Source organism: Haliotis asinina, chromosome 10 (assembly GCF_037392515.1).
Source record: "Haliotis asinina isolate JCU_RB_2024 chromosome 10, JCU_Hal_asi_v2, whole genome shotgun sequence".
NCBI classification, from domain to species: Eukaryota; Metazoa; Mollusca; class Gastropoda; order Lepetellida; family Haliotidae; genus Haliotis; species Haliotis asinina.
Window position 1 is genome coordinate 30,786,877 of NC_090289.1, and position 72,089 is coordinate 30,858,965.

Consider the following 72,089-nt stretch of genomic DNA (forward strand, 5'->3'; position numbering starts at 1 on the left):
TACGTCAAGCATAGTTTACTGAAGATCAATTTTAACTCTGATCTTCACTAGTTTTACTCTTTTCACAACACCCAGTGTCGTCACAATTTTTTAGTGATCCAGCTACCCATGCTTGTCATAAGAGGCGACAAACGGGGTATCGGGGTGTCAGGCAAGCTGACGTGGCGGTCACATGTTGTCGTAGCCCAGTTGAGTAGATCGAGTCTAAACATGCCAGTCACTGGATTGTCTGGTCCAGACTATTCTGTGCTTACCGCCGCCACATAACTGGAGTATTGCTGGGTGAGGCGTTTAGAAAGAAACAAAACAAACAATGGAATACAGAAGTAGGCGAACCTCTAATCTGGAGTATTGCTGGGTGAGGCGTTTAGAAAGAAACAAAACAAACAATGGAATACAGAAGTAGGCGAACCTCTAATCTGTGTAGACAATAAGCAACGTTAAAGTTACGGCAACTACAAATCGATAACTCTTTATTAGTTTACAAAACTATTACACTTCGCGAGGAAAATAAATGAGAAGAAGATGATGGCTGCGAACGCTTTGCTGAAATAAACCCTACAGATGATTACTTAGAATCAGAACTGCCTCATATTTACTGAAATTAATTCTGGGATAGTTTACGTTCAGTGATTTTACAGCCTCGTATTGCTGAAATTAACCCTGCGGAAGGATACATTCAATCAATTCACTGCCTGGTGAGGGTGAATTGATTGAATGGTGAAAGCGTTTACGCCGCTTTTAGCAATATCCCAGCAAGATCACAGCTTGGGACACCAGGCGTCTGCTTCACACATTGTACCCATATGGGGAATCGAACCCGGGTCTCCGGCTTGACGCTTTAACCAGGCTACCCTACCGCCCTTCCCCCACATGAAGCCGAGACGCTATAGTATAACTGCAATAGCAAACATCGTTAAACCCATTTATTCACTAAAGAAACCAGTAGATACATTATAAGAAATATCCGAAATGAAGATTATGAATAATCACTGACATTTTCAGGGAAAATTGGAAATGTTTATTCATTCACGAAACATACATAATCCCTATTTTTTTCAGGTATTCTACATTCTCATTAAAATCTACATTTCCAAATATATCCTTGAACCACTTCATTCGTAGTAACCTAATTATTTGATAATTTCATCCAGCACTTGGATGAAAAAAGTTACACAATGCTATGGGTGTACAGCTGAATTTGTGGCCATCTTCGACATCACTGTCACCTACAAAATTAATCCTTTAGAGTATCCCTATGCTATACGGTTACTGACAGCTACTGGTGTGTTGTTTACCTCATACTATGAGAGAGTGAGTGAGTTTAGTTTTACGCCGCACTCATCAATATTCCAGCTGTATTGCGATGGTCTGTAAATATGTCTGGACCAGGCAATACAGATCCCATTAGTCGCCTCTTACGACAAGCATGGGTTACGGAAGACCAGTTCTAACTCGGACCTTCTCGGGTGCATACTGCGAGACAGCATTTGAGGAGTTCTTCACTCTACACCTCATGTGTTCAGTGTTAAAGGATACTGACACACGTGATCTTTCCACACATAGTAACCTAATTATTTGATCATTTCATCATTTCATCAATATTTGTATGAAACAATTACATTGCTGTGGGAGTACAGCACAATTTGTCATTTGAATCTTCGTCAGCTCCATCGGATACGTCTTTGGAGCTACAAAGTTAATCCTTTAGAGTATCCCTAGGCCATACGGTTACTGACAGCTATTGGTGTGTTGTGTTGCACGTTTACATCATACTATGAGAGAGTGAGTGAGTTTAGTTTTACGCCACACTCAGCAATATTCCAGCTGTATTGCGATGGTCTGTAAATAATTGAGTCTGGACCAGACAATACAGTGATCAACAACATGTGCATCGATTTAAGCAACTGGTAACCGATGTCAACCATGTTAGCGAGCCTGACCACCTTATCCCATTAATCGCCCCTTACGACAAGCATAGTAGTCATGAGAAGCATGGGTTACGGAAGATCAGTTCTACCTCGGACCTTCGCGGGTTCATACTGCGAGACAGCACTTGAGGAGTTCTTCACTCTACGCCTTGTTACTAATAAAAGCGTCAGTATTAGTTGTTACGGCAAAGGTTCGATTCCCCACATTGGTACAATGTTCTAATATGACTAGAATAGTGCTAAAAGCGGGGTAATTGCTCACTCCAATTCATTTTCTCACCCACTGAACACGTATAGCCTTACCAAAGATTTATTTAATTGACTGATATATAAATATTTTATAAATGAAGCATATCAAACACAGTATACCCAGTCAAGCACCAAAGCGTGGCTCACAGACTCAGTCATCCTGCCGCGACGTGTGTTGTCCAAAGCTTCCACAACGCCGCTTTGGAAATACAGTATTGTTGTGTTAAAGGAACCTTTTCATACCTAAAGAACATGACATACATGTGGAAGATCGATTACAAATATACTCGTTGAAAAACAAAGCATTCGACGAAACCTAGAAAATAATATCTTTGCTTTTATGTGTTCCCATATTTTGTCCATGAGTATATGTACTGGTGAACATAACAAAGTTATCCGTACACATTGAACAGCGGACGGAGTTCGCTGAGCAAACACTTGGCCAGTTTACGTTCGACCTTACAGTAAAGGCCTTTCGGCGTCCCTCTGACGTACGCGGCTACCCGCCCTACTCCACTAAACGTCAACACCAGAACGCCACACGACATCAGCACGTGCTGATTGTCATTTGGATTTGAAGGATTTTTAAAAAGTCGAATCTGTGCACAAACGAGCTTCGATGATCCCCTTGGTTTAGCTCTTGATAGAAACCGTGATAAGGCTTCTTTCAAAGATGCTGATAAAGAAAATAGATTCTTGTACGTTGTGGCAAAGACTTGGTTCTCCGAGTTGCTATGGAGATGTAGAAACCCATTAAAATACCCTTCAGTCTATCGGACCATCCACCACAGAGATCAGATTTAGCACACCTGTATATAAGATACTTAGTGTTTGACATATGGTGAGTGTCCATTTTGGATTGTCTCCCATCCAACAATGGGATCAAGGTCAAGTCTCGATTTGAACCTTTTGATATTCTTACGCCATTCTAAGATCGAATTTCTTCTCCGGAGGTGGCCAACCTGTTTGTAACGACAAGTGTATTTGGGAAGTATTTATAGAAGACCATGGGTAACTCTTAAAGTAGTTGGCGGCGATAACAATATAGCTAACTGAAACAGCAACCCGAGATAGTTAAGAACAGAGCTGATGACTTGGATTTCTGAAACCATAAACAGCGGAGAATAAATCTTTTTGCAATGATTGTGTCAATTTCGTCTAAGGTTTGCTGGACTCGATGGTATACCGATCGTCCATATTTAGCTGAAGTATTGCGTACAATGGCATAAAATAACATTCCAGAAAATCAAAAGCATTTTGTTCATGTAAAGAATCGAAAACACATGTCATGTGCAATCCCATGTTTGCAATTAAAGGTGACTATGCTTGTCGTAAGAGGCGACTAACGGGGTCGGGTGGTCAGGCTCGCTGACGTGTTTCACACATGACATCAGTTTCCAGTGGCGCAGATCGATGCTCATGTTGTTGATCATTGCACGGTCTGGTCCAGACTCGATTATTTACAAACCGCCACCATATATCTGGAACATTGCTGAGTGCGGCGTAACGTGGAAGATGCAGCCGTCACTCGTCACAGGTCAAGGTTCACGGGTCACGGGTTCTACTACCTAGTGAGCCTACCTTGATACTTCTGGGAGTGTATCAAAACGGCGTAAAGCCATACTCACTAACGTTTGGGGGCATGTGGCAGCCAGGTATGCGGGCTTTCCATCAAATACTGAGTGCCTCCCCAAGGTTAAATGTTATAGCCAGTAGGATTTCCGTGTCATTTTAATTATAATAATAATAAGGGTATTTATAAAGCTCTAGTTCCACATCACTGAGGGACATGCTCAAAGCGCGTATGACATCTATGCATATGCACAGGGCGGACAACAGTGTATACAGTTAGTGGTAGCGTTGGAAGAGATACGTTTTTAGTCCAGATTTAAACAAAGAAAGCGTAGGTGCCATAATGACGCAGCTCCATGTGAGAAGGATCGAGTCCCAAAAGATTTCAGTTTCACGGATCCTGAGCCAGTGCAGTGACCGTAGAGCTGGGGAGATGTGAGAATGGAGCTTAGTCCTGGTTATGATACGGGCAGCCCTGTTCTGTATCCTCTGCAGTCTGTTCAGCTGATCTCCTGATATTCCCACGAGTAAGCTGTTACAGTAATCCAGACAAGAAAGTATGAGCAATCTAGCCAGAGTGGCTGTGGTTTCACTTGTAAGAAGATGACGGATTGATCCTATGTTTCTCGAATGAAAGTGACATACTTTGCAGAGATGGTCCACTTGCTTATCCATAGTAAGAGAAGAGTCAATAATTTTTATTTTTACATGAAGCGAGAAAGGTATGAGAGACTGTCCAATTTGCAGGTGGGTTAGCCGGGATTTTTGCTGTCTAGAAGGTGGAGCGATGATGATGTTGGTTGACATCCAGGATTTGACATTGTTAAGACAACTTTCCATGTTATGCAAAGATTCCATCTAAGTTGGACTGTTTCCTGTCTGTAAGGTATGATGAACACCACTTCAAGACAGTGTCGTTCAAGCCATAGTCATGTTCCAAACGACTCAGCAACATTGCGTGGTCGATGGTGTCGAAAGCGGCTGATAGGTCTAACAGGACTAACATGGCGATGTCTCCAGAATCAACAGACATCTTTATGTTATTCAAAACACAGTTTAGAGCCGTCTCAGTGCTGTGTGCCACTCTATATGCGGACTGATAGTTGTCCATCAGGTTAGACTTTTGAAGGTGTTCGACGAGCTGTGCTTTAACAACTTTTTCTAGAATCTTTGGCATGAATGTCAAGTTGGATACCGGGCGGTAGTTGCTCAAGGTTTGAGCATCAAGAACTGGTTTCTTGATTTCTGGCTTGATAACTGCTTCATTTCTGGCTTGACCGTTAAAAGTCGTTGTTAAAATTATTATATCTATCATGTTTGTACTGATGCGTTGGATTTCGATTGTTGTAAGCCGCACGTGGTTGACATATTTTTTTTTCACTTTTCTGCACATTTTTTCACCTGTACGTAATCATAAATCCGAAGTAGTAATGGATTTCGTGGACGATGAATTTCGAATAACGTTATGACTACGGATATATACATCACATGCCAATTTAGCAAATCCATAATAATGCTGCTTGTCTATCTATACAGTAAGGATATTCTGATAATTTAAGACGCCACTGCATGAAACCTGTAGTGCTGGGTAACTGAGGGACACACATCTGGTTTAGGAAACAACATTCCTGGTAGCTGGAGTTCTTGGAATGACAGGACCCGAGAAGGTCACTGGGTAGAGTCGGTGTCCAGCAACCCATGCTTACCATAAAAGGCGACTTTGCTTGTCGTAAGAGGCGACAAACCGGATCGGGTGGTCAGGCTCACTGACTTGGTTGACACATGTCATTGGTTCCCAATTGCACAGATCGATGCTCATGTTCTTGACCACTGGATTTTCTGGTCCAGACTCGATTATTTACAGACCGCTGCCATATATCTGGAATATTGCTGAGTGCGACGTGAACCTACCTCACTCACTGTTAAAGGAAATGGAGCACAGATATTGGTGTTGTAAGGTATTTTCCCGTGAATATCATGGTAAGAATTGGTCTTCAACTGCTCATGCTTGTAGTAAGATCGCGCAGTCAAACTCGCTGTCATAGCGTAGATCACAGGATTCCCGACTCGATTGTGTGCTAAACACACAACAACGCTGTATGGTATTTCGTTCTGGTGACAAAATACTATCACCAACTGAAAGCAGACTTTTGAATTCATTCTGTGATGCATGTCCAGGTCCTCCCGCCAACCTATGCTTGTCGTAAGAGGCTACTATCTACTTAAGGGGTTTAACATCACGTCAATCACTGGTGTGAGCTCCAGACTGTTAAGAACAACCTGATAGATAGATATACTCTTTACAAAATGAGGAACTTCATTTTTTCCAAGTAGATTAATGTTGCGTGTCTTCAATTTTCATTTAAAAAAAATAACAGAAACAAAAACAAAAACAAAATAACAAAAAACAACAAACAAATAAAAACCACTAACAAGTGACTGATGGAAGGTGATTGTCAAAAGTGATTTAAACCTTGAAAACCGTCAAAATCAAGAATGGCATGCACGTGCATCTTATGCGTTATATTTAATAGTTGTAAAAAAGAGAAATGGTGGTGTGTTTATAACATTTCTATCTTTTTTTTAAAAAGTTTTTAACACTTGTACTTCCTATTCAAATTGAAAGTTCAGGTCCCCTACGTTTTGAGAGTATATGTTCGGTAATAGTGCCGTGTTCAATAAAAAGCGCACACATACTGATTTTCAGTTACCCATGATCACACAGGTTTTAAATATTAAGGTAATGCCATATAATTTCACTGTCATGTCCATAATGCATTGTTTGTTGTTCCCACTTCATTCTGAATTCTAAAATCTTGAAAGAAACGTCCTCAGTGAATGGAGCCTTGTATTTTGCTGGCGTGTCCCTTATTATTGCCGGAGTTGGAGCCATCATTGCATGAGTGTTAATAAAACGTTGGCCACCTCTCAGTGATGAACCTGTAGTCCAGGCTTTTTTGATGGGCGGGGAGGACAACGCCGACAACACAGGTGACGACCTTGGCGACGACCTCGGCAGTGGACACACAACTGGGGTCCAATAATCATTTGTTGCATGAGTCGATTGATATATTAGATAAATAGGGGAACTCCATTGTATAAGTTGCGATTTAGAAATTGGGATGTGTATCGGAGTCAATGTTGATATGATGAGAATGTCTTGTGAGTGCATCACCACCTGTACTTCACTGTACAGTAATCGATCTTGAAAGATGATTGATGTATGAGGGCAGAATTTTTTCATGTGTATGATTTTCAGTTTTAAACCAGAAATGCTGGAAACAAACACTAAAACTGTGTGATGCAAGAATGTCAAAATGAATGGTCTAAGTGATTGATCGACCTTCTTGAAAACCGACAAAATCAAGAATGACACCCCATGCACGTGTATGAGGCTACGGCGTTGTGCACATGCATCCCATGCTTTGTGTAAATGGTGGAGTTTTCATGCGATTTCTATCCTTGAACAGTTTTTATACTTCCTATCCCAACTATTCCTTACATTTTAAGAGTATATATAGACTGATTGAATATCTATGTCGGACATCTATGATAAACTGCTACATGACGACGTTACAAATGTCTTTTGAAGATAGTTACAAGAGTATTTAGTACAGATGACGGTGATGATGATGATGATGATGATGATGATGATGATGATGATAAATCTATGACAGTAATAGTGATGTTGAGGGTATTATGATGGCGTTGATTGTGATGATCACGGCTCTGACGATGAATGAATGTATTTGGATGTATGTTATGTTGTTCACTGGTCACGAGGAGACAGGGAACATAAACAAACATAGAAGGAACATAAGTCCGTGGACCCCGAGGGACTAGTGAACAACTTATATTGTCGTTTTTTGACTGACTGAGAAACTATTGCTCATTGTGCTACAATGTGACATAGCGACAGTGCTAAGGGAGTTTGTATGGATTGAATGATACCGGAAATGAGTAACGAAAGCATTGGTCATCAACAGTATGTCTTGCATAGGACAGCAATATGTCAGCAGGAGAGTATGACTCAATCGATCCACTGAACCCACTCAACCCTGTCAACCCTGTAAACCCAGTCACAACGGTTGAGATGTGAAAATGTCAGTGAGTAGCCATAGCTTGTTATTCAGATAACAAGAGAACGATTGCCGTCTAACCCGACATTTTATGCTTGAAAGCATGCATAATGGCCGTACATAATGATTTCAATGTTGTGTTTGTGACACTCTTCACTTTCCTCAAGGAAAAACATTTCCATCCGGAACCTTGATCTTAAACAAACTTTTGTTGGACAAATCAGACTACACGACTATGATTCATGTGTATATATACATAACAGGTTCAAATACTAAATTAATACTTAAATGTCATTTAAAATACTACGACCGTTCTATTGCCTTTCAGTATAATTGTCTTACATTTGCATGCACTGTTATGAAACCGGCATTGCTTTCATATGCAATTTACCTGAAAACAGAATAGCAATACTTCCTTTTCATACGGAATTATTTTTCTGGGACAAAATCGTTTACGTTTATACATCACCAGCGTCATTAAGTGTGCACACGATACCGTGTGGTCATTGCGTCTGAGTTTTCGACAAATTTGACAGAAGTTGACATGTCTGCGGACATCATCCTACAATCTTCACATCTTGAGCCTGGTATTGAGCTCTTGTGTCTCGAAGAGGAAAGCCCTGGTACGTCTCATGATAAATCCAAGGAAGTCACAGGTTCGAGCCACCGTGAGCCCCATGGGGACATGCCTTATCCGCCTTCCCACACATCCGTAGAAGAAACCAATCCAGTTGAATCTGAAGGGGAACCGTCTGCTGCCCCAAATCATGATTCTGTAAATGAACTCTGTGTTACCACGTCTGGCCAGTCAGGTGAAGATGAAACAAGTGCTGAAACTTACTCCATCAAAGAGATAGACGCAGAAGAGAAAACATCGGTGAGTGATCTTTGTGCTTTAGGCTGCGGAAAGAGATCATTCAGATCGTTCAAGTGTTTTGTTTGAAAATTTGATAGTACTAACGCCGCCAAACACACTTTCGTGAAAGATGACAATCTCCTGTGGGAGTTTCGGTTCAGTTTGTTGAGAAATAACCGAAAACACCGATTCATAATCTTTGAGTGATTCTTCCCTTTGTAAAGGGAAATCTTAACATTTCCCACAAAGAAATAACAATACATTTGGAAACATTTCGTCCTTTTCGATTCTGTATAGTACTACATAACATAAATAATCACATCTCTTTGAAATGACTACGTGCCTTTCACACAACTGACCTGGTATCTATTCCGTTTTACCTTGCTCGGTCCAGTGACCTTGATACGGTAGTCAAGTGTAATATATCAACATGCCAAATGCAAGTTGGAAGGATCTCCTATGTTAACGATTGGTGACATGAAGATAAGTCTTTAATGCCATAACTGATTATGATGTTAGGATTCATACAATTGTGAAGTATGCTGCTTCTCATTGCATTGTGATAATTGTGGCAGCGCTTTGCATAGAGGATGTTAATACCGTGTAATATCATTTCTATTAAACGCGTTAAAGAACGAATACACTCACAATTTTGTACTCTTTCAAACATTACATATAAAAGAATTATGGTTAGTCTTAAGCGAAACATCAAATCTTAACGCGTGATTAATTAATACCGAGCGTTAATACCGACAACGAAATCATAGTCAGGTTACGTATCTGTCGCTAGTATGACGTCATTTGAGGAAGCATTTTCAGTTAGTTGTATGTAAAAAGGATTTTCCGTAAATCCAAACCCTCTCTGCTGCATTTCAATTCTAATCTGTAAAACATAATAATAATCAACTAATAATCAACAAACCTTAAACAATTGGTCTCAAAACCAACATCTTGATAAACACTACTTTGGCGCAGTCTTCAAACATTGGTCACCTACCCAAGTGGTGGTGATTTCTAAGAAGTATTACATCAAATATGGGTTAAATATATCTTTCAATAGTCATCCCAGTGAGATGAATAGTCAACTGAGAATTTTGTAAATTATTGTGTTCCAAGACTGAATAATGCCGTACCAGGGTGTGGCCAGGGCACCATTTGTTTTTTTCGAATTCTCTGAATGTTGAAATAACTTTTTTATGCGTTATGATACTAGTAATGCTCAATTTCAGAATGAGTTTTAGTAAATCACAGATATGTCACAGCAGGAAAGCGGGAGCCAAGAATCTAAGTCAGTACCAAGTGATTACTCTGCTGTGATATGTATTATAGTATTTGAATGTCTAGCTTTACAACCACGCGATTCTATCATGTCAGTCAAGTGAGCATAATTATTTATAACTGATAAGTTTGTTATTCATTGTATTACCTTTCTACGTTTACTAAAGAATGCAAGAACGCAAGATTCTAAGAAAACACATACCTTGCTATAATTCCCAATGAATAAATTATAATGGCAGTTTTAAATACTGTATTACTGTTATAATACACCAGTCTACCTCCCATTCTTGTAAAAAATATGTTATAACAAAAGTTCAAAACAAATAATGTTCTTTTAGTTAAGAAAACCAATCTTATATCATTCCATCCAATATTCCAGAGAGTCAATATTGTTGTCGCATAGTTTTCGTCTCGATCCATACAGAGCACGGTAATTCAGTTCAACAAGGTCCCATATCTTCAAAGAAATTCAGAAATAGTTAAGTCATGGTTTTATAAACACTCGTTTGAAATACTTTCGCCATTTTGGATATTGGCATCTGCTGACACTTTCCTTTGAATAAAAAGGTATTGTTACTCCTCAAATATTTTGCACTAAATCACAGACTCTGTACAGCAGAGTAGGCCTTCAGATTGAGCTTTCTAAACGTGAAAACGTTCTGAAACAAGTGACAACTTTACGAATATCTACGAGCGAAGGCAACAATACCCACCTCATTTTTCGCTAATGTAACACGTTTTGCTGTTTTGGCAGACAGTAACTGAAATCAGATCGCCGTCAATGTGTAACTGCTTTTTCGCCCGTCTCATTTCAGCTTTATGCCTAAGTTGATTAAAACCGTTAAGCAAAATCAGTATTGCAGTTACAAGAATTATAAGTGTTTATTACATTTCCTGTTCGTCATCTCATTGGCAATGACCCGTAAAGGTCCGGGGTAGAATAGGATTTCAGCAACCCATGCATGTCATAAAAGGCGACTATGCTTGTCGTAAGAGGCGACTAACCGGATCGGGTGGTCAGGCTCACTGACTTAGTTGACACACGTCGTCGGTTCCCAATTGCGCAGATCGATGCTTATGTTGTTGATCACTGGACTGTCTGTTCCAGATTCGATTATTTACAGACCGCAGCCATATGGCTGGAATATTGCTGAGTGCGGCGTTAAACAAAACTCACTCACTCATTGGTAATGCTTTTGCGTTGTCGGCCCGGGAGCGCGAAATTTGGAATTTTAATATCCCCGGGAGCACATGAAATACAAAGTCCAGGGACCGGGACATTTGTTATTGGATAACAAGAAGTCATTACCGTAATCCGACATTACTGCACCCCGTAGCGACTGATCCACTTGGCTCATGTTCATTATCGACAGGGCAAATGCACAGGTTCGAGTTACCTTGGTTGACACATACAGAGGAGAGCAACATTTATTTTACGACGGATTTCGATTCAGATGTAGGAAAACAAGAAATGACACAGGCTCTTTCATCAGATATACACAGTTCATGCCGAAGTTCAAGTTCCCGCTCGTGTAGTGCCTGCTTCCGGAAATGAGAGAGGAAACATACGCGCGGATGTTCCTGTACCTGAAAGACAAAGCACAGGGGGAAACATTGACCTGAACCCGACCACAGTGCAGATAGACTTTGAATTGGCAGCCCACAACACGGTGCGACATGTCTCTCCGGCAACAGGAATTTGTGGGTGCTTTTTTTTATTACACCAAGAGCATCTGGAGAAGGACTCAGAAAGAAGGTCTGGCGCAAGAATACAAAGACGGAGGGTTGTTCGACGAGCTGCTGCTCTGCCCCTGGTACCCAGACACCAGATGGAAAATTTAAGGCTGGACACCATAGCTAACAGTCCAGAGGGTGCTAAGCATGCATCATGTAATCTACAAGTATTTCTTTTTGTGAGTGAGTGAGTGAGGGAGTTAACATGTAACGTCACATCGGCAATATTTCAACCATATCGTGACGAGAACCATTAATGTCATACATAATAGAGAATGGTAAAAAAATCTGTCAACGAAGGTCAGTAAAGCAACTAGACTATCACAGGAAAATATTTAAAACTAGTACTGAAATCTAAAACAATTCAACTATAGAGGACGATACAATATAAAACAGGCTATAGACCGCCGACAACTGACGGTAGATCACCATACCAGGGTCCATGGGGTCTTACAGTACCTTTGTTACCTGCATGGACCCCAGTTGGATTTACACCATCCCTTCAGCCGCTGGCGATTGTACGAATGTTTAGCCAAATTTTAAAAGAACGAATATACTACGTTTAAAATCGGGTAAGCGGAAATTAAACTGTGAAAGTTTTGGGACTTACGTACCCTCTCAGGAGGACAATAATTTTACGATACTTTAACCCCCTTTGAGGATACAGCCATTAACAATACCAGTTGCTAATTTACACTACCAATCATTAAAATATATCTATCTACAACAGTTATTTATCAAAATTCAATCATGAAATCAATTTCTTTTAAAAAACCAATAAGTAAATGAGAACTAACACTATTAAAAAGATACTTGATGGTTTTGACATTGAAATATTTCTCCCTTGTGATGGAGAATTCAACACAGTCAAGCAGGATATGCTTGACCGTGACTCTCACATCACAAGGGATACAAAACGGAGGATCTTCACCTTTTAACAGGTATGCATGAGTATATCTGGTATGGCCAATACGACATCGTCGCAAAATGACCTCTTGAAATCTGGACTGACAGCCCAAGTAGGTGTAACCAATATAGGGTTTTATTTCATGTAATTTATTTATACCTACTTGGGTGTCCCACCTCTTTTGCATAAAGTCACGGATGTAAGATCTAATACTAGCTTTGTAGTCAGAATAAGGAATAAGAAGTGGTGTCACAGATTTGTTGAGTGCTGCCTTGGCGGCACGATCGGCCATTGTGTTCCCAGAAATGCCTACATGGCTGGGTAACCAACAAAAGACAATGTATTGGCCAGTAGCAAGATCATTATACAATTCAATTATTTCTATTAAAAGTGGATGCTTGCAAGAAATGTTTTTAATCGCCTGAAGACAAGAAAGGGAGTCGGAATAGATTATATATTGTTTATGTTTGGGGTGTCTTTCAATATACTTAAGAGCGGTTAATAGAGCGTTTGCTTCTGCTGTGAAAATAGAGCTGTCAGCCGGTAATCTGGAAGAGATTGTCTTAGACCCAATTACTGTGGCACAAGCCACAGCCCCACCATCCTTGGATTCATCTGTGAATAAGGATATATAGGTATTGTATTTACTTTTTAATTGATGGTATTCTTGTTTATATTGTGATTCATTAGTTTCTGATTTTTTAAATGTTGCCAAGGAGGAGAAGAAAGTAAACGAGAAGGAGCTATATTTTCTAGCTCAATGCCAGCAGCAGAAAGGAAAGGTTTCGCTCTGATACCAAGAGGCGGAACAAGTGAAGACTTCCTGCTGTACAAATCCTCATACAAGGGATTAAATACACAGTTATATGCAGGGTTTGATTCGTTGGAACATAATTTTGTTACATACTGTAAAGTCAATTTGGCACGGCGTTGGGTAAGAGATGGCTCATCAGCCTCGACATAGAGGCTGTCATGTTCGAAAGGAGCCAAGGCAAAGTCTGAGACCTTGGTGGTGAACAGAATCCAAAAGTGTTAGGTTGCTCCTACAGGCTCCACCATATACAATTGAGCCGTAATCAAGTTTCGAACGGATCAATGATCGATAAAGGTGTAGGAGGGTAGCTTGATCCCCTCCCCACTTATAATTTGAAACGACTTTCAACAGGTCAAGTGCCTTCAGGCATTTAGTTTTGAGGGATTTGATATGGGGTAGAAACGTTAAATGTGAGTCAAAAATTAATCCCAAGAACTTGGCCTCTTTGAGAACTTTGATGGGAGATCCATTTAGAAACAGTTCAGGATCTTTATGCGGTTTATATTTTCTACAAAAATGTATACAATTAGTCTTGGATTTAGAAAACCTAAAACCGTTTTCGAGACACCATTTATCAATTTTATTTAAACACAACTGTAGTTGCCGTTCAATAGTACGCATGTGTTTTCCACGACAAGAAATATTAAAATCATCCACAAAAAGAGATCCATCAAGTGAATCGTTTACAACCTTTGACAAACTATTGATCTGAACACTCAACAATGTGACGGACAAAATACTGCCTTGTGGGACACCCTGATCCTGACTGTAATGATCAGACAGGGTAGACCCCACTCGGACTTGAAATTGTCTATCTTCTAACAATTGTGATATGAAAAGGGGTAAACGACCCCTTAAACCAAAATCATGGAGATCTTTCAAAATGCCATACTTCCATGTAGTATCATATGCCTTTTCAAGATCGAAAAATATTGATACAGTATGTTGTTTATTTAGCATGGAATGTTTGATGAAAGATTCTAAACGTACCAAATGATCGATCGTACTACGATTTTTCCGGAAACCACATTGAATGTCAGTGATGAGGTTGTTGGTTTCCAGGTACCAGACTAGACGATTATTAACCATACGTTCCATTGTCTTGCAAACACAGATAGTTAAAGAAATTGGTCTGTAATTAGATGGATCGGTATGATCCCGGCCAGGTTTAGGAATAGGAATGATTATGGCATTGCGCCACGATGGTGGGAAATTGCCAGATGTCCAGATACTGTCAAAAGATATTCAATAATGTTTCTAAACACGATTCAGGGAGATGCTTAAGGAGCTGATAATGAATATTATCGGGTCCTGAAGCAGTGTCATGAGCTTGCCCAAGAGCAGCATTGAGCTCATGAATAGAAAATAGTTCATTATAATCTTCCCCATTATCTGAATTAAAATTAATATTCTTTTTTTCTTGATGGTTTTTAAATTTCTGAAAAGTCGGTGAATAATTGGATGAGGAGGAATGTTTAGCTAACGTTTCACCTAGTTTATTAGCAATATCAGCTTTTTCCGTTAAAAGAGTGTCACCCTCCTTAAGATGGTGCACGCTACTTTTCGAACCTTTACCTTTTATCTTCTTCACCACATTCCATACCTTAGAAATAGGCGTTCGTGAGTTAATTTTAGAAACATAATCTCGCCATGACTGTCGTTTACTTTGTTTAAATGTACGACGAGCCTTGGCGTTTGAAACTGATTTAAGTTGTGGACGGTAGGATGCCGATGCAAATATTTTTCTGCCTTTTTCCTAGCTCTTCTAGCTTGTTTGTGTAGCAGGGTGTGGTATATAATGTCCAGCCACTGGGCTGCTAGTCACAACAAGCACAGTTCTAGATGAGTGATGAAATTTATTGCAGTGTCAAAGTTGGGAGGAAGGCTGAAAGAGAGAACCTCCCTCCTGTAAGAGTTCATGCAGAATGCATCATTTAAGCCAAATAATTTTAAAAACTGGTGAAGCACATGGTTGAAGACCATGTGCTCAGTCAGAGTTACAACAGCTGGCAAATATTTAGAAAATGAATGAAATAATATTGTAATTAAATATGTTTTTACAATTATGAAGCAGTGAGATACCCTTTTACTAAATAATGTTTGTTTGCAGAACAAAGTATACAGAGATAAGAATACTGAAATCTTCCTCACCTGAAAGAGAGAACCTCCCTCCTGTAAGAGTTCATGCAGAATGCATGAGGAGGGCAGGTGAGGAAGGAAGTTAGACAAGAAGATCAAAAGGCCAATCAAAAGACAGGTAGCATCTGACAGGTGTCAAAGGAAGTCAGATGATAGAAAGGTGGTGGAAGTTTCTAAAAATAGAGAAGGGGAAGTCCAGGTGAAGCTGGAGACATCAGAGGCTGCCAAGGGTATTGAAGATTGTAGATGTTAGTGGCTGACATTCAACTGTAGACAAGGACAACATAAAACAGAATGATGACAATGACAATATGTATGACAATATATATACATAATTTATGGATATGATGAAACTGTGGGGGGGGGGGGGGAATTATGAGAGGATGGTATTTCTGTGGATACAACCTGTGGTTATATCCACCACCCTGCTACATACACCCCCGCTTTGGGAAATGGCGACCTCGCCATTCAAAAGTGACACTGATGGGGTACCCTCACACCCAAACACTTTGTTGTACAACAAACTGTCCATCCGTCATCCATTTTGGCTTTGTGCGGTTACGTCCGACTCGCCGAGGGAATGGCTGGAAAACGGATGATACAGAGCCTGGTATACGACTAGTTGACACAGCTTGTGCTGGTGAGGATGGTGTAGGTACAAGTGAACTTCTTGCTGATGGTGAGCTGACTGAAGGCAGCAGCGACACAGGGGATGGTACCGATACTGGAGGAAGAGTATTTTCAAGATCCATGTCGGTCATTGAGATTTCCAATGTGTCATCGGCACTAGTGTCGTTAAGATTGCCAGAAGATGGCATTAAACGTCTGATTGTCGATGGTGAGCGCCTTGGCCTTGGTATGGGCTGGCCATCTGTTCCAATGGGAAGGAGCATATTGCGATGAAGTATACGACATTCTCTGGTCCCTTCCTTGCAGACTTTAAACACAGGAATGTTGGCATGAGGTTGGGACTTGACTACATAGTACTCCTCTTCCCAGAGATTGGCCAATTTTTGCTTCCCACGTATGTTGACGTTACGAACCAATACAAGATCACCAACCTTGACAGTGGCACCACGTGCCTTAAGGTTGTAGGCTTTTCTCTGTTTAGCCTGTGCCCTTTCAAGGTTTGCCGATGCAAGCTCATATGCAGTGTGTAATTTGCGCGCAAGATCAGCAGCAAACTGCGTATGAGTTGGTGATGAAATATTGGCTAGTGATGTACCAAATGCGACGTCAACTGGCAGCCTAGGATGCCTGCCAAACATGAGGAAGTAGGGAGTGAACCCGGTAGACTCATGGAGTGAACAGTTGTAGGCATGTACTAAGTGCGAAATATGGTCTTTCCACTTTGCCTTTTGCTGTTCCTCAAGAGTGCCGAGCATCCCCAGGAGAGTCCGATTAAACCGCTCACATAAACCATTACCCATCGGATGATACGGAGTGGTTCGTGTTTTGAGAATGCCCAATATGCTGCACAACTGTTTGATGATGTCACTTTCAAAGTTCCGGCCCTGATCAGAGTGCAACTTCTCTGGAATGCCGTAGTGAACAATGAAGTGATCAAACAGTATTTTGGCAGTAGTGCGGGCCGTTTGGTTGCGGGTTGGAACGGCAACAGCATATTTGGTGAAATGGTCTGTAATGACAAGGACATTCTCAAAGCCACCAGAGGAGGGCTCCAAGCTGAGATAGTCAATGCACACTAACTCCATAGGCTGAGTGGTTCTGATGTTTACTAATGGTGCACGCTCAGTTTGGTTAGGCGCTTTACGTAAAATACACCTCTGGCAGGCTCGAATCCTTTTCTCCACATCTGTTATCATTCCTGGCCAATAAAACCGAGTCCGAAGAAGTGCCACGGTTCTGTCCCTACCAAGATGTCCCATATCATCATGTAGATGGGTAATAACCTCATCTCTTTTGGACTGAGGAACAATCACTTGATAGTAGGGTACTCCAACATCTGTAAGTTGTTGCCTGTGGAGAAGGCCATCTTTCACAGTGAGTGAATCCCACTGCCGGAGAATGGCTGCAGTGTCTCGGTCAATGGATTTGAGAGCCTCCTTGTTAGGCCGTGTACCAATACGAATGAAGTCCAAAATCGAGCAGATTAAGGGATCAGCATGCTGATATATTTTCATCCGTTGGTTAGCAACATCAGAGGGTGCCATACCATCAACCGCCAACATGCAACACATCACCTCCTGATTGAGAGAGAGTGTCTCCACAGCGCATGATGAGATAAGTTGACCATTACAAACAGCAGAGACAGTTTGTATGTCCATTGACTCACGAGGCAGCCTGGACAAAGCATCTGCATCAGCATTCCTTGCGCCAGGAACATACTCAAGGGAGAAGTCATAGGTGGCAAGTTCTGCAAGCCAACGATGTCCAGTTGCATCTAACTTTGCGGAAGTTAGGACATAAGTAAGGGGATTGTTGTCTGTTTTCACAGTGAATGAGTTGCCATACAAGTAGTCATGAAACTTCTTGGTGACTGCCCACTTTAGAGCCAAAAACTCTAACTTATGAGCAGGATAATTGCGCTCGGCTTTGCTGAGACTGCGACTTGCATAAGCAATCACTTGCCTTTGATTTCCTTGGTGCTGGTACAATACTGCACCCAAGCCATCCCCACTTGCATCTGTGTGCAATTCAAAGGGCAGAGTGAAATCAGCAAAGGCCAAAACAGGAGCACAAGAAAGCCTGCTAATAAGCTCACTGAAAGCGGACTGTTGAGCATCTCCCCATACAAATGGTTGAGTAGACTTGATTTTCCGTTTGGACCTCCCACCATGACCAGCTAGCAAATTTGTCAGCGGCCTGGCAACTTTGGCATAATCAGGTACAAAACGCCTAAAGTATCCAGAGAATCCAAGAAATCGGCGTATGTCGTCGACATTGCGTGGGACTGGCCAGTTCTTCAATACCTCTATTTTCTCAGGGTCTGTTTTGATACCCTCCTCAGAGATTACATGACCTAGGTATTTAATGGAGGTCTGCAAGAATTGGCATTTTGATGGCTTAAGCTTGAGCCCATTCTTGCGCAATCTTTGAAAGATTGCTCGTAATCTCTCAAGATGCTCATCAAAGGTCTTAGAGAATACAATGATGTCATCGAGATAGATAAGGCATTGAAGAAGATGAATGTCACCCATACACCTTTCCATAAGGCGTTGGAAAGTAGCCGGAGCATTTGTTAGTCCAAATGGCATCGAATTACACCCAAGTGTAAACCCAAGTGGGCCGACGGTAAAGGCAGTACGGGCCTTATGCTCTTCATCTACTTCGACTTGCCAATATCCACTCTTGAGATCAAGACAAGAGAAGTATTTTGCCCCATGTAATGCATCGAGAGTTTCCTCTATCCGTGGTAGAGCGTAGGAATCTCGAACTGTGCGACTGTTCAATTTGCGATAATCTATACAGAAGCGTAGAGTCGAGTCACGTTTGCGTACCAATACAACGGGTGAGGCATATGGACTAGCAGATGGACGGATAACTTTAGCATCCAACATTTGCTTTATATGGTCCTTGACCTCTTGATACATGGAGGGTGGAATACGTCTATGTCTCTCCTTAAATGGAGTCTCATCTGTGAGTTCGATTCGATGGGTGACCAAGTCAGTATGTCCCATGTCCATATCAGACTTGCTAAACACATCATCAAACTCATTCAGAAGAGAACGCAACTGAATTATTTCTTCCGGGGAATGTGTTGCACTCAGAGAATCCAGATCAAATAACTCTGTTGATAGTTTGGTAGGTTTACAACCAGTATGAGTGCCCTCATCCTCAGAGACTAAGCTGTCCAAAACAGTAACTTGTTCCAAATGACAAAGTACTGTTTTAGCAGGAATTGTAACAGCCTTTGTGGATGGGTTAGTAACCTCAACCTTGACCCGTGTTGTGGAGTGGCTAGACTGAAAACCAACAACACCAGGTACAAGTGCAAGTGAACCAGGAAGTACGGATGGTATAGCACAAAACTCCATACCAGTCTGTGGAGTATGACCCCTGCAAATGCCGGTAATAATCTGGTTACATGACGGGGGTATAGTGATAGCCTTAGTAGTCCTCACATTCTCAGTTCGGTTAAGGTCATCCCAACGCTTACTAAGCCAATGGATAGCCATGGTCCAAGGAGAAGAACTCCCAGATACCCTGTCACCAGGGTTGCTGTCGCAAGCAGCTCGCAGGACATTCGTCCCCAGGATAAGCGGAACCTTGGAGGTGAAGTCTGTAGTGGGTACTACTAGAACAAGTGCTGGTATCTCAACTACTTGGCCCATAAAGTCAGGGGGTACAGCAATGGTGGCCTCAACATACCCCAAATAGGGCAGCTTGGCACCTCCAGCTCCATGCACCTCTAGTAAAGAGCTGATTTGGTGAAGCGGCAAGTGAGGGAGGTAAGCTCTGTAGAGGTTTTCAGAAATAGTGGTGACCATCGAACCAGTATCTATCAAAACTTTACAAGCATGACCCTCGACCTTTACTTGCCCAATGTTTGGTTGGCCAACTAAACTGGAAGGCATATTTTGTTTGGAGCTTTCCTCCGAGTCCTCAGTTCGCTCCACAGCTGGGACTCTTATGAGTTTAAAGCAGGACAATGCTGGTGGCCTCTTTTAAGTCCCGGCTTTCCACAATCAAAGCAGAAAACTGATGACTTTTGTGGTAGGGGTTTAATTTTCGACTGAGCGTGGCCTTGGCGACTGGTGGATGGTTTAAAAGAGGCTTGAGCAGACTTTAGCTCAAGAGAGTGAACTTTGTCACCCATAGACTTAAGATTTTTATCAATTTCTTTAAGTCTAGAGAGCACTTCCTCCATCTCCTGACTACATGGTACAGGAGTGGTAACAGGATACACATGTGCCTCCTTGGGGGTCAGTAGTTCCTCCTCTACCCGACGTACAGCAAGCAACAGTTGACTGTACTCTAGACCAGTGTCAAAGTGATGACGAGTTGCTTGCTTCAAAGCATCCTTGGATAACCCCATCCAGAAACGACTTCGAAGTAAGTTCATGGCAGCATTTGGTGGGAGCATTCCTGAGGCTTCGATCTTTGATATTAAGTCACGAAGTCTACAACTCCAAGCTGCAACAGACTCATTTATTTCCTGGCGAGCGGTATAAAAACGCTCCATAAGTGTCTCACCAGGCATCACATTGCCAAAGACAATGTCCAACTGCTCCAGTGCAGAATCAAGGGTTGCCTCAATCGAGAAGCCACTAAGAAGATCTGCAGCAGAACCTTTGGCTGCTCTCCGCATAGCATTGAATATTGCGGTGTCAGAGTAAGCATTCTCACGTCGACAACCCAATATTTCAAGGCGCCACTGACTATGCTTTACATCGCCCTTTCCCCCATCCCCAGAAAATGTTGACAAACGAGGACTGGGTGCATGAAGTATTGACATGGGCATGGTTGAACGCGGAGTTGCCCCAAGCTGACTAGGCTGGACAGTGGAACTGTACCCTGGATGTGGCAAAGGCATGGGTACATGTCTGTTAGGCCAAGCCTCACAGGGTGCCCTAGATGGATGTGTTATGACACATGGTTGTTGTGGGTAAGGGGTACTTGAACCTATTGGTTGGCTGTAACTAAATAGGGACCCGTAGGGCCTAGGCAGAGAATTAGGCAAGTCTAACCTAGGACTAGGGTCTTGTGGTGGAGTACCCAACTGGGAAGCCCCAGTAGATAACAAAGGGGGACCCGGTGGGGTGTGTGCTAACAGAGATGATGGCCCCTGTGGTTGATGAACAAACAGTGGGCCATCATCTGGGATTGAAGGTGGAGGTACATGAGGCCGAGACAACAAATCCCCAGATGCCAAATCAGCTGTATAGGTAGTGTGTGGCTGATGTGGAATAACATCGTCTGCTAGACGGGATAGTATGCTTGTGCGGACAATAGGATTAAGTTGATGGATTAAATCCACAACCTCATCTACCTGTGATTGAAAGTTAGTGTCCAAATGAGCCATAATGTGACATATGTATATGACGACCTCCAAGAAAGGCAACAAGACTAACTGTTGAGTTGGATCTCAACAACAACAGGACTGATTCTATGAAAGGCGATATCTGAGTGCAAAACTCCTAACTACAAGGAAACAATGTGCAGCTCCTACAACAACTAGGATACAAGATGGAGAAACGGATATGAAGTGTAAACCATCTAAAGGAATTAACAATAAACCAGAAGAGTAATGTCACAACAGAAGCACTGGCAACCAGACAACCATAGGGAGTGTATGGAAGTCTGAAGAACAGTACATGGGATGTGGATAAAGGCTAGAATGGGAGATGATGTATGATGAAATGAAGAAACAAGACAAGACAAGACATGGTAAATGTTAGTAGTTTGCTGCTAAGGGAAACTTCCACTCTGAAGGATAGATGTCAGAAACAGCTAGGAAAAAGGAAGTACTAAGGATAGAGTCTGATACTAATAAGGTGTGTAGGAAGGGTGTCAACACTGGTATAAAATTGCAAAATTGGAAACAATACTTTTGATTTTGAAATTGAGCTGTTTAAGTTAACTGTAGGTTGATTTGGAAAATATATTTAGGATCAAAGTCAAATAATTACCAGCTACAGTTTATATAAACAGTGGAGAAATTTTGAATAGAAATGAACTCTTAAATTATATTACTGGAACAACTTTGATAATGATAATGAGGTTGAGATGAATAAGAATAATATATATATATATGATTTAGATAAACATGGTAGACATAGAAGTGTTGTAGAAATAGAATTGTACAAAAGTCAATAATCTATAAAATCAGAGGTAAGAAACTTCCAAATAAGGTGAATATATAATATAGATATCACATGATAGTGCTGCAATTGTGATATTGCAAGCTGGAAGCTATATAAATGTTTATGTAGTATCACAAATGTCTGCTTTCAGGTTCTGTCAAAACAGTTCAAGTCCTGAATAATACACACAAAAATGTTGAAGTCACAAGCTGTGAAAGAACCAACTTGCAAGTCCCAAACACGTCACACAATTGATCCGAATGAATTCAAGTCCATCCAGGAGCGTTTTGGGGATTATTCTTGAAACTGCATGAACTCTTGAAGAATGATATGAGATGAATGGTGAACTGCTTCTTCTCACTGTGAAAGTGATGTAGTTGACTGGACCAGCAGCCCCACGTTGGGCGCCATTTTGTAGCAGGGTGTGGTATATAATGTCCAGCCACTGGGCTGCTAGTCACAACAAGCACAGTTCTAGATGAGTGATGAAATTTATTGCAGTGTCAAAGTTGGGAGGAAGGCTGAAAGAGAGAACCTCCCTCCTGTAAGAGTTCATGCAGAATGCATCATTTAAGCCAAATAATTTTAAAAACTGGTGAAGCACATGGTTGAAGACCATGTGCTCAGTCAGAGTTACAACAGCTGGCAGATATTTAGAAAATGAATGAAATAATATTGTAATTAAATATGTTTTTACAATTATGAAGCAGTGAGATACCCTTTTACTAAATAATGTTTGTTTGCAGAACAAAGTATACAGAGATAAGAATACTGAAATCTTCCTCACCTGAAAGAGAGAACCTCCCTCCTGTAAGAGTTCATGCAGAATGCATGAGGAGGGCAGGTGAGGAAGGAAGTTAGACAAGAAGATCAAAAGGCCAATCAAAAGACAGGTAGCATCTGACAGGTGTCAAAGGAAGTCAGATGATAGAAAGGTGGTGGAAGTTTCTAAAAATAGAGAAGGGGAAGTCCAGGTGAAGCTGGAGACATCAGAGGCTGCCAAGGGTATTGAAGATTGTAGATGTTAGTGGCTGACATTCAACTGTAGACAAGGACAACATAAAACAGAATGATGACAATGACAATATGTATGACAATATATATACATAATTTATGGATATGATGAAACTGTGGGGGGGGGGGGGGGGGAATTATGAGAGGATGGTATTTCTGTGGATACAACCTGTGGTTATATCCACCACCCTGCTACATTTGCAATGACCAGTAAACCATGGCTTCCGAATGTGTGGAACCATAAAGGACTTGGGAATACATTCATCAGCAATCATGTTTAATTCATCAGAAAACGTCTGAATAGGATCAGACACATTGAGAAAGAATTCTGGTTTTAATCTGTTTGTACATAAGGTCTCGAATAAAGACCAATCTGCCTTGTTAAAGTTCCATCTAGACGACGGTGCAGCATCACTGGGGTTTATGGCCGAAAGTATAGTGGGAAAATGGTCACTTCCACAAAGATCATCGTGGACTGACCATTCAAATTCATTGTATAAACTGGAATCAGCAACAGATAAATCAAGACAGGAGTATGGACCAGTCGCAGGATGCAGATATGTATGAGAATCATCACTAAAAATACATAAATCAGTATTTGTGAAGAAATCCTCAAGAATCTTTCCTTTCCCGTTGGTGTTACTACTGCCCCAAAGTGGGTTATGACCATTGAAATCTCCCATGATAATACAAGGTTTTGGGAGTTGGTCATAAAGCATCTGAAGATCAGATTGCTGTAGAGACGATGATGGTGGAACATATAATGAACACAAGGTAACAACAATATGTAGAGTTACACGGACTGCAACTGCCTGAAGAGGGGTCTTGAGAGAAACATGACTGTGGCTAGTGCTATGGTTCACTAAAATTGAAGATCCTCCGGTAGCTTTATCTCCTGGAGGTGAGAAATAGTTGTAGGAATCATACTGTCTGATATCAACTGTATCCGTGGATTTGAGATAGGTTTCTTGCAAACATAATGCTGTTGGTTTGAAATCTTGAATTAATAATTGTAAGTCGTTGCAATTGGTTCTAAGGCCTCTACAGTTCCACTGAAGAATATTGAAAGAACAGTTCATGGAGGCTGAACTGGAGATATTGGTCCTGAGGAAGATCCTCTCCGTTGGATTAGTGGAGATGGACTGACTTCCATGTCTAAAGGTTCAAAGTTGTTATGAACCACTACAGGGAATGTTAAGGGGGAAGGCACCTCTATATGTTGGAGGGTCCTTGACTCTTTCTTCTTCAATTGTTTCCTTTCTTTGCTTGTCAGTTTTACAGTTTGTTGTGATACCTTTGCTGTATCAGTTTCAGATCCAAGCCCTGGTTTAGATGCAGTCTGATGTTCGCTATTAATGTCAGTCTGTGATGCAGACGTGGTAGATTTGTTAACTTGTTTAGCAATTGGAGTCAGTGATCGTTTGTCTGTGACCCAGCAGATGTCAGTCTGACATGCTCTGTCCAAAGTGCATTTTGGAGAGGAAATGGCAGCAGAGTACGAGATTGTGGAGGGAGGAGTAGGAGTTTGCTGAGTCAATAGTTTAACTGCTTCAGAAAAAGAAATATTATTGGTATACTTGAGTCTGAGTATTTGTGATTGTTTCTGATAGACTGGACAGGATTTTGCTGAAGAGAAGTGCTCACCGTGGCAGTTAGCACACCTAATGGCATCTGTACAGGTAGTGCCTTCATGATCTGTACTGCAACGGGAGCAAGTTCGGGACTTAGTACACGACCTGGCCCCATGCCCAAACTTCTGACAATTATAACATCGGAGTGGATTTGGTATGTATACATCCACTCCGATGTTGAAATAACCAGCCTTAATTGATGATGGTACTGTGGGAAGTGCAAACGTGAGAAGATAAGTGGTCGTTGGGACAGTTCTGTCCTGATCTTTCCTGGTGAATCTTTTCACAGACGTGACTCCTTGAGATTTGAGCTCTGATGCTATCTCATCCTCGGATATATCAGAGAGACATCTGGCACGATCACGGATGACACCCCTACACGAATTTAGATATTTGTGAACAGAGACTGTGATTTCAGTAGTCCCAAAATGATCAGCTTTGAGGAGATTAATTGACTGTTGACGCCGTGAACATTCGACAAGCAGAGACCCATTTCTGAGACGCGTTACATTCTTGACATCTCCACAAATCTCTTCAACAGCCTTGGACACAACAAAAGGGTTAACCTTAAGAGGTGCTCCACCAGACACCGAGGCCATGAGTCGATATTACTTTGAGAGGCACTTTCATCTTCAGAAGAAATGGTATCTGTCTCTAAATGTCTTCTTTTATTTTTCGATCTAGAACCAGTGGTGAGTAAGGTTGCCATGATAAGGAAAATCGTTCAACATCCCCGCTCCCCACCCATCATGGAGTGTCAACAAGGATAGTGCTGAAGTGGAAGCCGACTACAAACACTAGGGTTACGGGGATGCTATACTCCAGCAAAAGAGACACAGGTAGCTGCCATAGTCAAACAAGAGTAAAAGAAAGCCTGGTTCTGCCCTAGACATTTACCCGAAGACAAAGAGAACCTGGAGGTCAATAATACCAGATTGGCCCATAAGCCACCGCCTTCTGGCATAGGACTTTAGGCAGAATTAGTTCTAACATGATAGTGTATATTAGAACAGATCAAGAAATAACGTAATAGGCAATGGTTATAAAGTTAAATGTGTCCACGCTCAGGGCACGGCGCGACCAGCCGATTGATAAAATCGGGCCAATTCTACCACCCGTCTAGGTGAAGGAAGGGCCGAAGTGGTGTGTTGGGCAACAGGAACACGGTCACAGGCCCCTGGTACCCTCAACCACCGGGATCCCGTCCTCCACCGACACAGGGGCGCAACCCACGGCCAACAGGCTGGTGGACCAAATATTCCCCCGGTTCCACTACAGGGGTGTTGGCGAGCTCTTAGCGTTACCCAACACCCACCACGAGGAGGTGGCTCGCCACGGGTGCCACTTTTTGTAAATACAACTTTTTGTAATGAGAAGTAATAAGTTTTATAACCGATCAATGCTGAATTTGTTTTAGGTAGTAACCTTCAGGGATTACATCACAACTACCTGGGTGGAAGGGACCCAGTTCCCGACAGCACTTTGGAACCATTATGAGACGGCACGTCACCTAACAACAACGTCGAGGGCTGGAAATTCCAAACTAACCAAGTTTGCGAGGAAGTGCCATTAAAACATTTAAGAGGTCGTCCAGCTATTTCGGAGGGAACAACCCAACACAGAAGTTAACATTCTCGGCCTAGAGCATCACTGAAAGGATCCAGCCAAGAAGGAGACGTGCAGAAAGGTGGACAACAGAATTCGAAGTTTGAAGGAGGATCTTCGCAACAGCAGGTTGGGTGTCCTGCAGTATACTGACTGAGTCTGATCTGCGGCATTTGGAGTAAAGATTGAGGCAAATAAATATCGCAGCCCTACAGTGGATTATAAACAGTAAAATTGAGTGAACATAGATATATCTTTGCATTAAAATTATTTTTAAACAATACCACGGCTTATCCGAGTTTTGTTTCTTTGTGTCTTAGTATGATTTTCTGTGATGAGTGCAGTAAGAGTGCAAGTGACTCCACAAGGAACCGGGATCGCGACACTGTTTTTAGGGGTAATTATCTCAAATTTCGCGTTCCCGGGCCATAACCAATTTTGCACATGTATGAAAGTTTTGGAAATTTTCACTTTCGAGCAGACGGAGGTTTCGTGAAGGGAGGTGTCGACATTTTCTCCTCGCGTTATCGTGAGGCCTATCGCTTTTCTTGATCCGCCTCATTTTGTTTTGTCTTGACCATATTGGTTTTGTTGAAGGTACACATCAAATCGCAGCAATATATAATAGATATAGCGAGTATGACTAGCATAATTCGAAGCACATCGATTCAGAGGCATCGTTTGACCCCGGAAATAAGACAAATCCACAAAGTGCGCCCGGACTGTTGATTGGCCGAACTTGACGTCCGCGCCTGTTTTGTTTGACGGATCGGTCGATTGATAGAAGCTGCCAAAAGTGTGATGAATTTTCGCGAGTCAAGCATGGTCTTATTCCATTGTGACAGAACAGAACTCTCGTTTTGAAATGTTACAAGCGACGGCATAACCTCTTGTTTCCGGTGTGGTTCCCGACTCAATGTGCGTTGCGACAACTTCTTAGATGTAAAGACAGAGCCCAGGTCATGTGTTTGCCCTGCTCACATCCATTGGAAAAATAATCGCTTATGACGAAAAGCCTTTAGCTGACTAACTGACACATGTTTTGCTCTGATTTTCACTTTCGAAAAGCATCGTTTGTTTAATTTCCAAGTGCAGTACAAACTGACACGATAGAAGATAACGGTGGAAAACGCCATGAAAAGTCGGTATATTGTCATGGCATTTCCTACGACAGAACACGAGACAGTGCAAGTCGTGGGTGTCCTAGCATTGGCAGATGCAGAGGTGGGGTTCAGGTGGCATGGACCCAACGTTTCACCGATCAATTTCACCGATATAATCTAACCATCAAGTATCGCCCAGGAGGTCTTTATCGCCAATTTGTGATTATCACACGTTCCCGACAATTGAAAAAAATATGTGTAGAATGTAACATTTAGTTATTAATATATAAATTATGCTTTGAGCATCGGTTTCTAACGCATCTGAATCCATTTGGATATTAAATTCTGGGACACTATATTTTATGTACACTCATATCAGTGCACCTATTATCCAAGCAGGTAGTGGGTTGCAGCAGAAATACCACTCATCATAGCTTGAAATAAAATATTTACCCCTTATATAAAATGTCCATCAGTCAGTGTTGTGAGTCATGTATGTGAATTTATTGATTCATTTCTTACTAAAATTTAACACCGCTTAAAGCTCTTAACTACAGTGTGTGAAGCCCATTTTCTGGCGTCCCCCGCCGTGATATTGCTGGAATATTGCTAAAAGCTCACTAAAGCTCTTAAACAATTACTCATTCACAGATATCTGTCCCAAGAAGACGTGTATGATAGAATTACAGGTACATATGTGCCTCCTGTTTAAGTAGCATTATGTTGACGAAATTTTTGCCATGACAGACCATATACCATATACGAATATGCGCCACTTGAAAATGTACTTATCCTAGTAGTAGTATTGCTTCTTCTGTGTCTCAAATATTATATTGCGTAAATGAATAGTATAATATCATTTCCTTTTATTGAATATTAAGAAAATCAGAACATTTTAATATATACCCTTAATTCAGGACAATTAAAATACAGTCATTGTAGAAATTTGCAATATTTTTATGCACCATTTATCCATTCAGTGATTTTATATTTCATGCATCACAAACTGCTACAGGTATAGAAAGAGTAGATTTCAGCAGGGACATATTTGTCTCCCTGATTTCAGTCATGCCCATGTTTATCGTATTTGAACGTTGCTACATGTAAGTGATGATTGTCACAATTCCTTCGGTACTGTTATTTTACAGTTACTTGGCCATTGTTTCTCACTTCTCGCCGTACCCGTTAAATAATTGCGAAATTCACACAAGAATTTCACATATCGCGCACTGCATCAGTTCCCCGTCGTAGTGAATTACATGAATACAGCCTAATCGGCTGTAATACGAAAGAGATCTGAGTACACATACAACGGAAATACACTGCACGTTTAAATGTGTGACATCCAGACATCTAGTGTCATACTTAAATTACCGATTGCAAAACGTCAACAAAACGAAAAAACATGATCTGAAAACGATCAGGTGATTCTACCGCCTCGCTTCGAAATGCCATTTCTCACGGAATAAATATTTCTGAACATATCACTTGATATATCATCATAAACGGGTAAAGATATACTGTTCATGCACCAGCGTTAACGTTACCGATGAAGGTGAAGACTGCACTGGTTAACTGTCTCTACGCGTAATAGCAATACGTACAGCAAACATTGCGCATACGACATGCTATGTCAGTTCAAAGTTAGGCCGTCCGGATCAGGGCACCTAGCAGATTAGTGAAGAAAAGATAAATTCATAAATATCGCCCATTCTGTACATCCGTTGGTGAAATTGTGGTAACATGTGGCGTTTTCACAAAGGAGAGCACTGCATGCACCTCGTCGTTCACCACGGTTGAAATGAGAGGATGCGTTAGATTATTCTATATACTACCTTGTACTACCCATTGTCAAAATAATTCAAATGTGGAGTTTCTTTTCTTCTTCAATATATATGTCGAAATGGGTTTTCATTAACACTAATGGTAGATCATCATTCCTGACCACACAGCATAACGTTTGTATACTGGATTGGGTATCTCAAAAACTACACTACTCATACGGCCTCTCTGATCCATTACTGGGTCAATTAGACAATGCAAATTTCTTACTAACAAGGGAATCGTCGCACTAACACGCGTTGTTTTCAATTAATTTTAGAAGACTCTACAAGAAACCAAGTCCACTATGAAAACACCCAACGTCGAAATCGTGTCTAATACTCATGGCCGAACCGACTACAACAATGCAGCGTCGGCGGAATACCACTACATTGACAACGTCCAAGACTCCGTCTATGAGCAGGCGACGGAGGAAAACCAACCGGAAGCCGAAAATGATTATGAATTCATTGCTGAAACCAATCCTGGTTATGACTACATTGAACCAATAAACGATCCTCGTACGGTAAGATTTGAAGTGTTGTTTCTAGGTCAATAGGTCTCAACATTACTCTTTATGCACAGCAATATTATGAATACCAAACCACTAAAATCCTTAAATTCAAAAACAAACGTATTTTATTTATAAGAAACAGACGGGGTAATTGGATACAACTTGGAGCACTCACTCTGTAGTATTAACATAAATATTGTTTCCCTTTCTTTATACAAGACGGACAGATAGAATGGGGAACAGTAGAACAACAATTGCAAAAGTTAAAATAATCTTTTTGAATGACAAATATATGTTTGAACATTTTTAAATACATATATGTTATAATTTATTCCAACTGTCTGATCTGCATTGCTATAATAGTTACTCAAAATTTATGTTCACAACATTGCGGAAATTAAACATCATGACAGTTCTCTATCCAGTATATGTCTGTCCAGTATATATTGACACTCAAGTAAGTAATGATAAGACTTTCCACGGACATTTCCAGAAGGGCTAGGTTATCATGTATATCAACACGGAATAATTCAGTGGACTACGCATGTAACGTAGTTTTGTAAGGTCATATTTACATGCCCCGGAAATCAAAATCAAACTATTGAGGAACAGATTCATGTTTTATAACAATATTAGTTTTGACAAAACATCACCTTGTATTAAAACTACGACCACTCGAGATCAGTAGTCACGATCGCTACAATACTAACGGGTTCTCTCTGAAGTATCGTAAAAGGTGTTTCATTCTGAAGTTCACTTTTCTGAACCAAAATTAACATAACTCCCTACTAATACGTTACGCATAGCGAAAAAGGAGCCTAATTTTCATGATACCAGTTATAAAACTCAAATGCAACTGAATCATAACGTCCTGGCGATATAAAAATTTAAACTGTTTTTCCTTGTTTCAGTTTTCGAGAAGGGGTATTGTTTTTCTCGTACCCATATTTGCTGGCGTGGTAGTGAACACCATGGCTGGCTTCTTCTTTGTGGTCTCTCTACTGCCGATCCCTAGAGTTGGACCGATGGTCTTTGGCATCGAAACGTTAGTCATATACTTGGTAGTTAACGCAGTGGCAGGTATGATATGTTGGAGACACATGACTATAGTTTGTGTTTCTTTTTTAATAACTATTATTCATCATCAGATCGGCGAGCGAATAAAACATAGGCTAGACAAGTCACCGCTTTAACACTGCGTCTGTAACTGGATTGATCCGCCAAAGCTAAAGGCATCATGGCCACAAACGTCATAAATTGTTTCCGTCTATTGTTTCATTAATTGTCAAAATGTTTCCCCTCAGAAACTAAATATTGTCACATTTTGCATTCACTTACGAGGAGGAACATGTTTCTCATATGTTGTTAATTTCAGCTGCCTCTTCTGGTCCGCTTATGATCAGATACGGCTTCCGCAACGTCGCTTTTTTCGGGAGTGTTTTACTCATCTTTTCCTGTATCTCGTCGTCATTGGCAACCATAGATGACATCAAGACATTCATCACACTCATCGTCATGAAAGGTCTGTTTTTAATCGATTTTCGAGTGAAACCTAGGAGGTATTGCGTTAGTTTCTAGACAAGATTATCGTGTAACGAATACATAATGTAATGAGTCATGGGCATATTGAGGGGCATACTGGAGGTCAACTGAAAGTTGATGAATATGAGTGTTGTGAAAGGAACAGTATTTGAGAAAATTAATGATGACGCAGCTAAGTATGCATTTGTGTAGTGTATTGAAAAAGGACAGTTACATGACTCACTCACTTGGCAATTGTTGACTCATGTTATCTTATCACGATTGAAGAGAACGGTGTTCATGCTGATGATCACTGGATTGTCTGGTTCAGACTCAATTATTTATGGACCATCGCCATACAGCAGGAATATTGCTGAATGTTGCGTTAAACAAGAAACCAACTAACCAACTTCTTCATTATGCAGCTTCTAAATGAGACTAAAAGGTGTACTCAACAAGCATCCATTCATTTCCATTCCCACTAGCCTCCGCCAACAAATCAATTCTTAAGAGTTACATATTGATATGAAGCCTCTGTATGCCCAGGGCTCGACCTTGATAAACGCCTTTCCATTTCCTTGCTAGGTTTTTCTGTTGGTCTTCTTCGATCTACTGGAGTCGTAGCTACAGTAGACCTCCTCAAGACTCGCCCAGCTGTCGCAGTTATCATCAGCTACAATAGCTTCATCATTGGAGCAGCTAGTTCCCCATTCGCCTCCATTCGCTCCGACATAGGGCTTGAGATACCTGCTTTTTTGGGACTTGTGGCGGCATTGTTTCTACAAAAGAACTCACAGACCCATCAAAATGTGACCATGCTTTTCAAACATCCACCGTTTTATGCCCTCGTATCGATAGCAGCTGTCTGTTCTATGGGTAGGTATTTTAGATGTTGTTAATTGAAGATGATGGAGAGCGTGAATCAAAGTTCTGTGATGATCCACCAGTCACGGGAACTCGACATGAGGGTTTATGCCCCATATCTTCTAATGGTCTGATCTTGACACTGGAAAACAACTATGACTCATACAAGAAAAAAGTTTTTGTATTCTTTTTAAACAATCTTTTGAAACAAACAGGTCAGGGGCGGTGGTGTAGCCTAGTTGGTAAAGCGTTCTCCCATCACCCCAAACTTTTGATTCCCCACATGGGTTAAATGTGTGAAGGCCATATCTGGTATCCCCCGCCGTGATAATGCTGGATATTGCTAAAAGGGAGGGGTGATACTTACTCACTCACTCACAACAAATTGGTCAGAAGCAATCAATTTCAATGCCGAACTGGCAAATACATGTGTTGGTCTTGTTTTCACAGTTGTGTGCTAAATGTATGTGGTTTTCCATGTCAGATTATAAGCCTGATGGATGTAATGTCTGACAGGGTTTCCAAGCAATGCAGTCCTCGTCCTGGAGTCTGAAGCGTTGACGATTATTATCATGGTGATCGTTGTCTGCATCATCCCTATCATCGTGCTGGTTGTTCTGTTGGTCATCCGAAACAAATTCAAATTCCTGACAGAGTGTATGAAAAGGTCAGCCCTTTTATCCATGGGACTATCGGTCGTAGGTGCTGGTGTCGTTGTCACTGCCCACAAGGTGACCTCTCCTGATTTGGGGATTGTCAGTACTGGATTTGCCTTTCGTGAGTAAATTAAATCTACTTTACGCACTCCAGTGCACATCCATAGAAAATCTGGAGATTGACTATTTGATCACATTGGAGTGGGAGGGTAGTTGCAATATACATGTATAGTATGACTCAAACTGTTGAAAACCAGTAACGTTCTCAGACGCATTTAGCGTCAATCTTTTGAATAAAACATGAAAAATAATAGTATAATATTAAAATGGTGGACGCGGCCGCACTTCGTTGGGAAAAGCTGGATTTCAGGTTTTATCAACACTATGCCCTCGCTAGCAGCATTCGACAGTTTCTAATAAACTTCTGAGACCGGGGCCCGATTCACAAAGTGTTCGCAGTGCTACGGCATTCGCAAGCCCATGGTAGCTACTAGTTACGACATGTCGTAACTTTACGAATGCTTTCTGGGTCGGGAACCTGCATCGCTTCTTCGTTTGCATCCACATTGAAGAGATGCTTCTGCTCAACGCTTTGTACGGGACAGTATGGTAGTCTGGTGGTTAAAGTGTTAGCTCGTCACACCGAACATCCAGGTTGCATACCCCACATGGGTACTATGTGTCAAACCCTTTTCTGGTGTCCTCCGCCGTGATATTGCTGGAAAATTGCTAAAAACGGCGTAAAACTAAACCCACTCACTCGCTCAACGCTTTGTACACCCTATATAACTTCTCATTCTCAATGAACACATGTTAAACTTTGATCGACGCTCTTGTGCCAATCATTGGATTGTCTGGCCCAGACATTATTTTCAGCAGGAAAAATTGCTGAGCTTGGCGTTAAACACCAAACATACACACATTCGCAATGCAGATTTATATAGATCTGTGCTGGGAATGTTATGCGGTTGTCTGTTTTGTCCGATAGAGACAACTGAATGCTTACAGGTTGTTCAGCTTGACCTGAGTTACTCCACATGTGCATGACCCGGGAGGTCAACCGGCACTGGTCAAGTTAACTTCGTTAAATAGGGGAGCTCGCTGTCGAAAGGCCAGGAAACATTAAACCATCTGCGGCAAACTGTTTAAACAAAGTTAGCACTTGGTTGACGGTTTCTCGACATTGAGATGTCAAACGCCGACCTTGTCTCGACTGTTCAGGATATGTTGATAATCACCTGACAAAGTCACGCCCCTTCACAATAATAGACCAAATCAGTTGTGACACGACCACACAATGCATTAGTATTCACTTGATCAGGTCAAGGTGAACAACCTGTAAATACTTCAATTTTTTGTTCCAGTGCTCTCCCATCTGATGTTGCCAATAGTTCTGGTCAGCACTACTGAAAGAAGCAGCCTGCAGATGGCCCTCCCTCTCTTGTGCTGTTGTCAGTTAACGGGAGGAATTATTGGTACTGAGATTACGGGTGGGTAGTGTCCGGTGTTTCTATAGATTGATTGAAGGTTTGTTTGTGTTGCTGTATAACACCACACTCTGCAATATTCCAGCTATATGGCTGCAATTTGTAAAGATCGAATCTGGACCAGAAAGTTCAGTCATCAATAGCATTAACATGGATGTACGCAATTAGGATGATGACATCTGTTAACCAAGTCGCCTCTTACGACGAGCATGGGGTTTTGTAGACCTGGTGTAAACTTTAGTAAGTTATTATCACAGATTGCTATTTCAGGGTGATACATATAATAATCAGTAATCCAAGCTTTTCGGTAATTAGTTTCAAGTACACAATTAATACATTCCGTTGTTGATAATTATCGATTATAGATACTTGCTTGTGCTTCTAAGGGATTTTAGTTGTAATAAAGAAGATATCCTTATAGTAACTGCCTCATACATGATTTATGCTTACAACAGCATCTGCCATTGTGATTTTAGGCAAAGCCCTGAGGGAACCATTGTCAGTAAGTGGTGCCATGTATTTCGGTGGAGTGTCCCTGATCGTTGCCGGAGTTGGAGCCATCATTGCATGGGTGTTGTTAGTAAGACGCGGGTCCCGTCCTAGCGATGTGCCTGCCGAAGACATCCATCATGAGCAGGGAGATCACCCTGGTGATGGTGAGAGAGAGGACCATGCCGTGGGTCAAGTCGAGGACCATGTCCAGGACCATGTCGAGAGTCAAGTCGAGGACAATGTCGAGGACCATGTCGAAGGTCAAGTCCAGGACCATGTCGACAACCACGTCGTGGTCGAGGCTGAGGACACTTGGAATTGATAGATCCGTACACAACCAAACTGGTGTGACCGACGAAGGATGGTACACGACAGAAACGCTGTAAATAACTTTCCTATATCCAAGGAGGATTTCAAGTGCCTCCTCAAAACATACCTCTTTCTCAGTCAGTGGGTCAGTGAGCACTTATTGGTGGAGACTAGACGCTTTCTAAATCTGTTTTTACTACAAACTAGTCAGATTTAATAAACATTTCAACGCAGACAAAATTGTGAAAAATAGCAATGTTACTTCTTATTGCTGCTGGAGTTATTATTAAATTTGCCTTTTAATACAAGCTGTTATGGGGCAGCTTTGAACTTTAGGGCTGTAATAGAAATGATAAACATCTCTGCCGAAAACTTTCTGAAGTAGGTTGAAATTATAAACAAAGGAAGTATCTCGACCTTTTTGTATTGTATTCATAAAAAGTATTTCAGTAGACAAGTGTGTTATTAAAATCGATGTTATCCTGTACGGCATGCATCATTTCCAGTTTCTAATAGTGTCGGCGAGCCTAACCACTAGATCCCGTTAGTCACCTCTTATGTCAAGCATAGTTTACTGAACATCAATTTTAACTCGGATCTTCACTAGTTTTGCCCTTTTCATAAACACCCAGTGTCGTCACAAACTTTTAGAGATCCAAGCAAATATTTTTAGAGCACTTTTTCACAAAATGGAATCTTTTTTCTGAGGATAATCAAGAAGGGTTATTCTTTCGCATTGAGTTTTATTATTTGCTTGATTTTATACTCTCTGTTCCTGAACAGCATTTTGTACTGGATAAATCACCTTCAATAATAAATAGATTGATTCCTCTGTGTGTTTGTGCTGGAAAATAGATATCTCCAGGAAATTGGTTACGTGTTGAAAACGTTATTGCCAATAGCAAAAAACATAGCTGTTACATTGGTTAATTCAATAAATACCGTGTTGTGCTATATACCTATATGCGTGAGATTTTAAAATAGGTCATTAAATGTTTTGGATGAAATATCGAAAACAATAGTACAAGGGAGATAACTCGATGGTTTTACTTTATACATACAAATCAGATTATGTGGTAATGACTGAATGCAATATCCGTCATTTGCCACAACGGTTACAGTACCCGTGATCACCTGGGTTAGAACTGGTCTTCAGCTACCCATGCTTGTCATAAGAGGCGACAAACGGTATCGGGGTGTCAGGCAAGCTGACGTGACTGTCGTATCGTAACGTTGTCGTGTCCCAATTGAGAAGATCAAGTCTACAGATGCCAGTCACTGGATTGTCTGGTCCAGACTCGATTATGTACCAAACGTCGCCACATAGCTGGGGTATTGCTAGGTGAGGCGTTTAGAAAGAAACAAACATAACAAAACAAACAATGGAATACAGCGGCGTTGCCAAGTCATTTGGTCAAGCGAACCTCTAATCTGTGTAGAGAATAAGCAACGTTAAAGTTATGGCAACTACAAATCGATATCTCTTTATATATTTACAAAACTATTACATTTCGCAAGGAGGTTGAGGAAAATAAATGAGAAGAAGATGATGGCTGCGAACGCTTTGCTGAAATAATCCCTACAGATGATTACTTAGAATCAGGTCATATTTCTGAAATTAACTCGGGTATAGTTTACATTCAGTCAATTCACAGCCTCGTATTGCTGAAATTAACTCGGGGATAATTTACATTCGATCAATTCACTGCCTCATATTGCTGAAATTAACTCGGGGATAGTTTACATTCAGTCATTTCACAACCTCATATTGCTGAAATTAACCCTGGGATAGTTTACATTCAATCAGTTCACAGCCTCGTATTGCTGAAATTAATCCTGGGATAGTTCACATTCACATAATTCACAGCCTCGTATTGCTGAAATTAACCCTGCGGACGGTTATATGCCGTTACCAGACAGGATATTTAAAAGAATTGTATCCCATTTTATCAGCAATAATTTCGGGTTTACCCCCCACATGAGTGAGTGAGGGGGTTTACATAGCAATATTCCAGCAAGATTACGGCTTGGGACACCAGGCCATACCATACTGATGTATACATTGTACCCATACGGAGAATAGAACCCGGGTGTCTCCGGCTTGACGCTTGAAGAGGGAGGGAGAGAGAGAGAAAGAGAAAGAGAGAGAGAGAGAGATTTAACCAATATCATTTTTCCATGACATTGACTCATTCATCTATGTCATCAAATCTCTTCTAAGTAATGAGTATTACATCATTAACATCAACACAGAAATAAAAACGGGAATGATTCTCGTTCAATAAGTAAGCAGAAAAACAAACTGAAAAAAACCACTTCAAAAGCAATATATATATTTGCTTTGTCTAGTATTTGCCTGATGCAGCAAGGCACGCTCACGTAGTCCTGTGAGATATAATGCGACATTGTCTCCCCTGATTATATGAAAACAGTTTCCAGAACCAATTTCAGAATATACTTGAATATTCCGGAATATGCCTAAACATTTCCAGACCACTCTTCTTTTCCAGTCGGAATGTCATCTGTTCAGTGTTAAAGGATACTGACACACGTGATATTTCCACACATAGTAACCTAATTATTTGATAATTTCATCATTTCATCAATATTTGTATGAAACAATTACAGTGCTGTGGGAGTACAGCACAATTTGTCATTTGAATCTTCGTCAGCTCCATCGGATACGTCTTTGGAGCTACAAAGTTAATCCTTTAGAGTATCCCAAGGCTAGACGATTACTGACAGCTATTGGTGTGGTGTGTTGCACGTTTACGTCATACTATGAGAGAGTGAGTGAGTTTAGTTTAGCACTCAGCAATATTCCAGCAGTATGGTCTGAAAATAATCAAGCCTGGACCAGACACTACAGTGATCAACAACATGAGCATCGATCTACGCAATTGGGAACCGATGATGTGTCAACCAAGTTAGCGAGCCTGACCACCTGATCCCATCAGTCGCCTCTTACGACAAGCATAGTAGTCATGAGAAGCATGGGTTACGGAAGATCAGTTCTACCTCGGACCTTCGCGGGTCCATACTGCGAAACAGCACTTGAGTTCTTCACTCTACGCCTTGTTAGTGATAAAAGCGTCAGTATAAGTTGTTACGGCAAAGGCCCGGATTCGATTCCCCACATTGGTACAATGTTCTAATATGACTAGAATAGTACTAAAAGCGGGGTAATTGCTCACTCCAATTCACTTTCTCACCCACTGAACACGTATAGCCTTACCAAAGATTTATGTAATTGACATATATAAATATTTTATAAATGAGGCATATCAAACACAGTATACCCAGTCAAGCACCAAAGCGCGGCTCACAGACTCAGTGATCCTGCCACGGCGTGTGTTGTCCAAAGCTTCCATACCGTCGCTTTGGAAATACAGTATTGTTGTGTTAAAGGAACCTTTTCATACCTAAAGAACATGACATACATGTGGAAGATCGATTACAAATATACTCGTTGAAAAACAAAGCATTCGACGAAACCTAGAAAAAGAATATCTTTGCTTTTATGTGTTCCCTTATTTTTTCCATGAGTATATGTACTGAACAGACTGGTGAACATAACAAAGTTATCCGTACACATTGAACAGCGGACGGAGTTCGCTGGGCGAACACTTGATCAGTTTATGTTTGACCATACAGTAAAGGCCTTTCGGCGTCCCTCTGACGTAAGCGGCTACCCGCCCTACACCACTAAACGTCAACACCAGAACGTCACACGACATCAGCACGTGCTGGTCCAGAATAACCTTCTTCCATCCATCGCACCGTGATTTTCTATCAGTGCCCAGTTCCATATGAAATACCTTTCCTTCGCTTTCCATAATTTGGCTTGGAAATAACTTCCGGGCTTGTTGCATGACAGTTTCGGAGTCGGAAGTGACAAATATTTTGTATGCTGACGGATCACTAAAATTTCTAAAGAAGTTCCAAATCTTTTGCACATCTTGCATCGTAGCTCCTCTAGGATTTTTATTGTCATTTGGATTTGATGGATTTTTAAAAAGTCGAATCTGTGCCCAAACGAGCTTCGATGATCCCCTTGGTTTAGCTCTTGATAGAAATCGTGATAAGGCTTCTTTCAAAGATGCTGATAAAGAAAATAGAGTCTTGTACGCTGTGGCAAAGAATTGGTCCCTTGTCTTATTTTCCATCCATGAGAATTCTTTCCAATGAACTCTGCTGAACTTGAGGGAATCAACATAATCCAAATTGGCAAGAAAATATGCAATGTCATGTTTCAACCAGGCGGTAAAATTCAGAGTTTTCGATTTGCTAATGAAACTGACTTTGCCCATCTCATTGTACACACCTGCTGACCTGTCATCTCTTATTACTTCAAACCTGGCTTCATTCCAGGGAACAGAATTCGGTGTTAGGAATGACGTCAGGTTACACGGTAGGGATGTAATGTCGATACCAAACTTTCTCCGAGTTGCTATGGAGATGTAGAAACCCATTAAAATGCCCTTTAGTCTATCGGACCATCCACCACAGAGATCAGATTTAGCACACCTGTATATAAGATACTTAGTGTTTGACATATGGTGAGTGTCCATCTTGGATTGTCTCCCATCCAACATTGGGATCAAGGTCAAGTCTCGATTTGAACCTTTTGAACCTTTTGATGTTCTTACGCCATTCTAAGATCGAACTCAGGAGGTGGCCAACCCGTTTGTAACGTCAAAAGTATTTGGGACCATCTTAACAAAAGACCATGGGTAAATCTTAAAGTAGTTGGTGGCGATAACAATATAGGTAACTGAAACGGCGACCGGAAAAGTTAAGAACAGAGCTGATGACTTGGATTTCTGAAAGCATAAACAGCGGAGAATAAATCTTTTTGCAATGATTGTGTCAATTTTGTCTAAGGTTTGCGGGACTCGATGGTATACCGATCGTCCATATTTAGCTGAAGTATTGCGTACAGTGACATAAAGTAGCATTCCAGAAAATCAAAAGCATTTTGTTCATGTAAAGAATCGAAAACACATGTCCCATGTTTGCAATTAAAGGTGACTATGCTTGTCGCAAGAGGCGACTAACGGGATCGAGTGGTCAGGCTCGCTGACTTGGTTCACACGTGACATCAGTTTCCAATGGTGCAGATCGATGATCATGTTGTTGATCATTGCACGGTATGGTCCAGACTCGATTATTTACAGACCGCCACCATATATCTGGAATATTGCTGAGTGCGGCGTAAACCTAAACTCACTCACTCACTCATTATTTCAGTAGGGACGGCAAGGTAACGCGGAAGATGCAGCCGTCGCTCGTCACAGGTCTAGGTTCACGGGTCACGGGTTCTACTACCTAGTGAGCCTACCTTGGTACTTCTGGGAGTGTATCAAAATGGCTAGAAGCCATACTCACTAACTTTTGGGGGCATGTGGCAGCCAGGTATGCCAATCGCGGGCTTTACATCAAATATTGGGTGCCTCCCCAAGGTTAAATGTTATAGCAACTAAAACCTGACTAGCGGATATTTCGAATAGTTCCAAAACTACTAGTTATCACGTATTAATAAGGACGGTTATAGCTGTACATTCTCTCCATTAATCCACCATTTCAACAGAAGAATGAAGAAATGACAAGTCCTTATAAAACGGACAATAACCATTTACCCAGTAGGATTTCCGTGTCATTCTAATTATAATAATAATAAGGGTATTTATAAAGCGCTAGTTCCACATCACTGATTGACATGCTCAAAGCGCGTGTGACATCTATCCAAATGCACAGGGCAGACAACAGTGGATACAGTTAGTAGTAGCGTTGGAAGAGATACGTTTTTAGTCCAGATTTAAAGACAGACAGCGTAGGTGCACTCTTGAGGTTAAATGGGAGAGACTTCCATAATGAGGCAGCTGCATGTGAGAAGGATCGAGCCCCAAAAGATTTCAGTTTATATACTGGTACAGTCAAGAGCAGTTGGTCAACTGATCGGAGTTTTCTAGAGGGCTTGTAGTGGGCAAACATCTCCTGAAGATAGACAGTCAATCCTTTCACGGATCCTGAGCCAGTGCAGTGACTGTAGAGCTTGGGAGATGTGAGAATGGAGCTTAGTCCTGGTTATGATACGGGCAGCCCTGTTCTGTATCCTCTGCAGTCTGTTCAGCTGATCTCCTGATATTCCCACGAGTAAGCTGTTACAGTAATACAGACGAGAAGGTATGAGCGATCTAACCAGAGTGGCTGTCGTTTCACCTGTAAGAAGATGACGGATTGATCCTATGTTTCTCGAATGAAAGTGACATACTTTGCAGAGATGGTCCACTTGCTTATCCATAGTAAGAGAAGAGTCAATAAAAACACCAAGATTTTTTACATGAGGCGAGAAAGGTATGAGAGACTGTCCAATTTGCAGGTGGGTTAGCCGGGATTTTTGCTGTCTAGAAGGTGGAGCGATGATGATGGCCTCTGTCGTTTCCTCATTTAATTTAAGCATGTTGGTTGACATCCAGGATTTGACATTGTTAAGACAACTTTCCATGCTATGCAAAGATTCCATCTGACTTACTAAGGGGGGTCTGAAACTGTCTACCATCTTAACTGTCTGCCATGGGCATAGAAATGATGAGCCACGTGCTTCTCTGATATCAAGTGTCCCAGAGGTCTTGTGTACATAGTGAACAGGATCGGACCTAGCACGGACCCTTGAGGGACACCACAGGCCAGGACTTCACTACGGGACATAGCTTTATTTATTTGGACAAACTGTTTCCTATCTGTAAGGTATGATTACCACCACTCCAGGACAGTGTCGTTCAAGCCATAGTCATTATCCAAACGTCTCAGAAACATTGCGTGGTCGATGGTGTCGAAAGCGGCTGATAGGTCTAACAGGACTAACATGGCGATGTCTCCAGAATCAACAGACATCTTTATGTTATTCAAAACACAGTTCAGAGCCGTCTCAGTGTTGTGTGCCACTCTATATGCGGACTGATAGTTGTCCATCAGATTAGACTTTTGAAGGTGTTCGACGAGCTGTGCTTTAACAACTTTTTCTAGAATCTTTGGCATGAATGTCAAGTTGGATACCGGGCGGTAGTTGCTCAAGGTTTGAGCATCAAGAACTGGTTTCTTGATTTCTGGCTTGATAACTGCTTCATTTCTGGCTTGATAACTTTTAACGACCGTTAAAAGTCGTTGTTAAAATTATTATATCTATCATGTTTGTACTGATGCGTTGGATTTCGATTGTTGTAAGCCGCACGTGGTTGACATAGTTTTATTTTTCACTTTTCTGCACATTTTTTCACCTGTACGTAATCATAAATCCGAAGTAGTAATGGATTTCGTGGACGATGAATTTCGAATAACGTTATGACTACGGATATATACATCACATGCCAATTTAGCAAAGCCATAATAATGCTGCTTGTCTATCTATACAATAAGGATATTCTGATAATTTAAGACGCCACTGCATGAAACCTGTAGTGCTGGGTAACTGAGGGACCCACATCTTGTTTAGGAAACAACATTCCTGGTAGCTGGAGTTCTTGGAATGACAGGACCCGAGAAGGTCCCTGGGTAGAGTCGGCGTCCAGCAACCCATGCTTGCCATAAAAGGTGACTATGCTTGTGGTAAGAGGCGACTAACCGGATCGGGTGGTCAGGCTCACTCACTTGGTTGACACATGTCATTGGTTCCCAATTGCACAGATCGATGCTCATGTTGTTGACCACTGGATTGTCTGGTCCAGACTCGATTATTTACAGACCGCTGCCATATATCTGAAATATTGCTGAGTGCGACGTAAACCTACCTCACTCATTGTTAAAGGAAATGGAGCACAGATATTGGTGCTGTAAGGATTTTTACCCGTTCAAATCGAATTGGTCTTCAACTGCCCATGCTTGTAGTAAGATCGCGGGGTCAAACTCGCTGTCATGGTTGACGCATGTCATCTCGTAAATGCGTAGATCACAGGATTGCCGACTCGATTGTGTGCTGATTGTGGAGTTAGACAGCAAACACACAACAACGCTGTATGGTATTTCGTTCTGGTGACAAAATACTATCACTAACTGAAAGTGGACTTTTGAATTTATTCTGTGATGCATGTCCAGGTCCTCCCGGCAACCTATGCTTGTCGTAAGAGGCTACTATATACTTAAAGGGTTTAACATGCGCCACACGTCAATCACTGGTGTTAAGAACAACCTGTGATAGATGTACTCTTTAGAAAATGGGGAACTGCAGTTTTTCCCAAGTAGATTAATGTTGCGTGTGTTCAATTTTCATTTAAAAAAAAATAACAAAAACAAAAACACAAAAAAAACAACAAAAAATAACAAACAAATAAAAACCACGAACAAGTGACTGATACAAGGTGATTGTCAAAAGTGATTTAAACCTTGAAAACCGTCAAAATCAAGAATGGCATGCACGTGCATTTTATGCGTTATGTTTGATATTTGTAAAAAAGAGAAATGGTGGTGTGTTATTAACATTTCTACCTTTTTTTAAAAAAGTTTTTAACACTTGTACTTCCTATTCAAATTGAAAGTTCAGGTCCCCTACGTTTTGAGAGTATATGTTCGGTAATAGTGCCGTGTTCAATAAAAAGCGCACACATACTGATTTTCAGTTACCCATGATCACACAGGTTTTAAATATTAAGGTAATGCCATATAATTTCACAGTCATGTCCATAATGCATTGTTTGTTGCTGCCATTTCAGCTAAAATCTTGAAAGAAACGTCCTCAGTGAATGGAGCCTTGTCTTTTGCTGGCGTGTCTCTGATCATTGCCGGAGTCGGAGCCATCATTGCATGGGTGTTAATAGAACGTTGGCCACCTCTCAGTGATGAACCTGTAGCCCAGGCTTTTTTGATGGGCAGGGAGGACATCGCCGACAACACCGGTGACGACCTTGGCGACGACTTCGGCAGTGGAGACACAACTGGGGTCCAATAATCATTTGTTGCATGAGTCGATTGATATATTAGATAAATAGGTGAACTCCAGTTTTTAACCTACGAGTTAGATACTTGGGATGTGTATCGGAGTCAATTTTGATATGATGAGAATGTTTTGTGAGTGCATCACCACCTGCACTTCATTGTACAGTAATCGATCTTGAAAGATGATTGATGTATGAGGTCAAATTTGCATGTGTATGATTTTCAGTTTTAAACCAGAAATGCTGGAAACAAACACTGTGTGATGCAAGATGAATGTCAAAATTAATGGTCTAAGTGATTGATCTGTGGCAGACACAACTATGTACATAGGGATTTTATTATTTTAATGTTTTCTGTTCTCTATATGTATATCTGTAGGCTACTTAATAGGTCACGTGTCCCTCAAGCCCTTAACAAACCCAAGCCATGACCTGATCAACTGATTGGCCAAGCTAAACCTCAAAGTTAAATCTTTTTGTCTAATAGCCTGCACTCTGCACAAAGTCACCACACAGAAAAGTTGACAGACATTTGATAAATCAGATGAGTTTAATACATCTCTGTATATATATATATATCATTGCACTTATATGTTGTGATACGTTAAATATGTTCTATTAAAGTAAACTAGGCGTCTGATATTGCCTAAATGTCATCCATTATCTATAAACATAAATATGCTAAACCAGGCTTAGCAGTTGTAAGGTTTCTTTTGTAATTACTAGCAACTTTTCTATTTCTTTGCTCTTGCGTGCATGAAAAATTTAAGTCCGAATGTGTTGTAGAATAGCCCTATTTTAATTCTGTCGTTTAGGTATGTGTATACAATATGCGCATATAGCATTTCACACAGCACATCAGTTTTTATAAGCGTCTTACTCTTAGTTATCATAGTAATTACATTTTATTCAGATATATTCGGGATACAGACTGTTGCTGTGCTCTGTCGTCACCCCAGTCTCACCCACAGGGTAGGCTCATTGTTTGAATCATTCATTTCAAATTTGCATTATAATCCATGTATTCCATTAACTATATCCATTACATTAACAATTGTAATATAGATCAGTTACCATCCAACTCATGTATTGTGTAAACAACAAATTGTAAACAAGTTCATGACCTTGTTTACCTTAGAATGTTTATTCATATATGTCTTGTTATGTACTTTAGATAAGATAAGTCGTAACCTTATCGTGTATTTCATGTTAGCTAGTCTGTTTATAGCCACTAGTAATAAGTATTGCACATTGATGATTTTATGTACTATTCATTGTATCACAATTTCTGTAAATATTTCAGGGTGACTTATCGACCACAAAAAAATAAAGATTCCTCGGGCAATAGCTCACACCCGTAGCGTGTGTTTGTCGTTTGTGCATTCACTGCCCTGCTACAAATGGAGCCCCAAGTGAGGACATTGCCACCACGGAGGACGAAGATTGAACGCCAGCAACATCCTGTGGATATTCCTGGAATATCAGCACCTGTTCCGACTACATTTGACATTGTCATGTGGCATTTGTTTTACACCTGTGTTTTGGATGTGACTTTTCCAATATTGGATAGGGGGTATTTCTCAAAACCCTGGACACTCGTTTCACGTGAGTTGAATGAATGTTTGACTGTTCGGCATCATTGCTAGCTAGCATCCAACATTGTATTTTGTAAACGTAATTACCTGGCGCCAGTTCTCTAAAATGTAACTTTGTTTATAACTTGTGTTTTGTAGCATTGCATTTTGCATTTACTTGATTATATTGTGCTTGATTATATTGTTGCCTTTAAACTGGTTCGATGTTAGTCTCTGAACTTTTCAGACATTCCACTCGTTCCTGGAGCCCCGACTATCGTTCTTTTGTCGCCATAGCAGTTTGGGAACTATTTTAAACTGATATCAGCTGACATGTAGATGTCATTGCGGTTTCCATTTATTCTGATATTGACAGCATAAGTTCGCTTTGTTATTGCATATCATAGTGGTATCTTAACTTGGAACGCTACCTCATTTTGCTGTTGGGCAATTGAATTTTGTTTACTTCTGCTACCTCAATTAACCATAGAGTTCAAAGATGAAGAGTTGGAAGGAATGGCCACGCTCTTTAAGAGGCTTGGGATGCACCCAAAGGCCGACACGCCTGAGGATTTTAAAGCCTGGATTAAGGGAATGTATTCCGAAGAAAGTCCTCTAAAAAGAGAGGAGGAAGAGGCTTTTGAACCTCCTGGTACCAATACCCCTCAGCCAGTAACACCAGATGTTAGGCCTGTAGCTATAGCTTACCATCAGTTTCCAAAGCTACCCTTGTTTAGCGGTGATTTTCAGGGCAAGGACGCTTCATTTGACCTTTGGACTTAAGAAGTCGATTGTCTCTTGAAATCAACGAACTACACCCCCGACGTTATGGATCAGGCCATCAGGCATTCCTTGAAGGGGGATGCAGCAAGAGTAGCAATGAGATTAGGATCCAAGGCTTCAACACAGGATTTGCTGAACAAGCTCTACAGTATTTATGGTACTGTTCAACGCAAGGAAGCTCTGTTAGCTCAATTTTATAGTGCCTCCCAAGGTGAAACTGAGGACGTGGCCACTTGGGGATACCGGTTGGAACACCTGTTATCGAAAGTCACAGATCATCACACCATCACTTTTCAGGATCAGGATGACATGCTGAGGAACATGTTATGGGGTGGTCTTAGGCCATCACTCAAGAGTGTATCTGGTCATAAGTTCGATTCAATACCAACTTTTGATGGTGTAAGGATATCCGTGAGGGAGATTGAGTACGACATGAAGCAAGGAAGAGATCCGGTGCCAGAAAGATATTGAAAGTCTGACGTCCGCCATCCAACAGTTACAAAGTGAGGTCTCAGATATGAAGAGCAAGCAACAGGAGACGGCCCATGTCTACCAACACCAGTCATTTGCCTCCAATCAACAAAGTTACCCTGAAGGCAGATACCAACGTAGTTTACCATCTGACCCTCAGGATGAGATTACCCATGAGATACCCCATTAGGATCCTACTTGCCTTCAAGGTCGGGTAAAGGACCGGGTCACAGAATGCCACCAGGCACCGGTGATGCATTTAACTCTTACTACAGAGGTACAGGAACGGACTCTAATCATAGGCGATTTGGACCTACATTACCTAAGCCTAATTCACAAGTTGGTGCACCAAGAAACCAGTATCCACCACCAAATAAGAGAATTAATCCTCGAAGGTCACAGGAAGTTGTCTGCTTCAGATGTGGTTACCTGGGACACATTGCAATTGGATGTCAAGTTCGTCTAGACCATCTCCGTCATCCTTTAAACTGGCAAGGGTCTATGGGCAGGGGTCACCACTAGACTTACTTCAGAGCCCCAACAGAGTACCTGAAGGATTGGTTGGTTGTGCAAATGAAGATGACATCCTGCTTGATGGTAAACCAGTCCGAGCCTTGTTGGATACATGAGCGACTGTGTCTTTGGTATCTGAAGCTTTTTATGAGGAACAGTTACAACACATTGCCTTAGAGCCACTAGGAAACATACTGGACATAGAGTGTGCTGGCGGCGAGACATTGCCCTATAAAGGATTCATCAAAGTGGATGTAACACTCACCGGAGGAAGGATTGATGTTGATGCAATTCCATGTTTATTTCTTGTAGTACCTGCTACTGGATACAGTGCCAGAGTACCAGTGCTTCTAGGAACAAACGTCTTAAACTGTTTATTGAATACCTGCAGGAATCAACATGGAGACAAGTTTTTACAGAAGGCCCCATTACGGACTCCATGGTATTTAACCTACAGGACTATTGATCTAGGAGAAAAAGAGCTTGAACGGAACAAGTGGAGACGTGGACTGGTGAGGTGTGCTGAGGAGAAGAATGTCTTGATCCTAATCGTAGAACTGTAGTGAAGGGTCAGGTATCCAAGGGACTGAAGACACCTAGACTATGTGCCCTTCTTCAACCTACGTCCCAGGCCTCCATTTCTTCTGATGTTGAAATAGCTCCAACCATCATCACTTATGAAAAGGATAGTCCTGATGTAATTGAAGTCCATGTTTTCAATGTCGCCACCCGTATCATAGTTATACCTCCCCGATCGTTACTTTGCAAACTTCAACCAGTAACCATACAAGAAGCACCACGTGGACAACCTTTAGATGAGGAGGCTCTGATTGAACAATTGGGAATAGAGAAAGATAACTCAGGAGATAGAGCAAGGCCTTGATGTTATCCTGAGGTTCAAAGATATTTTTTCCAAACATGAAGAGGACCTTGGCCACTCTTCAGCTGTTCGACACAGAATTGATTTAACAGATGACCATCCTTTCAAACAGAGACATCGTCGTATACCACCAGCCATGTTTGATGAGGTTTGGAGTCACTTACAACAGCTGTTGTCTGCTGGAGTCATCCGAAGATCTCACAGTCCTGGGCATCTAATGTCGTCTTAGCAAGAAAGACAAATGGAACTCTGAGGATGTGTATAGATTTTAGACAGGCGAATAGACGTACCATCAAGGATGCTTATGCCCTACCACGTATCGAGGAGCTGTTAGACTGTTTAGGAGGTATGACCTATTTCTCAGTTCTGGACATGAAGAGCGAGTACCACCAGGTTGAGATCGAGGAGAGCCATAAGGAAAAAACTGCCTTTACTGTTGGACCTCTGGGCTTCTTCGAATATAACAGAATGCCATTTGGACTCTCCAATGCCCCAGCAACGTATCAGCGTCTTATGGAACAGTGTCTAGAGGGTCTCCATCTGAAGATTTGCCTCATCTACCTTGATGACCTCATCATCTTTTCCAAGACTTATGAGGAACATATTCATCGTCTGGAGATGGTTTTCAAGCGACTTCAAGAATGTGGTCTCCGAAAAAGTGCAAGTTTTTCAAATGCCGAGTGAGATATGTTGGATATATCGTTTCTGCTGAGGGTATTGAGGCAGACCCAGAGAGGGTGGACAGGATAAAATAAACTGGCCTACACTATCAACACCTGAGGAAGTTAGGAAGTTTCTCGGATTTGCTGGTTATTACTGTAAATTTGTGAAGAATTTTTCCAGCATTGCCAGACCTCTGTCTGACTTGATGCCAAAGACTGCCAAAAGATCAAGGGAACAAACCTCAAAGACTAAGGGTTTCAAGTGGGGTCAGGACCAGCAACGTGCCTTTGATAGGATCAAGACATGCCTTTCTATGCCTCCAGTTCTGGAGTATGCTGACTACACAAAGCCCTTTGAACTTCACATAGATGCAAGCACTCACGGTTTGGGAGCAGTACTCTATCAGCACCAGGACGGCCACCTACGGGTAATTGCATACACAAGTAGAGGACAGAAGCCTTCTGAACGAAACTACTCTGCCAGTAAATTGGAATTTTTGTGCTTAAAGTGGTCAATTTCCGAAAAGTTCCACGATTATCTGTACGGCAATGACTTCGTCGTGATGACTGACAACAATCCTCTAACCTACGTCCTAGCTACAGCTCAGTCTAGATGGTACTGGACATCGCTGGTTAGCCTCTCTAAGCAACTATAACTTTACCATCAAGTACAGATCAGGCAAATCCAATATTGATGCTGACATTCTGTCCAGATTACCTCAGAGAGAAGATCAAGTACAAAGGGAAGAGATAATCAAGGACTTGGTTAGAGCTATCTGTGATGTATCGCAAGTTCCTAGCCTTGTTGAAAGTTTGGTTCTTTCCACTCCTGACTTTGACGAACAAGAGGAGGCAGCTGAAGACAGAAGTGACTTTAATGCCAGAGATCGGAGACGAACTCATAACTGACCATCTCAGGAATAAACAAGACCGGATAGGACACTGTTTCTTGGGAATCAAGAGATGACAACGCTCTTGAAGAGTTTCCAGCCCTTTCAGCTGAAGCGAGGTGTTCTTTATCGGGTCACCAACAGGGATGGAGAAGAACAGGAACAGTTAGTCCTTCGATCTGCTGCATTACGAAGTCTCCATGACAATGTGGGACATCCAGGGAGAGACAGAACCTTGGCACTCATCAAAGACAGATTTTATTGGCCTGGAATGACAAAGGATGTAGAAGCCCATGTTCAACAATATGTACCATGCGTCGTAAAACACCAACAGGAAGAGCACCACTCGTCAGCATAGAAACGTCACAGCCTCTAGAGCTTGCGTGCATGGACTCTCTCACTCTAGAACCATCAAAAGGTGGACAGCAACATGTTCTAGTAGTGACTGACCACTTCATCCGTTATGCCCAGGCCTACCCAACCAAAAACATGACGGCCAAGACGAAGTTTTCTTCAACAACTTCATCATACATTATGGGATACCTAAGCGCATCCACTCGGATCAAGGAGCCAACTTCACTGGTAAGCTAATGCAGGAGTTATGTCAGCTACTGAAGATCAACAAGTCGCGAACTACACCATACCACCCTATGGGGAATGGAATGTGTGAACGCTTCAACAGGACGCTCTGCAACATGCTTGGCACTCTTGATCCGGACAGTAAGAAGAATTGGCGAGCCCATGTCGGACCATTAGTGAATGCATACAACTGCACACGCCATGAATCTACAGGATTTGCACCATTCTCTTTGATGTGTGGACGCCATCCATGTCTCCCAGTGGACATAGCCTTTGGACTTGACATGGGGACAGCCAAGCAGAAGTCCATGGCCAGTTATACAAGTGAACTGAAAGATCGTCTCACCCAGGCGTATGACATAGCCTCTATTGCTGCCAGGAAATCCCAGTCCCGGAACACGAATCTCTACGACCAGAAAGCTAGGGCAGCAATTCTTGAAAAGGACGACAGAGTACTTGCGAAGGTTGTTGCATTTGATGGCAAGCATAAGTTAGCTGACAAATGGGAGCAAGACATTTATGTTATCTTGGACCAACCGAATCCATCCATACCAGTGTTTGTCCTTGGTAAGGAAAATGGACAAGGGCGGACAAGAACCTTGCATAGGAATATATTACTTCCTATTGGATCTCTTCCCCATTCAACACCAGTGCCCAAGCCAAGAAAATGCAAGCCTCCACAACCAAAGCCAACCATTCGACAGGAGCCGAGGGAAACTCCAGTTCCGCCTGTGGATGCCCCACCAGACTAAGAACCTGCTGCTGATGTGCCAGTGCAACCAGAGCCTCGACCAAGGAGATCCGTTCGAGATAGACAACCACCCATTTGGATGAGCAGAGGCGAGTTTGCACTTTCTGCAGTTACGCAGCCAGAGTGGTTAGCTAGAGCAAACTATCTCAGTTCTTTAATAGGGGAGGGGGTGCTCGAGGGCCAACCAAAACGTCTTTCCGATGCACTACTGGATCTGGTCACAAATGACGAGGACGTCATGTCATTTCAAGGAAGTGGGGAAGTGTGTGGCAGACACAACTATGTACATAGGGATTTTATTATTTTAATGTTTTCTGTTCTGTATATGTATATCTGTAGGCTACTTAATAGGTCATATGTCCCTCAAGCCCTTAACAAACCCAAGCCATGACCTGATCAACTGATTGGCCAAGCTAAATAGTCTAATAGCCTGCACTCTGCACAAAGTCACCACACAGACAAGTTGACAGACACTTGACAAATCAGGTGAGTTTAATATATCTCTGTATATTTATATCGTTGCACTTATATGTTGTGATACGTTAAATATGTTCTATTAAAGTAAACTAGGCGTCTGATATTCTTTTGTAATTACTAGCAACTTTTCTATTTCTTTGCTCTTGCGTGCATGAGAAATTTAAGTCCGAATGTGTTGTAGAATAGCCCTATTTTAATTCTGTCGTTTAGGTATGTGTATACAATATGCGCATATAGCATTTCACACAGCACATCAGTTTTTATAAGCGTCTTACTCTTAGTTATCATAGTAATTACATTTTATTCAGATATATTCGGGATACAGACTGTTGCTGTGCTCTGTCGTCACCCCAGTCTCACCCACAGGGTAGGCTCATTGTTTGAATCATTCATTTCAAATTTGCATTATAATCCATGTATTCCATTAACTATTTCCATTACATTAACAATTGTAATATAGATCAGTTACCATCCAACTCATGTATTGTGTAAACAACAAATTGTAAACAAGTTCATGACCTTGTTTACCTTAGAATGTTTATTCATATATGTCTTGTTATGTACTTTAGATAAGATAAGTCGTAACCTTATCGTGTATTTCATGTTAGCTAGTCTGTTTATAGCTACTAGTAATAAGTATTGCACGTTGATGATTTTATGTACTATTCATTGTATCACAATTGTATCACAATGCCTTTTGAAGATAGTTACAAGAGTATTTAGTACAGATGACGGTGATGATGATGATGATGATGATGATGATGATGATGATGATAAATCTATGACAGTAATAGTGATGTTGAGGGTATTATGATGGTGTTGATTGTGATGATCACGGCTCTGACGATGAATGAGTGTATTTGGCTGTATGTTATGTTGTTCACTGGTCACGAGGAGACAGGGAACAAACAAACATCGAAGGAACATCAGTCCATGGACCCCGAGGGACCAGTGAACAACTTATATTGTCGCTGTTTGACTGACTGAGAAACTATTGCTCAATGCGCTACAATGTGACATAGCGACAGGGCCAAGGGAGTTTACATGGGTTGAATGATCGGAAAATGAGTGACAAAAGCATTGTCACCAACAGTATGTCTTGCATAGGACAGCTACATATCAGCAGAAGAGAATGACTAAGTCGACCCACTCAACCCTGTCAACCCTGTAAACCCAGTCACCCCAGTCACAACGGCGGAGATGTGAAAATGTCAGTGAATAGCCATAGCTGCTGTATTCAGATAACAAGAGAACAATTGCCGTCTAACCCGGTAGTTTATGCTTGAAAGCATGCATAATGGGCGTCCATATCGATTTCAATGTTGTGTTTGTGGCACTCTTCACTTTCCTCAAGCAAAACACATTTCCATCCGGAACCTTGATCTTAAACAAACTTTTGTTGGACAACTCAGACTACACGACTATGATTCATGTGTATATATAAATAACAGGTTCAAATACTCAATTAATACTTAAATGTCATTTAAAATACTACGACGTTTCTCTTGCCTTTCAGTATAATTTTCAAAGTCTGACATTTGCATGTACTGTTATGAAACCGGTATTGCTTTCATATGCAATTTACCTGAAAACAGAATAGCAATACTTCCTTTTCATACGGAATTATTTTTCTGAGACAAAATCGTTTACGTTTACACATTACCAGCGTCATTAAGTGTGTCACACAATTGCGTCTGTGTTTTCGAGACATTGAACAGAATTTGACATGTCTGCGGACATCATCCTACAATCTTCACTTCTTGAGTCTGGTGTTGAGCTCTTGTGTCTCGAAAAGGAAAGCCTTGGTACTTCTCATGATAAATCCAAGAAAGGCTTCGTCACAGGTTCGAGCCACCGTGAGCCCCAAGATGGGGACATGCCTTATCCGCCTTGCCGCACATCCGTAGAAGAAACTAATCCAGTTGAATCTGATGGGGAACCTTCTGCTGCCCCAACTCATGATTCTGTAAATGAACTCTGTGTTACCACGTCTGGCCAGTCAGGTGAAGATGAAACAAGTGCTGAAACTTACTCCATTAAAGAGAAAGACGCAGAAGAGAAAACATCGGTGAGTGATCTTTGTGCTTTAGACTACGGAAAGAGATCATTCAGATTGTTCAAGTGTTTTGTTTGAATATTTGATAGTACTAACGCCGCCAAGCACACATTGGCGAAAGATGACAATCTTCTGCAGGAGTTTCGGTTCAGTTCGTTAAGAAATAACCGAAAACACCGATTCATAATCTTAGAATAATCTTTTTTATATTAATATTAATACCGTGTAATACCATTTCTATTAATAGCGTTAAAGAACGAATACACTCACATTTTTGTACTCTTTTAACCATTACATATAAAAGGATTATGGTTAGTCTTAAGCGGAACATCAAATCCGTTCTTTACGCGTGATTCATTAATACCGAGCGTTAATACCGACAACGAAATCATAGTCAGATTATGTAACTGTCGCTAGTATGACGTCATTTGAGGAAGAATTTTCAGTTAGTTGTATATAAAAAGGATTTTCAGTTAGTTGTATATAAAATATGTAACAAGCTTGTCGATTTACTGATTTCCCGGTGTCAGCAAGGACATGCCGAATCGTTGTGTTGCCGTCAATAACAACTGACGAATCACAATGGCGTTCGTTACTGCTTGTTACCCTTGGTGTTCGTCGTTTCTGAGTGATATTTAAATAGGAAACCTCTTCGTATTTTATTTTTAGTAAAACTTAGTTGACAGATTGTAACTGACGAGTGAAATGGAGTTACATGCCAGATGAAAATGAGAGTGGGAAACGTAAGCGTATTTTCTCTCGAACGAAATGATCTATCTGACAATTCACGTCCGTCTAAGATGCCAACAGGGGAAGGGTAACTTAATTATGTTGTCCCTCTTAACTTTTTACACACAAAAAACCATGAACACTGTCACGTGTTCACGTTCTTGATCGTTTCGATATCTATAAAACAGCTTGTGGCGCCTATATTTCATAATGGGATGTTCAAATCAGTAATGTATATATATATATATATATTAATGTAAACAAAGTCACAAAACAACCACAGCATTATAACCTATACTTGATCTTATTTTGTGAAATCCTAATTAACAAACATCCACAATTCTGGACTTCATAAACTACCAACATCTTTGTACAGGCATGTTACACCACCATACCACAAAGAATACCCAAGATGCAGTCTGCACCTGTACACTAACCTATCTTCCAGAAACAGGAAACCTGTGATGGAAATTCTTTGAACGGAGGATGCACAGTTATCCAACCAATTAATGGGTTTGCAATAGAAATACACTAAATGAAATTTCGTCTTTTTCTTCAGAGATATTTAACTGCTAATTACTAGTGTAACTACGGTGCAAAGAATATATCATAAGCTCAAAACATTTTGTCAATAAAATTTCGTATGCACATTATCGTCTCTTTAACAAAGACAATCTTTGTTTTATTAGATTTGAGATCATATCCCTGGAGGACACAACATTAATTCTGATCTATTTCCTTTACTGAGATACCTACTAATGTCATCCAAAAATATATTAAAGTTGTTTCAAAATGTGCTAAAAGTCATAACAAAAGTTTAGGAAACACACATGAAAATGACCTAGAGCTTTCACAATTCAATATGGAGGTAGTTTTCCAGTTAATGATAAAAAAACCCTGAAACAATGTGTCCAAAAACCAACATCTTGATAAACACTACTTTGGCACATTCTTCAAACATTGGTCACCTTCTCAAGTGGTGGTGATTTCTAAGATGTATTACATCAAATTTGGGTTAAATATATTTGGGTTATATTCATTCCAGTGAGATGAATAGTCAACTGAGAATTTTGTAAATGAATACGTTCCAAGACTTATTAATGCCGTACCAGGGTGTGGCCAGGGCACCATTTGTTTTTTCAAATTCTCTGGATGTTGAAATAACTTTTTTATGCGTTATGATACTAGTAATGATCGCTTTCAGAATCATTTTAGTAAATATGTTATTTTTAAAAAAGAGATATCTTACAGCAGGGATTTTTTAAAAATGCTTTATATAATCTATAATATATAATCTAACCATCAAGTATCGCCCAGGAGATCTTTATCGCCAATTTGTGATTATCACACGTTCCCGAAAATTGAAAACAATATGTGTAGAATGTAACATTTAGTTAGTAATATATACATTACGCTTTGAGCATCAGTTTCTCACGCATCTGAATCCATTTCGGTATTAAATTCTGGGTCACTATATTTTATGTACACTCATATCAGTGCACCTATTACCGTAGGTATTTAGTCGGTTGCAGCAGAAACACCAGTCATCATAGCTTGAAATAAGATATTTACCCTTTATAAAATATGTCCATCAGTCAGTGTTGTGAGTCATTTTATATATGTGAATTTATTGATTCATTTCTTACTAAAATTTAACACCGCTTAAAGCTCTTAACGACAGTGCTAAGGCGGCGTAAAACTAAACTCATTCACTCACTAAAGCTCTTAAACAGTTACTCATTCACAGAGATTTGTCCCAAGAAGATGTGTATGATAGAATTACATGCACATATATGCTTCTTGTTTAAGTAGCATTATGTTGACGAAATATTTGCCATGACAGACCATATACCATATACGAATATGCGCCACTTGAAAATGTACTTATCCTAGTAGTAGTATTGCTTCTTCTGTGTCTCAAATATTATAGTGCGTAAATGAATAGTATGATATCATTTCCTTTTATTGAATATTAAGAAAATCAGAACATTTTAATGTATACCCTTAATTCAGGAAATTAAAATGCAGTCATTGTAGAAATTTGCAATATTTTTATGCACCATTTATTCATTCTGTGATTTTATATTTCATGCATCACAAACTGTTACAGGCATAGAAAGAGTAGATTTCAGCAGGGATGTATTTGTCTCCCTGATTTCAGTCATGCCCATGTTTGTCGTATTTGAACGTTGCTACATGTAAGTGATGATTGTCACAATTCGTCCGTTACTGTTATTTTACAGTTACTTTGCCATTGTTTCTCACTTATCCCCGTACCCGTTAAATAATTGCGAAATTCACACAAGAATTTCACATATCGCACACTGCATCAGATCCCCGTCGTAGTGAATTACATGAATGGAGCCTAATCGGCTGTAGTACGAAAGCGACTTGAGTTCAAACACAATGGACATACACTGCACGTTTAAATGTGTGACATCCAGACATCTAGTGTCATACTTAAATTACCGATTGCAAAACGTCAACAAAACGAAAAAACATGATCTGAAAACGATCAGGTGATTCTACCGCCTCCCTTCGAAATGCCATTTCGCGATTCATCACGGAATAAATATTTCAGAACATATCACTTGATATATCATCATAAAAGGGTAAAGATATACTGTTCATGCACCAGCGTTAACGTTACAGATGAAGGTGAAGACTGCACTGGTTAACTGTCTCTAAGCATAACAGCAATACGTAAAGCACACACTGCGCATACGACATGCTATGTCAGTTCAATGTTAGGCCGTCCGGATCAGGGAACCTAGCGGATTAGTGAAGAAAAGATAAATTCATAAAGATCGCCCATTCTGTACACAGGTTGGTGAAATTGTGGTCACATGAGGCGTTTTCACAAAGGAGAGCACTGCATGCACCTCGTCGTTCACCACGGTTGAAATGAGAGGATGCGTCAGATTATTCTATATACTACCTTGTACTACCCATTGTCATTATAATTGAAATGTGGAGTTTCTTTTCTTCTTCAATATATATGTCGAAATGGGTTTTCATTAACACTAATGGTAGATCATCATTCCTGACCACACAGCATAACGTTTGTATACTGGATTGGGTATCTCAAAAACTACACCACTCATACAGCCTCTCTGATCTATTACTTGGTCAATTAGACAATGCACATTTCTTATTAACAAGGGAATCGTCGCACTAACACACGTTTTTTTTACAATTAATTTTGAAAGACTCTACAAGAAAACAAGTCCACTATGAAAACATCCAACGTCGAAATCGTGTCTAAAACTCATGCCCGAACTGACTACCACACTGCAGCGTCGGTGGAATACCACTACATTGACAACGTCCAAGACTCCGTCTATCAGCAGGCGACGGAGGAAAACCAACCGGAATCCGAAAATGATTATGAATTCATTGCTGAAACCAATCCTGGTTATGACTACATTGAACCAATAAACGACCCTCGTACGGTAAGATTTGAAGTGTTCTTTCTAGGTCAATAGGTCTCAACATTACTCTTTATGCTCAGCAATATTATGAATACCAAAATAATAAAATCCTTAAATTTAAAAAAAAAAGCATATTGTATTTATGAGAAACAGACGGGGTATTTGGATACAACTTGGAGCACTCACTCTGCAGTATTAACATAAATATTGTTTGCCTTTCTTTATACAAGACGGACAGATAGAATGGGGAACAGTAGAACAACAATTGCAAAAGTTAAAATAATCTTTTTGAATGACAACTACATGTTTGAACATTTTTAAATACATATATGTTTTAATTTATTCCAACAGTCTGATCTGCATTGCTATAATAGTTACTCAAAATTTATGTTCACAACATTGCGGAAATTAGACATCATGACAGTTCTCTATCCAGTATATGTCTGTCCAGTATATATTGACACTCAAATAAGTAATGGTAAGAATTTCCACGGACATTTCCACAAGGGCTGGGTTATCATGTATATCAACACGGAATAATTCAGTGGACTACACATGTAACGTAGTTTTGTAAGGTCATATTTACATGCCCTGAAAATTAAAATCAAACTATTGAGGAACAGATTCATGTTTTATAACAATATTAGTTTTGACAAAACATCACATTGTATTAAAACAACGACCACTCGAGATCAGTAGTCACGATCGCCATTTGTGGCTACAATACTAACGGGTTCTCTATGAAGTATCGTAAAAGGTGTTTCATTCTGAAGTTTTCTGAACCAAATTAACATAACTCCCTACTAATACGTTACGCATAACTAAAAAGGAGCCTAATTTTCATGATACCAGTTATAAAACTGAAATGCAACTGAATCATATCGTCCTGGCGATGTAAAAATATAAACTGTTTTTTCTTGTTTCAGTTTTCGAGAAGGGGTATTGTTTTTCTCGTACCCATATTTGCTGGCGTGGTAGTGAACACCATGGCTGGCTTCTTCTTTGTGACCTTTCTACTGCAGATGGTTAAAGTTGGACAGATGGTCTTTAGCATCGAAACGTTTGTCATATACTTGGTAGTTAGCGCAGCGGCAGGTATGATATGTTGGAGACACATAATTATAGTTTGTGTTTCTTTTCTAATAACTATTGTTCATCATCAGATCGGCGAGCGAATAAAACATGGGATAGACAAGTCACCGATTTAACACTGCGTCTGTAACTGGATTGATCCGCCAAAACTAAAGGCATCATGGCCACAAACGTCATAAATTTTCGGTCTACTGTTTCATTAATCGTCAAAATGTTTCCCCTCAGAAACTAAATGTTGTCATATTTTGCATTCACTTACGCGGAGGAACATGTTTCTCATATGTTGTTAATTTCAGCTGCCTCTTCTGGTCCGCTTATGATCAGATACGGCTTCCGCACGGTCGCTTTTTTCGGAAGTGTTTTACTCCTCTTTTCCTGTATCTCGTCGTCATTGGCAACCATCACACCCATCGTCATGAAAGGTCTGTTTTTAATCGATTTTTGAGTGAAACCTAGGAGGTATTGCGTTAGTTTCTAGACAAGATTCTCGTGTAACGAATACATAATATAAGGAGTCATGGGCATATTGAGAGGCATACTGGAGGTCAACTGAAAGTTGATGAATATGAGTGTTGTGAAAGGAACAGTATTTGGGAAAATTAATGATGACGCAGCTAAGTATGCATTTGTGTAGTGTATTGAAAAAGGACAGTTTCATGACTCACTCACTTGGCAATTGTTGACACATGTTATCGTATCACGATTGAAGAGAACGGTGTTCATGCTGATGATCACTGGATTGTCTGGTTCAGACTCCATTATTTATGGACCATCGAGATACAGCAGGAACATTGCTGAGTATGGCGTTAAACAAGAAACCAATCAACCAACTTCTTCATTATGCAGCTTCTGAATGAGACTAAAGGGTGTACTCAACATGCATCCACTCATTTCCATTCCCACCTGCCTCCGCCAACAAATTCTCAAGAGTTACATTTTGATATTAAGCCTCTGTATACCCAGGGCTCGACCTTGATAAACGCCTTTCGATTTCCTTACTAGGTTTTTCTGTTGGTCTCCTTCGATCTACTGGAGTGGTAGCCACAGTGGACCACCTCAAGACTCGCCCAGCTGTCGCAGTTATCATCAGCTACCATAGCTTCGTCATTGGAGCAGCTAGTTCCCTACTCGCCCGCATTCGCTCCGGAATAGGGCTTGAGATATCTGCTTTATTGGGACTTGTGGCGGCATTGTTTCTACAAAAGAACTCACAGACCCGTCAAATTGTGACCATGCTCTTCAAACATCCACCGTTTTATGCCCTCGTATCGATAGCAGCTGTCTGTTCTATGGGTAGGTATTTTAGATGTTGTTAATTGAAGATGATGGAGAGCATGAATCAAAGTTCTGTGATGATCCAACAGTCACGGGAACCTTGACACGACATGAAGGTTTATGCCCCATATCTTCTAGTGGTCTGATCTTGACACTGGAAAACAACTATGACTGATACAAGAAAAAAAGTTTTTTTATTCTTTTTAAACAATCTTTTGAAACAAACAGGTCAGGGGCGGTGGGGTAGCCTAGTGGGTAAAGCTTTCTCCCATCACCCCAAACTTTTGATTCCCCACATGGGTTAAATGTGTGAAGGTCACATCTGGTATCCCCCGCCGTGATAATGCTGGATATTGCTAAAAGGGAGGGGTGGTACTTACTCACTCACTCACAACAAACTGGTCAGAAGCAATCAATTTCAATGCTTGTTTTCACAGTTGTGTGCTAAATGTATGTGGTTTTCCATGTCAGATTATAAGCCTGATGGATGTAATAATGTCTGACAGGGTTTGCAAGCAATACAGTCCTCGTCGAGCACTCTCCAACGTGGACGATTATTATCATGGCGATCGTTGTCTGCATCATCCCTATCATCGTGCTGGTTGTTCTGTTCGTCATCCCAAAAGAATTCAAATTCCTGACAGAATGTATGAAAAGGTCGGCCCTTTTATCCATGGGACTATCGGTCGTAGGTGCTGGTGTCGTTGTCACTGCCCACAAGGTGACCTCTCCTGATTGGGGGATTGTCAGTACTGGATTTGCCTTTCGTGAGTAAATTAAATCTACTTTACGCACTCCACTGCACCTCCATAGAAAATCTGGAGATTGACTATTTGATCACATTGGAGTGGGAGGGTAGTTACAATATATATTATGACTCAGACTGTTGAAAACCAGTAAAGTTCTCAGACGCATTTAGTGTCAATCTTTTGAATAAAACATGAAAAATAATAATATGATATTAAAATGGTTAACGCGGCCGTACTTCTTTGGGAAAAGCTGGATTTCAGGTTTCATCAACACTATGCCCTCGCTAGCAGCTTTCAACAGCTTCTGATAAACTTCTGAGACCGGGGCCCGATTCACACAGTGTTCCCAGTGCTACGGCATTCGCAAGCCTATGGTAGCTATTAGTTACGACATGTCGTAACTTTACGAATGCTTTTTGGGTCGGGAACCTGCATCACGTCTTCTTTTGCATCCACATTGAGGAGATGCTTCTGCTCAACGCTTTGTACGGGACAGTATGGTAGCCTGGTGGTTAAAGTGTTAGCTCGTCACACCGAACACCCAGGTTGCATACCCCACATGGGTACTATGTGTCAAACCCTTTCTGGTGTCCTCCGCCGTGATATTGCTGGAAAATTGCTAAAAACGGCGTAAAACTAAATCCACTCACTCGCTCAACCCTTTGTACACCCTAACTTCTCATCCTCAATGAACACATGTTAAACTTTGACGACGCTCATAGTGCCAATCATTGGATTGTCTGGCCCAGACATTATTTTCAGCAGGAAATTGCTGAGTTTGGAGTTAAACACCAAACACACACACACTCGCAATGAAGATTTATATAGATCTGTGCTGGGAATGTTATGGTGGATGTCTCTTTTGTCCGACAGATACAGCTGAATGCTTATCGGTTGTTCAGCTTGACCTGAGTTACTCCACATGTGCATGACCCGGGAGGTCAACCGGCACTGGTCGAGTTAACTTCGTTAAATAGGGAAGCTCGCTGTCGAAAGGCCCGAACAGGAAACATTAAACCATCTGCGGCTAACTGTTTAAAGAAAGTTAGCACTTTACTGACGATTTCTCGACACTGAGATGTCAAACGCCGACCTTGTCTCGGCTGTTCAGGACATGTTGATAATCACCTGACAAAGTCACGCCCCTTCACAATAATAGACCAAATCAGTTGTGACACGACCACGCAATGCATTAGTATTCACTTGATCAGGTCAAGCTGAACAGCTTGTAAATACTTCAATTTTTGTTCCAGTGGCCTCCCCGGTAATGTTGCCAGTAGCTCTGGTCAGCACTACTGAAAGAAGCAGCCTGAAGTTGGCCCTCCCTCTCTTGTGCTGTTGTGAGTTAACGGGAGGAATTATTGGTGCTGAGATTACGCGTGCGTAGTGTCCGGTGTTTCTGTAGATTGAGTGAAGTTTTGTTTGTGTTGTTGTATAACACCGCAGTCAGCAATATTCCAGCTATATGGCTGCAATCTGTAAAGTTCGAATCAGGACCAGACAGTTCAGTCATCAATTGCATGAACATCGATGTACGCAATCGCCTCTTACGACAACCATGGAGTTCTGAAGACCTGTTGTAAACCAGATACACACGGGTCTCCAGCCATGTGATGTACTTCTGTAAATAGTCGAGGCTATAGTCCACCAGATATACACGAGTCTAAAGCCATGTGGTCACTGATATCACGAGCATCAATTCAAGTAATTTGAATTACGATGACAAGTATCAACCATACAATCAAGTGGCTGAAGAGGAGGGTAGATGAATTCAAGAAAACTTATAACATGATGTATTTAACATGTTTGGTTTGTACGCGTCAATGTTTCATTAAGTTTCTTACTATCTTTAGTAAGTTATTATCACAGATTACTATTTTATGGTGATACAAATAATAATCAGTAATGCAAGCTTTTCCGTATTTAGTTTCAAGTACACAATTAATACATTCCGTTGTTGATAATTATCGATTATAGATACTTATCTGTGCTTCTGAGGGATTTTAGTTGTAACAAAGAAGATATCCTTATAGTAACTGTCTCATAAATGATTTACGCTTACAACAGCATCTGCCATTGTGATTTTAGGCAAAATCCTGAGGGAAACATCGTCAGTAAGTGGTGCCATGTATTTCGGTGGAGTGTCCCTGATCGTTGCCGGAGTTGGAGCCATCATTGCGTGGGTGTTGTTGGTAAGACGCGGGTCCAGTCCTAGCCATGTGCCTGCCGAAGACATCCACCATGAGGAGGTAGATCACCCTGGTGATGGTGAGAGAGAGGACCATGCCGTGGGTCAAGTCGAGGACAATGTCGAGGACCATGTCGAGAGTCACGTCTAGGAGCACGTCGACAACCACGTCGTGGTCGAGGCTGAGGACACTTGCAATTGGTGCGACCGACGAAAACTCACCTCTTTCTCATTGTCTCTCACTTTGTGTCTGCACAATTGTTCCGTGATTTTTTCTGATTTTGTCAAAGGGTCAGTGAGCACCTATTGGTGGAGACTAGGCTCTTTCTAAATCTTACTACAAACTAGTCAGAGGTAATAAACATTCAGCGGAGGCAAAATTGTGAAAAATAGCAATGCTACCTCTTCTTATTGCTGGAGTTATTATTACATTAGAATTTGTCTTTTAATACACGTTATTATGGGGCGGCTTTGCACTTTATGGCTGTGATAGAAAGGATAAACATGTCTGCCGAAAAATCTTTGAAGTAGGTTGAAATTATAAAGACGGGAAGTATCTCGAACTTTTTGTATTGTATTCATAAAAAGTATGTCAGTGGACAAGTGTGTTATCAAAATGGATGCTATCCTGTACTGCATACATCATTTCCAGTTTCTAATAGTGTCAGCGAGCCTGACCACTTGATCCCGTTAGTCGCCTCCTACGTTATGCATAGTTTACTGAAGATCAATTTTAACTCGGATCTTCACTAGTTTCGCCCTTTTCATAAACACCCAGTGTCGTCACAAACTTTTAGAGATCCAAGCAAATTATTTTTCACAAAATGGAATTTTTTTTCTGAGGATAATCAAGAAGGGTTATTCTTTTGCATTGAGTTTTAACATTTGTTGGATTTTATACTCTCTGTTCCTGAACTGCATTTTGTACTGGATAAATCACCCTCAATAATAAATAGATTGATTCCTCTGTGTGTTTGTGCTTGAAAATAGATATGTCCAGGAAATTGGTTACGTGTTGAAAACGTTATTGCCAATAGCAAAGAACATAGCTGTAACATTGGTTAATTCAGTAAATACCGTGTTATGCTATATACCTATATGCGTGAGATTTTGAAATAGGTCATTAAATGTTTTGGATGAAATATCGAAACCAATAGCACAAGGGAGATAACTCGATGGTTTTACTTTATACATACAAATCAAATTATGTGGTAATGACTGAATGCAATATCCGTCATTTGCCACAAGGGTTATAGTACCTGTGAGGAAAATAAATGAGAAGAAGATGAACGCTTTGCGGAAATAATCCCTACAGATGATTACTTAGAATCAGGTCACTGACTCTTATTTCTGAAATTAACTCGGGGATAGTTTACATTCAGTCAATTCACAGCCTCATATTGCTGAAATTAACTCGGGGATAATTTACATTCGATCAATTCACTGCCTCATATTGCTGAAATTAACTCGGGGCTAGTTTACATTCAGTCATTTCACAGCCTCATATTGCTGAAATTAACCCTGGGATAGTTTACATTCAATCAGTTCACAGCCTCGTATTGCTGAAATTAATCCTGGGATAGTTCACATTCAATTAATTCACAGCCTCGTATTGCTGAAATTAACCCTGCGGATGGTTATATGCCGTTACCAGACAGGATATTTAAAAGAATTGTATCCCATTTTATCAGCAATAATTTCGGGTTTACCCCCCACAGAGAGAGAGAGAGAGAGAGAGAGAGAGAGAGAGAGAGATTTAACCAATATCATTTTCCATGACATTGACTCATTCATTTATGTCATCAAATCTCTTCTAAGTAATGACTATTACATCATTAACATTAACACAGAAATGACAACGGGAATAATTCTTCTCACGGTTCTTCTATTATTATGTTTAAAAAAGTGTTGAAAAATCATTTTTTCATAATAACAGCAATGTTTGCACAGGAGCGAGTGTCATTTGATAGCAAACCACACACACACACACACACACAAACACACACACACACACATGATTCTCGTTCAATAAGTAAGCAGAAAAACAAACTGAAAAAAACACTTCAAAAGCAATACATATATTTGCTTTGTCTAGTATTTGCCTGATGCAGCAAGGCACGCTCACGTAGTCCTGTGAGATATAATGCGAGATTGTCTCCCCTGATTATAGGAAAACAGCTTCAAGAACCAAGGTCAGAATATACTTGAATATTCCGGAATATTCCTAAACGTATATAAACTTTTATATAAATATTTTATAAATGAGGCATATTAAACACGGTATGCCCAGGAAGCACTAAAGCGCGGCTCACAGACTCAGTGATCCTGCCACGGCGTGTGTTGTCCTGACCACTCTTCTTTTCCAGTCGGAATGTCATGTGTTCAGTGTTAAAGGATACTGATACACGTGATCTTTCCACAAATTGTAACCTAATTATTTGATAATTTCATCATTTCATCAATATTTGTATGAAACAATTACAGTGCTGTGGGAGTACAGCAGAATTTGTCATTTGAATCTTCGTCAGCTCCATCGGATACGTCACTGGAGCTACAAAGTTAATCCTTTAGAGTATCCCAAGGCTATACGGTTACTGACAGCTATTGGTGTGTTGTGTTGCACGTTTATATCATACTATGAGAGAGTGAGTGAGTTTAGTTTTACGCCGCACTCAGCAATATTCCAGCAGTATGGTCTGAAAATAATCAAGCCTGGACCAGACAATACAGTGATCAACAACATGAGCATCGATCTACGCAATTGGGAAGCGATGACGTGTCAACCAAGTTAGCGAGCCTGACCACCTTATCCCATTAGTCGCCTCTTACGACAAGCATAGTAGTCATGAGAAGCTTGGGTTACGGAAGATCAGTTCTACCTCGGACCTTCACGGGAGTATATTGCGAGACAGCACTTGAGGAGTTCTTCACTCTACGCCTTGTTAGTGATAAAAGCTTCAGTAAAAGTTGTTACGGCAAAGGTTCGATTCCCCACATTGGTACAATGTTCTAATATGACTAGAACAGTACTAAAAGCGGGGTAATTGCTCACTCCAACTCACTTTCTCACCCACTGAGCACGTATAGCCTTGCCAAAGATTTATGTAATTGACATATATAAATATTTTATAAATGAGGCATATCAAACACAGTATACCCAGTCAAGGACCAAAGCGCGGCTCACAGACTCAGTGATTCTGCCACGGCGTGTGTTGTCCTAAGCTTCCATACCGTCGCTTTGGAAATACGGTATTGTTGTGTTAAAGGAACCTTTTCATACCTATAGAACATGACATATTTGTGGAAGATCGATTACAAATATACTCGTTGAAAAACAAAGCATTCGACGAAACCTAGAAAAAGAATATCTTTGCTTTTATGTGTTCCCTTATTTTTTCCATGAGTATATGTCCTGAACAGACTGGTGAACATAACAAAGTTATCCGTACACATTGAACAGCGGACGGAGTTCGCTAGGCGAACACTTGACCAGTTTATGTTCGACCATACAGTAGAGGCCTTTCGGCGTCCCTCTGACGTAAGCGGCTACCCGACCTACGCCACTAAACGTCAACACCAGAACGTCACACGACATCAGCACGTGCTGGTCCAGAATAACCTTCTTCCATCCATCGCACCGTGATTTTCTATCAGTGCCCAGTTCCATATGAAACACCTTTCCTTCGCTTTCCATAATTTGGCTTGGAAATAACTTCCGGGCTTGTTGCATGACAGTTTCGGAGTCGGAAGTGACAAATATTTTGTATGTTGACGGATCACTAAAATTTCTAAAGAAGTTCCAAATCTTTTGCACATCTTGCATCGTAGCTCCTCTAGGGATTTTAATGTCATTTGGATTTGAAGGATTTTTAAAAAGTCGAATCTGTGCACAAACGAGCTTCGATGATCCCCTTGGTTTAGCTTTTGATAGAAACCGTGATAAGGCTTCTTTCAAAGATGCTGATAAAGAAAATAGAGTCTTGTACGCTGTGGCAAAGACTTGGTCCCTTGTCTTATTTTCCATCCATGAGAATTCTTCCCAATGAACTCTGTTGACCTTGAGGGAATCAACATAATCCAAATTGGCAAGAAAATATGCAATGTCATGTTTCAACCAGGCGGTAAAATTCAGAGTTTTCGATTTGCTAATGAAACTGACTTTGCCCATCTCATTGTACACACCTGCTGGCCTGTCATCTCCTATCACTTCAAACCTGGTTTCATTCCAGGGAACAGAATTCGGTGTTAGGAATGACGTCAGGTTACACGGTAGGGATGTAATGTCGATACCAAACTTTCTCCGAGTTGCTATGGAGATGTAGAAACCCATTAAAATGCCCTTTAGTCTATCGGACCATCCACCACAGAGATCAGATTTAGCACACCTGTATATAAGATACTTAGTGTTTGACATACGGTGAGTGTCCATCTTGGATTGTCTTCCATCCAACATAGGGGTCAAGGTGAAGTCTCGATTTGAACCTTTTGATATTCTTACACCATTCTCAGATCGCACGTCTTCTCCTGAGGTGGTCAAACTCTTTGTAACGTCAAGCGCATTTGGGTCCATCTTTACAGAAGACCATGGGTAAATCTTAAAGTAGTTGGCGGCGATAACAATATAGGTAACTGAAACGGCGACCGGGATAGTTAAGAACAGAGCTGGTGACTTGGATTTCTGAAACCATAAACAGCGGAGAATAAATCTTTTTGCAATGATTGTGTCAATTTTGTCTAAATCCTTTTCCATGCGTTCAACTATTTTTCCTGGAACTGACTACACGGTCTGATTGCGTACCGTTAAAAGACGTTGTTAAAATTTTAATATTTATCATGTTTGTACTGATGCTTTAGATTTCGATTATTGTAAGTCGCACGTCGCTGACATAGGTTTTTTTTTCACTTTTCTGCACATTTTTTTCACCGGTGCTTGAACTCGTTTTTCACAAACCGTAATGGATTTCGTGGACGATGAATTTCGAATAATGTTATGACTACGGATAGACACATAACATGTCAATTTAGCAAAACCATAATAATGCTGCTTGTCTATCTATACAATAAGGATATTCTGATAATTTAAGATGCCACTGCATGAAACTATTTTCTGATAGAGAACCTGTAGTGCTGGGTAACTGTCGAACCCACATCTTGTATAGGAAACAAGATTCCTGGTAGCTGGAGTTCTTGGAATAACAGGACCAAGAAATGTTCCGCGTCTATATCAATTCACTTAACTCAAAATCTGTATTTATTTCATCCATTAAACAGGTAAATAGCATATCAATTGTTATAGAAGTAGAAGCAACGTTGAGACAAACTTATTCCATTGCATTTCTTTCGAAAGTAGAGGTATCAAAGTTTCAATTCCACCAGACCGACCCTTTCAAATCTTTTTATATGTGTCCATTTAAAAGATAAATTACTGGTCGAGTGTGACCCAAAGCGTAGGCTGGTTTAGGGCATTTAGAATTATGGACTGGTGAAACCTACAAGTGCAAGTACAAATATGTCTATCCCCTTGCATTCAGTACATTTGAAAAGTTTGTTCTTCAAAGAGCACGTTTCCGCTGCTTATATGAATGATAGGGAAGTGGCCTGGAGCATTGACACTGACTGACAGTGATTGAAGAACTGACCATCATTGATTATGTCATAAAATGGACATGTCAGAGTGAATATCGTAAACCATATGGGGCATATACATGTGTATTTCTATGGCGGCTGATTAGAATCATGGTTTTCTCGCTTACCAAGAAAGAGAGAAAGCGTTATTATGATACGAGAAGCTAACACTAGATGAGAAAGCGATATCACGAGACGAGAAAGCGATAGCGCGAGACGAGACCACATTTGCTACACTTCTACTACCAACGTCAGTTAAGAACAGCAAATTCAGACGTGTTGTTGGTGCATTGTGGGACTGTAGACATAGGCTGGGGTAGCGAACGTTGACACTGTTTAATTGTGTGTCAAGATGAGTGAGACATTTATTCTGTCGAAACGTACTGTTACCCTCAGTGATGTTATCTGACTGTGGCAACTGCATACCAAGAAACGGGTCGTACTGTGACAAACTTAGGCTAATGCTTAGTCACTGAATATATATAATTTTGATAGTAACAAACAAATCCATTTAAAAATTGAAAAGGAGCTCAAGGGAGTGCAGAGATTCAGAACCTGAGGAAATCTAGACTTGCTTAATTTAAGGCTTTAGCTTTGCGGAGAGGTCTTGGAAACAGGGAAAATAATTTGGTTCAGGGACTGTTAGACAGACTATGGCAGACTGTACTAGACAATGACAACAGCTGCAAATAATCGAATGCATGATTTAGCCGTATTTCCGGAGCAGTGAATTAAGGTAATTATCACCCCTTTACATAAAAAAGGCAGCAAGGACAATCCAGATAATTACAGAGGAATTTCATTTCTTTGTACATTACGTAAAATATATGCATGTATACTAAACAACAGATTGACTAACTGGGCTACTATATGTGATAAACTTACAGAAACCCAGGCTGGATTTCTACATGGATATTCTGCTATGGGCCATGTATGTACTTTATATGCTTTAGTACAAAAATGTTTATTGAAGAAGAAAAGGTAGCCTTATGTAACCTTTATAGATTTTTGAAAGGCGTTTGACTCCACTGACCGTAATAAACTTTGGGAATGTTTATACTCATCTGGATTAAGTGAAAGATGTTAAGATCACCCCAGAGTATCTATAGATCTGTAAAATCTTGTGTTAGAGGTAGTAATAATGTGCTCAGTGATGTCTTTGAATGTCCAGTTTGCTTGCAGCAAGGTTGTATTTTAAGCCCGCTTTTATTTTCTTTCTTCATAAATGAGCTTTCTTTAGATATTGCTAATAATGGAAAATATGGTGTTCAGCTCTTTCCTGATATGATGGAAATATTGTCATTGTTATTTGCTGTTAACGTGATTTTCGTCTCCGATGTAATGTCTGGTCTACAAAGGCAGCATAACACTTTAGAAAAATATGCAGATACGTGGGGGTTAACAGTAAATTTAGAAAAATATTGTGTTTTTAGAAGAGATGACCCCCTGTCGAAGCATGAAAACTGGTTCTATAAAGGAAATAATGTTGTAACAGTAGATTAGTATGGGTATCTAGAAATTCTCTTTGCGTCCTCGGATAAATCTTAATAAATGTGTACAAGATTTGTCATCTAGGGGTAAAAGGTCTTTATTGAAGTTATGCTTCACCTGTATTAACTAGATTTCCTCGATTATTCTGTTTTCTTTAAGATATTTGACACGCAAATCCACCGGATTCTTTTATATGGTGCTGAAATTTGGGGGTTATAATACTTTCTATAAAATTGAAAATGTCCATCTCTCTGCATGTAAAAAGTTTTAAACTTCGGTCCACAGACACCAAATGTCATCGTATACGGTGAATGTGGCCGTTATCCGTTGTACATGAATGTACAATGACGATTTGTAAAATACTGGTTAAAAGTTGTACCAATGGGTCATTATAGAATACTAAAGAAAGCTTATGAGATGTTACTTTATTATGATAACCATGGATATACAACTTATATTTCTTATGTTCCAAATCTTCTAGTTTCACATGGTTTTGGGTATGTTTGGTTGTCTCAAGGTGTTGGTGATATTTCACTTTTCATTTCATATAAATTGTTTAAAATGTTGTAGTTAACATGTATTTACAGTCATGGAATTGTATTATACAAGAAAGTTCCCAATATAGTGTATATGGACAATACAAAAGCCGATTAGAACCAGAAAAGTATCTCTCTCTTTTAACAGGTAAAAAACAACGAAATATAATGATAACACTTGTGGAATTGTGGTGTGGATTTTCAAAATTAAAAGCTACCGAGGGAAAGTGGATGGGAATTGAGCGATTATGTCAATTGTGTAACAATTGAACTGAAGATGATTATGATTTTATCTTGTATGTAAACACAACAGTAATATAACACAACTTTTTCTACCATGTACATATCACCACAATGTACATATTCACAAATTCAGACGGCTAATGAATTCAAAGTGTAGTCATGTATTAAATAATTTATGTCGATACGTTTGTCAAAGCTTAACCTTAAGAGAACAATATGTTTGAAACATATATAAAATATCCATGTACATTATGTGGACTTACTGGTCGATATAATCGTATTTTGTGTATATGGGCAATTGGCGTTCATACAAATAAGCTAATTTACTTGACTTGTCAACATAACAAACGCGTCAGTTTGCTCTGAACATGGATTGTAAATTTAGGTCACTGGCAACATTTTGTTTGCTTTCTGCACTGGAGTAACTGTAGCAAAGATAAGTAAATAACGTCGATGACGGTGTAATAATCTTCACCTGTGCCGTCAACTAGTATAACGATAACGTTTTTAGACGCAAGAACCCTCGTTCTTTAACTACGAGAGTTGAGGGCAAAACTGTATCACATACTGCAAACACAAAGTATGAGAGCACCCTGAAAAACGTATATAAAAATAAACATGATGGGGTCATTAATACTATGAGGTAAATGCATCTTCATTGTGTGCTTAATGGGCACTTCGAACATACTGAATCAATGATTCGAGTTTGAAATCCTGGCAAAAACAGTGACTAAACAAGGGTGCTGAACACACAACAGCATCATGTTTGATTCAAACGTTGCCACAAACTGCAAGCTGTGTGAGTTCCACACACACACTAG

The 72,089-nt window shown here is 40.6% G+C and overlaps 3 protein-coding genes and 1 pseudogene across 3 annotated transcripts in view; 2 read left to right on the plus strand and 2 right to left on the minus strand.

The window, feature by feature from the left end:
* Nucleotides 1–38,924: 38,924 nt before the first annotated feature.
* On the minus strand, nt 38,925–40,058 carry LOC137298364 (uncharacterized). Its single transcript, XM_067830585.1, has 2 exons — nt 40,043–40,058; nt 38,925–39,949 (listed from the first exon to the last, which is right to left on the minus strand). Exons 1-2 carry the CDS (start codon nt 40,056–40,058, stop codon nt 38,925–38,927), a joined length of 1,041 nt encoding a protein of 346 aa, XP_067686686.1.
* A 687-nt stretch (nt 40,059–40,745) lies between these two features.
* On the plus strand, nt 40,746–47,623 carry LOC137298636 (uncharacterized; annotated as a pseudogene).
* Nucleotides 47,624–48,749: 1,126 nt separating this feature from the next.
* Nucleotides 48,750–51,459, plus strand: LOC137298637 (uncharacterized). Its single transcript, XM_067830921.1, has 4 exons — nt 48,750–49,174; nt 49,338–49,639; nt 50,518–51,077; nt 51,277–51,459. The coding sequence occupies exons 1-4, from the start codon at nt 48,750–48,752 to the stop codon at nt 51,457–51,459; spliced, it is 1,470 nt and encodes a 489-aa protein (XP_067687022.1).
* A 13,205-nt stretch (nt 51,460–64,664) lies between these two features.
* Nucleotides 64,665–72,089, minus strand: part of LOC137298365 (uncharacterized) — a 9,475-nt gene continuing 2,050 nt past the window's right edge. Inside the window, exon 2 of the mRNA XM_067830586.1 lies at nt 64,665–68,051. Coding sequence (XP_067686687.1) covers nt 66,813–68,051 — 1,239 coding nt within the window. The 3' untranslated portion in view covers nt 64,665–66,812. The remainder of the gene's footprint in view (nt 68,052–72,089) is intronic.

Excerpts from the sequence above, each read along its gene's own strand:
- LOC137298637 (XM_067830921.1), top strand. The coding sequence starts at position 48,750 with ATGTGTATAGATTTTAGACAGGCGAATAGACGTACCATCAAGGATGCT. Across the intron at positions 49,640-50,517 it reads TGAACGAAACTACTCTGCCA|GCCTACCCAACCAAAAACAT; the intron begins GTAAATTGGAAT and ends CGTTATGCCCAG. Across the intron at positions 51,078-51,276 it reads TTCTTGAAAAGGACGACAGA|TGCCCAAGCCAAGAAAATGC; the intron begins GTACTTGCGAAG and ends ATTCAACACCAG.